Source organism: Octopus bimaculoides, chromosome 14 (assembly GCF_046866305.1).
Source record: "Octopus bimaculoides isolate indiv1 chromosome 14, ASM4686630v1, whole genome shotgun sequence".
Taxonomy (NCBI): domain Eukaryota; kingdom Metazoa; phylum Mollusca; class Cephalopoda; order Octopoda; family Octopodidae; genus Octopus; species Octopus bimaculoides.
In genome coordinates this window covers 626,530-698,618 of record NC_142941.1, presented here as the reverse complement: position 1 = coordinate 698,618, position 72,089 = coordinate 626,530, and the positions used below count along the sequence as shown (strand labels likewise).

The 72,089-nt window shown below is 40.1% G+C and overlaps 2 protein-coding genes and 1 long non-coding RNA gene across 34 annotated transcripts in view; 1 reads left to right on the top strand and 2 right to left on the bottom strand.

Moving 5' to 3' along the window:
• The window catches only part of LOC106870471 (uncharacterized), a 71,443-nt gene extending 42,011 nt beyond the window's left edge, over positions 1-29,432 (top strand). For 18 of the 31 annotated variants that reach the window (XR_016244162.1, XR_016244161.1, XR_016244155.1 and 15 more), the window contains one exon: positions 5,436-14,820. This is a non-coding gene — a long non-coding RNA (uncharacterized LOC106870471). Of the gene's footprint in view, positions 1-5,418; positions 14,821-14,979 lie in introns of those variants that run through there. The other 13 variants (XR_016244163.1, XR_016244159.1, XR_016244156.1 and 10 more) reach the window with 6 other exon arrangements.
• Positions 29,433-33,453: 4,021 nt separating this feature from the next.
• On the bottom strand, positions 33,454-45,993 carry LOC106870472 (uncharacterized). Its single transcript, XM_014916575.3, has 7 exons — positions 45,139-45,993; positions 43,796-43,968; positions 42,403-42,582; positions 40,617-40,680; positions 37,398-37,501; positions 35,602-35,696; positions 33,454-34,880 (listed from the first exon to the last, which is right to left on the bottom strand). Exons 1-7 carry the CDS (start codon positions 45,190-45,192, stop codon positions 34,804-34,806), a joined length of 747 nt encoding a protein of 248 aa, XP_014772061.1. The 5' UTR covers positions 45,193-45,993; the 3' UTR covers positions 33,454-34,803.
• Positions 45,994-50,199: 4,206 nt separating this feature from the next.
• LOC106870473 (ras-related protein Rab-24) lies at positions 50,200-67,757 on the bottom strand. Of its 2 annotated transcripts, XM_014916576.3 has the most exons (9): positions 66,619-67,739; positions 61,878-62,346; positions 61,611-61,679; positions 61,246-61,392; positions 58,443-58,542; positions 57,586-57,636; positions 55,884-55,958; positions 54,842-54,877; positions 50,200-51,583 (listed from the first exon to the last, which is right to left on the bottom strand). In XM_014916576.3, exons 2-9 carry the CDS (start codon positions 61,998-62,000, stop codon positions 51,507-51,509), a joined length of 678 nt encoding a protein of 225 aa, XP_014772062.1. In that variant the 5' UTR covers positions 62,001-62,346; positions 66,619-67,739; the 3' UTR covers positions 50,200-51,506. The 2 variants fall into 2 exon arrangements, with proteins under 2 accessions (XP_014772062.1, XP_014772063.1); XM_014916577.3 differs by lacking the exon at positions 54,842-54,877 and having other exon boundaries at positions 66,619-67,757.
• Between the last annotated feature and the right edge of the window lie 4,332 nt (positions 67,758-72,089).

Sequence of the window (72,089 nt, the reverse complement as noted above, 5' to 3'; positions counted from 1 at the left end):
CAGAACACTGCTCCTCTAAACGGAAACCTTACCTGTTGTTGTGGCTTTGTGGCATGAAGCAAAGCAGTCCTTGCTGTCCACCCAAGAAAACACAGTAAATCATCCATAAGCACTTGAGCAAGCTGAGTCCTCAACTTGTTCCATTTGCCAAAAGGTTTGCAAAGAAACAGCAGACCTCAAGAGACACATTCTGGTCCACAGAACAGGATTACACTTTATTTTACTGTTGTTCACAACGAAAGAATCCATCATATATATATATATATATATATATATATATATATAATGTATATATAATGTATATATACTTTATCATTAAAGCTGCAAAAACATCACAAAAAATTGCTCCTCGAAGCTTCACGTTTGTGTTCATCAGACAGCTGTGATCTATTTTTCCCCACCTTGTTTCACCTTTATGTGCTGACTCAGGTGTGTGTGTGTGTGTATTTATAATTATGTTTATGATTATAATGAAGGGTACAAAGAAAGTACCAGCATTGCTAGAAATAGGAGTTGAAATTACTCAAAACCACCTTTATCACTTATATATACTGGTGAATGTGAGGAAAACAAGTAGAGAGAGAGAGAGAGAGAGATGTAAGCATATCCTTATGACAGCTTCCATTGAAGATCATTATGAGTGACTGTTGAAACCAATGGTGACTACCATTTTCAAAAAGCTTTATGATGACTCTAGTGACAGAGTGAGAACAAATATGAGCCATACTGGAAACTGAAGCATCCTTATTGCCATCCTTCAAGGCTGCAACGTCTTTTGTCTTCTCTTCCTGCTGTCAGTAGTGTTTGTAATGAAGAAAATAACCAGTGGAAACCCTACCGGGGTGGAGCAGAGGGAAATGGAAAGGCTTTGTGAAAATGACACAAACAACAAACTTGGCAAGAGCGATATTGTGACATATTGTATCTGGAAAAGTAACAAGCATCAAAGGTTTGGTTTTACATTGCTATAATCATGTCTGGCAGTAACCTGGAAAATAACATTAAAAGTGGCCAACAGGCTGGACACATTCCATCAACAATGCTTACAGAAGATTTTCAAAGTCACTTGGCAAGAGAGAAATCATAAATGAAAACATTTTTCTTCAAAGGAAGTTGCAGTCACTGCGAACTAATGGGTTGCTGCATCAGTAGAAGCTGTCATCCATTTGGGATACAAAGACTGTAATAATGTGAAAAGTAGGAGAAGAAGAAAAATGAAGAATGGTCTGGATCCAGAACAACTTGTTCCAAATATTCCAGGAAGATCACCAAACGGGCAAGAGAAGGAGAAAACTACAGCAGATTGACAACTGTAGAAAAAAACTTGCTACCTTGTGCACCTTGCAATGTAGGAAGATCTCAGACCTTAGTCTGAATAAGATGAGATGGTCACAGCTGGAATACTTTTGAACAAGGATCTGCTCAATAGGGCTGACCTGAGGCTAAATGAGAAAGCACACTTTTCTCAAGCACAACAAACTGCCAAGAGCGTCAGTCCCCTCTGTGAGTCCCAACATCTGTTGATCCTTTCTCACCGTCTCGTCCCATGTCTTCCTGGGCCTACCCCTTCCACATGTTCCCTCCACAATTACAGATTGGCATCACTTGATGCAAATACATAAATAGGATGAGATGTCCACTGCTGGAATGTCATCAATAATTAATTGGTCGTTAATTAATGACATTGCTCCAAGGACTTAATTTTAACTTTTCAGAGTAGCAATGGAATCTCTGAAGCCCTGAGATTTCTAATTCATGCATCTAGACCCTTTATCTAGATCCTTCATTCCGACTCTTTTTCACCCTTAACATTGATCATCATGCCAGATGGGTCCTTCCAATAGCTTAACCTTCATTGGATAAGGAGCAGGACAAATTTTTTTATAAGACTTACAGGAGGAAGTATAATGTTTTGGAGACCTTTTCTGAGTTTTGAAGACTTATGGGAGGAAAGGACAAAATTACGCTCAGATCTGGCCTGAAAACAAATGACAGGGTAGACACGACAAAAGGTACCCGAAGCCCAGCTGATATGTTGAATTGAGTAAGAGATGAAGTTCACCACTCAATCACACATTCAGTCACCTTGACAAGCTTCCACACAGTTTCCATCTACTAAATTCCATTCCACAAGGTTTGATCAACTCAAGATGGAAAACAATTGGCCTGAACCAGAAAAGTTCGTGGTTGCCAAAGGAAATGCTTAACCCCACATGACTGCAATCGGTACTTGGGGCCCTTATCCCCGTCAGCAGCCTCAAAACCAGCTTCACCAAGAATTGCGACAGGAAAAGGGGCTAAGTCATATATTGCCATACATATTTTGAAACAATTTTCTGCCCAAATTCCATCTACACACTCACACACACACACACACACACACACACACACACACGCACGCACGCACACGAATATATGTATTCATGTGTGCGTGCGCGCGCGCGTCCGTGTGTGTGTGTGTGTGATATTCGTAGGTGCGTGTGTGCGTGCCTGCGTGCGTGTGTGTGTGCGTGTGTGTGCAAATGTTTGTATGTGTGTGTGTCTGTACCGGTGGTTATCTGTGTATAAACTTATAACAATTTCTCAATAACTTAATATATAAAATTAAGAATGATTGATTGCATAAAAGCAAATTTAATCATCAATACTTATATTTTAATTATCATTATAGAAAGTGTGTTAATTGTGAAGAATGTGCGGCTGGCAGCAGTCTTTAAAATGCTAGTATTGACACGGAATATTAGGTCAGCTCTCGTTGGTAAATAGTGAGAGAGAAACAAGTTGTGCAAAGTAAAAACGAGGAGACTCCAGTCAGTGCTTATCTGTGTCACGTTGTTCTGGGTTATTACGTAAGCCCTGGCAGACAGCTTGGATTACATAACAGTTAAGGGGAGATAACTAAAGCACAAGGGTCAAGCTTCAAATTGCAGGCGCCGATGTGCTTTAAGCATTAAAGCTTTCTTGTAGGCTGGGGTTTTCGCTTTTCAGGAACAGAGAAATTGCTAGTGAAACTGTCGAATCTTTGCTACTCTAAACTTGTTGTTGATGTTCCAGACTGGACCGTCTGCGCCTACAAGCACGCATACGCGCGCGCGCGCACATACACATCATACACATGTATGTGTATGTGTGTGTGTGTGTATATATATATAGATATATATATATATATATATATATATATATGTACATATATATATATATACTCGCATACATATATGTATTATGTATGTGTGTGTGCACCTGTGTTCTGACACAAAGAATTGCATAAAGAAGAAGGAAAAGAAAGAGCATTGCATATTTATTCTGAAGAGTTATCCTACTGTCTTATAAGTTGTAAATTCTGATGACGACTCTGAACTTCCCGTTTCTGATCGGTGAATGGTGACAAGTGGAGACGTTGTCAACTGGTGTCGTTCCAGGTTCGGCCAGTGCGTGTCCAACTGCATTCAGTGGTCTACTCTTGAAAAACGGAAGGACATATATATATATCATAATCATCATCATCATCATCAACATTCAACGTCCCTTTTCCATTCTGGCAAGGGTTTCCATGTGTGACAAGGCCAGGGGCTGCACCAGGTTCCATAGTCTGTTTTGGCTTGGTTTCTATAACTGGATACCCTTTCTAATGTCAGTACTCGTAGGGGTGTTGCAAGGCCCCGTGGTTTCAGTGTTGTACTCATGATTACAAGATGCTGGTTTTTGTTTCCAGACACCAGAGGTACATTGTTTTCTTGAGTAAAACAATTCCTTTCGTGTTGCCCAGTTCACTCAACTGTAAATGGGGAACCATGCTACCAACTGCCATCGTTTTCTTTAGGGGGACTGTTGGCTTGCTCACCCAGCCAGTGGAGTGACATCATTTGAAAGCTATAATATGAGGAAGTGCATTGGGATCAGTGGTGTATAACAACATCCAATAGTTAGCTCAATACAGTCATATATATATATATATATATGTACAGTTGAAATTTATAGAAAAACAAAAGCCAAAGACAGGTGAACAACAAGCAGGTGTATAAGTTTGATGCTTGGGAAAATGAAAAAGTCTCATACGTTTTGAGCCTACGCTCTTCAACAGAAAAGAATAAGAGAAAATAAACAGAGAGACAATGAAAAAAACTTGAAGATTTCAGCGGTCAAACATTAAAGTTTCAATCAATTTTTACTGGAATCTATGAAAATTATAATTTTTTTCTCAGTTTTATATTTAAAGAATATTTTAAAATTTAATCAGAGAAACAAGGGCATAGCCCGTAACTTCTTGCACCAGATTTCTGTGACTTGTGAGAGAAGTATTCTGTTTCACACTGCTTTCACTTGGTTTGTTATGATGTTCATCAAGTGTGACATCAGTGATGCCTGACTGACTACACAATAAATATTTCCACACTGAGTTATTTCCACAGTATATCTGAAACAGTTTCCATTTTTTAAATAATCTTTCTTTCTGTCTGTTTGAATCTTAATGAATTTCCATTGTCAAGATTAATATTTCAATTGTATAGTAGAGAAAAGGTGAGCTTTGAATGTAGAAGATGAGTAATAGATAAACTGAAGTGAGGCCAGCATGCATCACTGCATATGGAATGGCAATGTGGGTAAATGAGGAATCACAAATGAGTTGAGAGACAAAGCAGGTATCAGAGAGATGAGATGTAGTGCAGAAGAGAGAAGGCAGTTGGTACAGATATAATGTGTACAGAGGATGTCAGTTGGAGAAAGAAATAACAGGCAATCCAAGTGGAAGGAAGCTGCAGAAGAGGAAGTTTGGGAAGAAGTAAGAAAAAAACCTCTAGAATATAGAATCTCAAGTAGGCCATCACCAAAGGATGCTGTGTGGGAGAAGACCCATCCAACTATCATGGTGATGTTAATGATAATAATTCTGTGAAACTTTATAAATCTTTCTCTGATCAACATCTATTTAGACATTGCTTTTGTCAGACTTCACTCATCTCTGTCTGTCAGATCTGAGAGACTTTCAATCCAATTAAACATTTATTTAGTGTCTTCCATTAAAGTTAGAGATGAACTACATCACTTCCTCCTCTCCAACAACCCTCAATCACAAAAACAGCATATTGTTTTTACAATATACATAGCATTAATAATTTTATATTCCAAGTAAAATTTTGACAGAAACTATATCTAAAAGCTACAAACATCCTAAAACCTTGCCAGTATATTCCATTTTTTTCATTTCAATTTGACATCTTATATTTATGGCTGCAAGAATTTCTCACAATTACTCCAATGTTTACCATCTTAAGCAGTTTTCTATTCCTCTTGGAAACTTTCCTCAATTGGTTTTTATTGTCACATATATACAACTACATTAATTGAATTTACAGAATATTTTCTCAGTGGGAAATAATGGGAGAAGAAAATGAAGAAGTGATATTTATACTGAAGTAGTTTGCATATTTTTTTAGGTTCTAGCAATATTGTGATGATGAAGAGAAACTTGAAAACAAATGGAATGAGGAGAATGGGAGAAAGACAGCAACGAAAATGGAAGTAAATTGTATTTGTTGTAAATAATTGAATTTTTAAATAAGGAAACATAATCTATAATTTACACACATATATGCATACATAAGTACATACATTACATAGAAAGAGACATACACATATATATGCATATATACATTATATACATACATTACATACATATATACATTCATTACATATATACATTACATACATACCCTTTAAAATTCTATTTAAAACAAAATATTTCATTGTTTCTGTGCAGTGTTTGTCCAAACCATGTTTAATTTTAACTGGAAGTTTATTTCTTGTTTCAGGTGAAAGTTAAGTGTTAATGTCTGACAAGAAGAAACACATTGCCGATAACAGTGCTGGTTTTTATACTTCCAATGGAAAGGGTAGTGGGTAGGTGTATGAATTCCCCACTTATTCCTGGGGACCATCCTTCTATGAACATCCTATGTATACTCAAGCCCATAAGCATCACGCATTTACACTTCCATACAAAAGTATTATGTTGTTGCTAGAACAAAACAGTGGCTGGCAGAAATGGCAGAGCACCAGACACATGTCTTTTTAAATGTTTTAGGGAGAAAACAAAGGGGAGCCCCTTTGACCATCTTCAGAGAGACTGAGGGAGAAGAAAGGTTAAAGACCTGACCTAAATGCTTGCAAAAGAGCAGAATCTGCAAAAGGTACCTGATGACCAGTTAGGGTTGTTAAAAGAGACAGGTTAAGCTGACCATCAAGAATAAAAATAGCACCTTCATTCAAGTTCCACAGTTTCTCTCAATCAAATTCCACTCACAAACACTTTGGTCAACCCAACTCTGTGGTAGGCAACAACACTTGCCCAGGGTATCTCTCACAGTGCAATCAAGCCTAAAACCATGAAGGAATTAGCAGCAGGGTCTTTAATCCTACAGCCCTTAATGTTTTGTAATGTATACACATTCTGGGGGTCAACAAACTAAAGATAAGTCCTAGGGTTAATTTGAATAAAAAGGGAGGGAGTTCAGTGTAAGCAGATCCTACAGAGTAAAAAAATCTTCATCATCATAAAACTAAATCTTGTGTCCTTTTTTTATAATACCATTCCCATCAAGAACACTGAACCAACCCCAATACATGGCTGGTACTTTATTTTATTGACCTTAGAAGGGGAAATGGCAAATTAGTCCTTGGATAGATTTCAGCTGAAAACATAAAGAAATGTAAATAATGCAGCAGGAATTTTGTCTTCAGAATAATTCAGTCTCAATCATTGCTCCCCCCCTCCACCCATTTTCTACAAATCACCTCACTAAACAATAATACACTGATACTCTCTCTCTTTCCCTCTCTTCCCCCCCTCTCTCTCTCTATATATATATATATACACACACACACATATATAAGAAATAATTGAGATTCAGTTGAATTAGGTACTTAAGTTGAACCAGCAAATCAGTCCGGTTTTATCTGCACAGCTTAAAGATGAATAGAATAAAACTAAGCAATGGCGTATCAAGAAGTACGATTGTTTCAAGCAACTCCATTTAATTGAATTGAATTCAATTAATTGGAGCCGCTTGAAACAGTCGTACTGCATTACTACTTGATACCCTGTTGCTTAGTTTGATTATATACATCATCATCATCATTTAACGTCTGTTTTCCATGCTGGCATGGGTTTGAACAGTTTGACTGAGTGGCTGCACCAGGCTCCAATCTGATCTGGCAATGTTTCTACATCTGGATGCCCTTCCTAACACTCCGAGAGTGTGGTGGGTGCTTTTTACATGCCACAGGTATACTGTAGCCATTCAAGCAGGCCTGGCATCGACCATGTTCAGTTGGTGCTTTTTATGTGCCACTGGCATGGGAGCCAGTCGGGTGGACCTGGCATTGCCCACATTCAGATGATGCATTTTATGTGCTACTGGAACGGGAACCAGCCAGGGGTCAGTGGCTACAGCTACGATTTCAGTTCTACTTGACTTAACAGGTCTTCTCAAACATATATCGCCCGACGCATCAGGGGTACTTTTAAATGGGCTGGACATCTAACACTGGCATTGGCCATGGCTGCAATGTCACTTTAGTTGCTGGGTCTTCTCAATCACAGCATATATCCAAAGGTCTCGGTCTCCTGTCATTGCCTATGTGAGGCCCAGTGTTCGAAGGTCATTCTTCACCATCTCGTCTCATGTATTCTTGGGTCTACTTCTTCCACAGTTAGGGTGTGGCACTTCCTCACACAACTTTCCTCATCCATACATAACACGTGACTGTACCAGTGATCTGTCCAAGTTCCGCATATAATCCCTTGCCAGTCCTAACATCTTCAATACATCCAACCAATGGTTGGGTTCCCTATAATCAAAGCTAATTTATAACGAACTATTCACGGAGGAGGAGGGAGGAAGTTAAATAAAGGATTGAGTTAGTTCTAAGACCAGAGACTGAATATCAAAGGTTGGGAACTTCCAAAGTTAATTAGGGTGTCTTAAGGGAGCTGAGAAGGGTTCAAGATTTATTTATTAAAGCTCAACAGTAAACTAGAGAAATTAGGGTTGTTATAGGGGTACAGTATTCTTTTTTTCTTTAGGTATCTGAAGGTGAAATAGCTTAATAGTAACTACTTTGGTGTGTTGTACTTTCGCGTTCAACAGTCGATGGGGCCACTCTGGGACCAACAAAATAAGTACCAGTCATACTGGAATAAAGTATATTATTTTTTTTCTCTTTCATTCAGAATTTTGGAAAAGTGTTCCCTCGAGAGAAATCAATATTTGGGGGAAGATCTTTAGGGACCTTGTTGCACAGTGTGAGAGAAGTTACAGGGCCTACCTGAGAACCCTTTAAAACTACCTCTGGTCCAAGTCTTAGAGTGGTGCTGCAAGATTTTTAACAAAGCTAGAAATCTGTGAAGAACTGCTGTGTTTGTAGCAATGGTAGAGGAGAGAGAGAGGGGGGGAGAAGAAAGTAAGAGTGGCTGTGGGGAGGTGATGGGAGGGGAGTGGAAGAGCAAGAGGGAGAAGTGATGCATGGGAGAGACAAAGTCAGAGAGGAGGAGGAGGAGGAGGAGAAGGAGGAAGAGGAGGAAGCAAGTTTTTTTTGTAAATCAATATCTGTGCATACGCTCCAGTGGATTAGTCAGGAATAAGATGTATGAGGATGTGCAGGGGATCAATAACTTGTGAGCAGATTAGTAATAGGATAGTTTTCGTATGGCAGCTGTGAGGAGGTGAGAAGCCACCAGCATCGTCACTGGCTGTGATTGTCTCTTCTCACTTTAGACATAACCTGTTCAGTGACCAGCATCAATGAGAGGCTCTTGATGTGGTCACCAGACCAGGTAGAAATAACAGCCATGTTCTCTATAAATAATACTCTATTCTCTTATCAAAAAAAAAAAGGACAGACATTGTAAAATGTAATCCTAGATATGCAAATAGATGGGAGGGTCACATTTAGAGTGCCTTTGCTGATAGGCCTGCTCAGTGAAGCTCAACCTTTGGCTAAAAAAAATATATTTTTGGCTAAAAAATAAAAACAAAAAAATATATATATATTTTTATTACTGACAGCTAAATACAACCCCCCTCCCCCCCCCATCTGTGTCTCTTCACTTGCAAAATTCTACAGCAAACTCACTGGTTTCCAGTTTCTACCAGTCACATGGTGTTTTGGTGAAGTGATGATGACAGAAGGCTGTGTGGAGGGGTGGGGTGGGTCACCTCTCTCCATATTTCTGATTTCAAGTTTGCAGGAGACACACACACTCACACACTTAAATTTACACTTCCATGTAATTTATCTGTATAAATATGATTATACATACATATATATATATTATACACTATTATGTATATATGGTTCTGACTATAATGAAATCTGTACATTTAACTGCTTTCCAAAACAGACATACACTTAATTTTAATAGCTCCAAGGAAATTATAAGCTGTTGCACAAGCACTCAGCTCTCAGTGCAATACGTCTTATAGCAGAAACAATTGTAAGCTAATGAAGTTAACTTCAAATTCCTACTCCATCGTCATTCAATTTCTATGTATGTATGTATGTATGTATGTATGTATGTATGTATGTATGTGTGTGTGTATCTATCTATCTATCTATACATACATATATATATATATATATATATATATATATATATATATATATATATATATATGTGTGTGTGTGTTTGTGTGTGTGTGTGTGTGTGTATATATATATATATATATATATATATCAAAGGTAAATTTCCAAAAATGGTTAAGGGAGATATATAATCCAAGCGGGTAGCATGCTTGCTCTTATCCCTTAACGATGCTGGCTAACCTCAGTGAATGTAGATGAACCCCAGTTAGTTAACTTTAATATACTCGGTAAATCCTCACTTTGGTAAATCCAAATATCTTTATAGAGATGCATAGTGATGGTAGAGAAGAAACAATAAATGAATAAATATCAGAGCAGAGATTTAACTCATCCAACTTTTATTTTACAGTTAATCCCATCTTTCTTTATAAATCTCTGTTCTGATATTTATTCATTTATATGTATACAGTCATCTGTATTGTAAACCAGGTAGTTCATGATGGAGTCATACCCTATCACTGGCGTAGCAGCACCATAGCCAACTGCTACAAGGGTAAAGGTGATGCTATAGATAGAAATAACTACTATATAAAACCAAATGAGTGGCCAGAGTATTGGATGCTGTTGCACATCACTGATCACAATGTGCTTTGCATTGTTTTAGCTTTCAAATGATGCCACCCTGCTGGCTAGGTGAGCAGGCCAACATTCATCCTGATTGGAAGGTTATTCCATTGCAAGGGTAGACCTATTTAAAGCTGAGTGGACTGGAGCAACACGAAACAAAGTGTTTTGCTCAAGAACACAACACGCTGCTTGGCTCTGGAATGAAACCCATAATTTAGTGATTATGAGTGCAACTCCTGAATCCCTAGGCCACATGCCTTCAAGATATATATATATATATATATATATATATATATATATATATATATATATCATCATCATCATCATCATCGTTTAACGTCCGCTTTCCATGCTAGCATGGGTTGGACGATTTGACTGAGGACTGGTGAAACCGGATGGCAACACCAGGCTCCAGTCTGATTTGGCAGAGTTTCTACAGCTGGATGCCCTTCCTAACGCCAACCACTCAGAGAGTGTAGTGGGTGCTTTTACGTGTCACCCGCACGAAAACGGCCACGCTCGAAATGGTGTCTTTTATGTGCCACCCGCACAAGCCAGTCCAGGGGCACTGGCAACGATCTCGCTCGAAAATCCTACAGGAGCCAGTCAGGCGGTACTGGCAACGGCCACGCTCAAAATGGTGCATCTCATGTGCCACCCGCACAAGAACCAGTCCAGGGGCACTGGCAACGATCTTACTTGGCTTGCCGGGTCTTCTCACGCACAGCCCATTTCCAAAGGTCTCGGTCCGTAGTCATCGCCTCGGTGAGGCCCAATGTACGAAGGTCTTGCCTCACCACCTCAGCCCAGGTCTTCCTGGGCCTACCTCTTCCACGGGTTCCCTCAACTGTTAGGGTGTGATATATATACATATACACACACACAAAAATAATCATATATATTATATAGCGAGAGAAAGAGAGAGACACACACATGGTGAACTTACATACAATTTCTGTCAACCAAATTCCTCTCACAAGTCATTGTTCAATGTGGGGTTACAGTAACGGACCCTTGTTTAAGGTACTTCACAGAGCAATTGAACCCAGAACTGTATGGCTGTGAAACAGGCTTCCTAACCATACACTCATGTCTGCTTGAAAAAAACTGGACCAAGAAGTCACACCAAGTGAATGGAAGGCAATTTCTATAGACACTCTGTAGTTGTTCTTCCTGCTGGCAAAGAGACAATTCCACAGACTTCAATAATGTTATTTCTTTGTCATACAACCATTGTTTACTTTATATTCACTAGAATTGGTCAAACTAACCTGGAATCTGCTCAGGTGATAGAAGACTCACCAAATTTCATTCTAATTACCTAAAAATTAATTTCATTTTCAAGCCAACCAATTAAGTGAGCAAATTTAAGAAAGGCCATTAACGAAGTACAGCATTTACTATTTCCGACTGATTGGTACCAAGTCACTCACCCCCCCCCCCCACCCCCCACCTCACTTACGCATGATGTGATGTTTCCTTTCTCTCTACTTTTTCTGGCATTCTCTCACCCCCACTTGTCTCTTCCTCCCATATTGTGTTCACTTCTTCCACCCCAGAATGTCCTCCTTCTGGAAGTCTCTCGCTGCAGCAATTCAAGACAATCATTAATCACCTTGATTTAACCAGAAACTGTATTCATGATCATCTCTGATCCTTTACATGAAGGGGTTTGTAAATGAACACAAGCTTTACCCCCAGAACAGACAACTAACATCCCCCACAAACCAACCAATCATTTTTCCTTTGCAGTTATTTGCCTCAGACAGCCCCTATGGCCTACAATAAGTTAGGATTTAGGGCTCAGCTTGAAAATTCTCCAATTCATATAAAATTAAATCACAGATTTCAGCTCCTTTAAGTTTTATTGGAGAAACTAAGCCCCTTACGAAACTGACCAGAAGACGTCATTTCTTAAAATATCCTTAGAATTACTTAATACAGGAGTAGAAAAAACCCAGTCAAAGACTTGTTGGTAATAGGGGAAGATAATGTCTCTCATCAGAACTGTTGGCTGTGGGTAGATAATACCTAAATTTATTGGTTCTATGGGTAGATGAAATCATATGAACATTTGGTTGCTAAGAAACCATCCTCTTCATATCACACTGCATTCACTTCTCTTCCAAATTAACTTTATGATCTTACATGATAACCATATCTAGAAATATTGATTTTTCCTCTGCTTTGGATTGCAGGTAGATTCTCTGGTCTTTTCTCGATTAGAAAGATTGTGCTACACAACACACAAGACTACCAACGGAATTACTATTATTATACATTTTATTACACTCTGGCAGCAGAAATGGTTCTCACCTCAAGAAATTCACTTTCAAAGTATATTTTTTCAGGCTTAATCTCACTATGTGATCCCTAGGACAAATGTCTTTGAGCATAGCCCCAGGTCAACCAAAGCCCTTGTGAGTGAAGTTTTGTTGACAGAAATTATATGAAAGCTCCTCACATACATATATACATACATACATACATACATACATACAATTAATCAATCATCTACATTATTTACATTTGACGGATATTTGTCCTCATTTTGTTTGTTGTTAACATGTTTCAGCTGATATACCCTCCAGCCTTCATCAGGTGTCTTGGGAAAATTTTGAAACTGGGTTCTCATTTCTCAGGTATTTTTCGATGTGATTATTATATTATTATTATTATTATTATTATTATTATTCGCAAGCAGAGTTAACTTTCCTTGCGAAGACCTGTTGGGGCAAGTGAAATCGAAATCGAACCATACTCGATGACTGGCACCTGTGCCAGTGGAGCACTAACAGCACTGTCCAAGCGTGTGCATTGCCAGAGCAAGACTAGGCTTTTGTACCAAAAGCATTATGAGAATGAAAGCAACCCAGAGATCAATCACAAAAAAATAAGTAAATAAATGGCTTGACTATTGGGATTGCCCCAAAAAGCTCAAACTTTATTCATGCCAATGCTGCCATGAGTGCTATATTATTTATGTAAGGTAGAAAATGGTCCAAACGAAGCCAATATCAAGTTTACAAGTCATTCAAGGAGGCCTGCACCCCCCCCCCCCCCAATGCCATACATTTTCCACCAAAACTGAACTCACATCACATAACAGCATTGCAATACAAATCTTTCATCTTCTAAACTGGCTCTGCCTTATTGAACAAAATTCTGAAAGAAATTAAACAAAGGAAAGACGCCAAAACATTGAAGCAGTACCGGGAAGAATTCAGCCAAGAACTACCAGACAAATCCCTGCCACCAAGATGCATCTCAGTAAACAACAACCTCTTGCTTGAGTTGGCAATGATGTCCAAAAATATGACTTCAAAAACTATGCCAGGTGGTGTTATTAAGTTAGACATGACCAGGGCCAATAATAGTCAAAAACCTTTCTCAGCATTTAAGACGTGTGTGTGTGTGTGTGTGTGTGTGTGTGTGTGTGTGTGTGTGTGTGTGTGTGTGTGTGTGTGTGTGTCACCCCCCACCCCCACACACAATTTCTCCAGGATGAGTGACAGAGAGAGAGAGAGAGAGGGAGACAGAGACAAGGATACCACCACCCCGGCTCCCCCCTCCCTCTGGACCAATTTCTGATGCTGTCTGCTGCTTTAAGTCATCTTCCCACATCCTTGAAAAGTCTCTAGTAGGCTGACTGTATGTCTGACAGTAATAATTCCCCCACTTCTCTCTCTCTCTCTCTCACCCCATTCCCCCACCTAGCTCCACCCCAGGGTTTGACATACTTAAACTTCACTATTTTATACACACCCAGCTTTATTTTTCCAGCATAACTCAGCAATTCTCTCTCATATGAATTAAATTCACATTCAGTGGCTTCACACACACACACACACACACTATCATCATCACATTCAGCAGGTGGTGGTGGTGGTGGTGGTGTACTTGTGCCACTTAAATACATTTTATATAACATTTTGTCACCCAATTTGGTCATTGGTGACCAATGGCCAATCACTGCTTTTATTGATGGCTGGAGTAGCAAGCAATGGGCATCATTCAAAGGGGACCAATTTCTTGGCTATGTTGAAAGTTTTTGTTGAGATATCAACAACTATAAACACGCACACATACATTTAACATATATACACACATATACGTATGTCTGTATATGTGTGTATATAATCTTTTGTTGTGTCTGGGGAGAGTCATACTGCCTTCGTATCCAACACACTCACTGGTTCCATTTCTTCTCACTTATTATTTTGTTTTTCTTTTCCAAAATTTTCATTGCTTTTGCAACCTTTTTCAATGGATGATGACTCTGTCCATAAATGGAACACAGCTCCTATTATGGACACATATTATGGACACATAAATGGAACCCAGCTCCTATTATGGACAGAGTAAACATCCATTGACAAGGTTGCAAAAGCAATGAAAATTTTAAGGATCCATTACACCCAAGTTTTTGATGTTATTTGACTTTATGACAAGTTCCCCAAATGAAGGCCAATATGTCTATTTAAGTCTATTCTCTTTTCCAAATTGGATGAACTGAAATTTTTCCTCCTTTAACAGCATATTCTCACTGCCTCAGTCTACTAAACATTTCAAAATCTTCAGTCCTTCAAAATAAAGTGATGGCAAAAACGACATGTTGTTCACAAAATTTGCGTATAATTTTGCAACTGATAAAACCATCAAATTTAAAATTGCCCAACAAGTCCAGGTCATATTTTCTGCCCGTAGCTAAGTTGTATTTTGTTGAGCTGCCATAGTTATTCTCTTCTCATTTTCTTTGTGTAATTCCAGTTAAAGCAGAGAGACAGGTTTGGAAGTATAATGGTAGCAGAAAGTTGTATCAAGTAACTACAAGAGAAGCTCCTGCACCACACATCAGCCCCCTATTTTTGGATCCACAGCAGGTCTATTATATTGCTGCTCTCCATCCTATGTGTCCTGCCACTTAACACCTCCTCTTTCCCAAGCCACTCTTTCACCTTCCCATACTCTTAGTTACCTAATCACCTGTCACTCTCCTCCCATGCTCTGATCAACTTACCCACCCACCCTTCTCGATTCTGTACTCACCTTTTTGCATCATCACTAGCATCATTATCTTCTTTCCATTCCAGGAACTTTCACCCTTACGTAATGCAAGGTAACCATGTATCTTCTCCTAAGACAACTTTGCCTCTCCCTTTATCATACTTTAGCCTCTCACCACCTGGCATAAGGCCAACTCCTACTTTTCTATAACCCCTTTCAGTTGAAAGGTATTTTTCTTTGTTTCACAAGTTACTTGGAAACCCCATTCATGCTGGTGCCACAAAAAAGCAACCACTACGTGCTGTAAAGTGACTGGTGTTAGGAAGGGCGTACAGCCATAGAAACCATGCAAAAACAAACATGGGAGCATGTATGACAGTCCTCTGTTGGATCTTGTTAAACCTCCTAACCCATGCCAGTTTGGAAGGCGCACGTTAAATAAGGATATATACATACATACACACCTATCTATCTTATATATATATATATATATATATATATATATATATATATATATATATATATATATATATATATATATATAACTAGATAGATGAGTTCGTGTGTGAGTGTGTGGTGTGCATGTGTGCAGAGACAGACAGACAGACAGACAGACAGATAGATAGATAGATAGATAGATAGATAGATAGATAGATAGATAATACATATACAGATAAATGGGTAGAGCGCGGGAAGGAGAGAGATTATTGAAGTATATTAATTGCCAGCGATCAGTGTATTAAGTGCAGAGAGTGATGGGTTGGGGGAAGAGTGTTGTGGAACACTGAAGGGTGAATGACCTGAAAAGAGGCCATCAATGGCTGGTTGTTGATGTTCAACTCAAGCTTGATTACAACTGAGTGAGGGGGACGGGGGAGAAGCGGTACAGAATAACGTTGGCTTATAGTCGAATCTATACACGCAAACCTATTATATACACTCACTCCATCTCTCTCTCTCTCTCTCTCTCTCTCTCTCTCTCTCTCTCTCTCTCTCTCTATCACAGATACATACATACAAATATATTTGTTGACTGCACAACAAGCAGAGATAAACAACCTGTCGTACAACAATTCCTGTTATTGACTTTTCCCCATCGAGGTTAAACTGTTTACTAAAACACTTCACCTTAACATTTCCAATTAGCTTCACAGAAATTCCATTTTCGTTCTCTGTCCTACTTTATATCGGCTAAAAATAGATCACAGTTTACTAGTGTCTCAGTGGACAGATAATGGGGGATCATTTACTGATGCAACGCTTAGCAATTAGCCATACACCATCAATATCATCCACGTCGTTATCGTCCACATTGCCGTAGTTACCATCTTCATCCTCGTGTTTTCATCATAATCGTCGCCACCAGCATCACTGTCACAACCAGTCATCGGTTAAGACACATCGACTCCAGCACCCTCCCCATGTTACGGTTCCATAGGAAATTCGACTTCTTGAGATTAACTTTCACCATTCTTTCCTAAGTCATCCTCTTGCACAAATTCCTTCCACTTTGTTTACCATTTCCTTACCCCCATCCATCCTCCATTCACTTTTCTCCTCCAGACTGCCCACCCACCCATCACACATGTCCACCGTACCAGTAATCTCCTGACATACGTGCTACCTCTTATATCCAACCTCTACATCTAATACCCATGCTTATTGTACAATTATTATTTACTCAGAGAAGGAAAGCCCTCGTTGTCAGCAGATGTGAAATAGGGGCTCCTTCAACATCTGTCAACCCCTTCTAACTCTGGTTACTGTTGTATTTCCCTCGGAAGACTCGCAGAGTTGTACAATTTAATTATTACATTTATTATTCAATTACATACAAAGAACGCACTCACCCAATGTTCTTTATGAATATACAAGAATCATGTCCGCCATATATATCAATGACATTTTACTACCCCAGTCCTTCAGAACAACAACAATGAAACAATGAACTCAGACGAACCACAGTGACACATGGAACGTCAGACGAATTACATATCTAACAGTCCATATAACACCTCCCCACTGAAATTGATGCTACACAAGAAGTATCAACAGCAAAGTCTCTCTTGGGTTTTACGGGTTCTCTTGGACCGTATTGGGTTGTCTGGTTCATACTCTGGAACGGGTAACATGGTCTTGGGTCTGGTTTGTCTTTGAGTTAGTGGCACAGTTTCCGAGATCTCCATTGGGTGATCTGTTGCAAATTGAAATACAGTGTTTTCTGCATCACCAGGTTCATTGTCTTCCTCAGTTGTGTACCGCGGTCGCAGCTGTTCCCAGTGTTGTCTCCACATCGGGCCATGAGGTATGACCTTCACGTTAAAGCAGCGAGTACCCAATGACTTCTTAATGATTGCTGGTACCCATCGGGGATCTTTGTCTCGGCGAGGTCCATAGTATAGTGCATACACAGGATCTCCGGCCTTGTACTGCCTGATAACTTTAGCGACATCAGCTGAGCTTGGAGTCACCTGAGACTTATCTGCTTCCTTAGACTGTTTGCCTTGAGCAATGTGTGCTGGCGATGGCAGCAGAGAATCAATCCTTGTTCGTATCTGCCAGTGATTCAAAAGTTCACTTGGAGAGTATCCACAGGATGTCGGTGTTCTCCGGTACTGCATCAAGAATTCTTGAAGTGCTCGTGTCGGCGGAAGAGAAGACTTCCTCTCCACTGTGAGCACTTGTTGAATGTTGGAAATAAACTACAAGAATCTCAAAGTAACTGCTGGAACTGACCTGACAAGTCACTTTTATGTGGTCATTGAACCTGCTAGAAAGAGCAGTTAATGTTCCATGAATCTCCACTCAATAAGTGATAGTATAAGCTGGAACCATACAGGGTGGCCACTTTATAAACATGTGTCTGTTGCAGTCAAAGGTATGTTTCAGGAAGAGGGCAGTAATTTTAAGAACAACACAGGGCACCCAAGACCCATGCCACATCACTGTTTTACATTGAACAAACCTCACTCTTTAATTTAAGTCTTCTGTTGATATACACTGTCAGACACACACACACACATGTGGCATATGTCGAGGAACAATTAGCAGCAGACAAAGTAAGCATTAAAATAAAATGCTGCAAATACAACCAAAAGTTCTGTAGAAGACGATGATGACATTGATTACCAAAGTGACTGAATTAACAGCAGAGGTGGTTGTTCTGAAAGGATAGTCACCAGAGTAAGAAAAGATGAGGAAATACTGAGACAGTTATTACGTCTATTGATACCAAAGGATTCCTCTTCAGAAAAAAGAAAGATAGATTGTATGATGCTTATGTAGAAAGTGCAATGCTGCATGGTAGTGAGATGTGAGTATTAAACGGGAGTGATAGGTAGAGGGGTGAAAAAGATATTGAGGTGAGCATGCTACAATAGGTGTATGATGTTAGTTCATATGAGGTGACAGGAAAAGTGGAGAGATGAAGAGTCAGACGTAGTGTGCTAAAGTGATGGGAAGAGCATGTGATGAGTGTGGTGGACATCAGTGACATAAAGAAGTAGCATTGTAAGGGGATGGAACATGTGTAAGAGGGAGACGGGAAGAGGGAGATGGGAAGAGGGAGACGGTGAAAGCTGATCTCAAGATGCTAAACCTTATAAAGTAGAGGATCACAAGTGGCAAAACAGGGCAGTGGAGAAGACTAGTGTAACTCAAGTAAGCAGGAGTGAAATGGTTGTAAAAATGATGATGATGATGATGAAAATGAGAATTTTAATGTCTACATCATCATAATATCAGTGTTACATTCTTAAAATAATATTTTCAATGGCCTTCGTGCAGGTGGCACGTAAAAACACCCACTACACTCTCAGAGTGGTTGGCATTAGGAAGGGCATCCAGCTGTAGAAACTCTGCCAGATCAGATTGGAGCCTGGTGTTGCCATTCGGTTTCACCAGTCCTCAGTCAAATCATCCAACCCATACTAGCATGGAAAGCGGACGTTAAACGATGATGATGATAACCAGTGAATAGTGGCAACCATTGTTGGTAAGGAGGGGGGGTGATGTGTTAAGGATGACAGCCCTAATATCTATGCAGAGGTGTTAACTTCCAACTCCGCTGCCCTAAATATCCCCACCACTAAATAATACTGTGCTTTCTTAGACGATTGGGAAATATTTGAGGAATATTTGGCTGGTATTTCTTGTGTGGTGTTCTGTGCTCGTGCTATGCAGCCACAATGTTGCCACCATGATGATCATCATCATTTAACATCCGCTTTCTGTGCTGGTATGCCTCTATTGTCTTCTGTAGTCCTTTAGAATCATTTTAAGACAGGATGGTCATAGTTGGAATGCCTGAGACTCTGTGACTATAGCAGTACTTTGTCACAAGCAAACAAGAGAAGCCCCTACATGGTCTCTTGACATGTTAAAAATAGCAACCAAATGGTTCTTCAATTACACTTTACCTTTTAAAAAATAGCAGGATACTTTGAATGACAGTGTGGTCACGGCCAGATTGTTTTTCTGCTTCGCTTAAATTGTCAATTGATTAATAATTTCAAACACTGTTTTAATTATTTTATCCATGATTTATAATAGTTACTGAATATGTGACATTGTTTCTCTCCCTATATGACATCTGTGAGCAGTCAGTTGTTCTGGGAGGAGAGAGACAAGGATACGTCCTAATTCTATTCTTATTTCAGTGATTAAGCAATACTTTTAATATTTAGCAGAAGGAATACTGTGTTATCTGTCTCTAGATTTGGATTGCTTGTCCACCATAACACACCTCTTAACCTACTTCCCTACTTCACTGCCTCCTCCTCCTCTCTCCCTTCATGTGTCAGTCTATAGAAAGATTATCATAAACAAATTCAATTCTATACACACATCAACTCATATGCACACACACACACACAAATACCAATTTATCTTTGAACTGTATGCTGAGATATCTAAAATGAACTAAAAAATGTAAACACCACTTGAATAATCTGTTGTATATACATATGATATATATAGACCAGTGTATATATTCAGTGACTTAAATAAACCAATGTCTATATTCATTAACATATATAGCTTACATGCACCAGTATGTGTGTGAGTGTGTAGGCCCACAATTTTCATCTCACCCACACATACATTCACACATACTTGCCCCCATTCCCACATGTGCTTGAGCACCTGAGTTCGGTTGGGTCACCATTATCATCTCCCTTCCACTCAGCCTCTCTTCCAGTCATTTCATCATGTTGAACCATTAATCCCTCTGCATTTTTTTCTCCACAACACAACTGAACCTACGCCACCTGGAGTCCATTTGGCCTTAGCCCTGTGAACATCCACCCTTCTCTCCTCTTTATGGATGTCCAGTCCCCACTAAACAAACAGGACACCATCTAGTGTAGCATGATCTCAGACAGATTGGTACACCATCATGACTAGCGCTGTCTGGCATGTTTCCGCTCAGCCCCACATCAATGCCTGGTTCACTGCAGGGCCATCACTCAGCTGGATAGCAACTGTTTGCACATCGGTCTTTTCCCTCAGGCTTCGCCTCTGCATCTCTAAGCCTCACAAATATTGTTGTGGATTCTTTTGGTCTCCATCCATTGTCATACCATTCTGGTGCTGGCTGCCTTCCATACCATGCCGCTCTCAGTGAGACCATAAGGAATGCCCTGGATGCCACAAGCTGTCAAAGTATTGGCCACTCTCAGACAGATTTGTTGTCAAGCCTGGAGCTGTGGAGACTTCCAATGTTCTTGGCCCCAGGGCAGAGATGGTGATCTGCAAGTGCAAGCCCCATGAGATGCAGTGGTTGTTCTAGTGTGTCTACCTTACCATCCTCTGGGGAAATACCTTTTCCATTTTGTCCACTGGGACCATGAGGCACACTGGTAAGGCTTTTTAGTTATAGCTTTTGTAACTCTTCGCACCACACATATCCCCCTTAAATGTTTAATTCAGTTCAACTGTATTATTTGGTTGTCAAAATTTAAATATTGTCAAATAAAAATCCACAAAGTTGACACTCGTTCTTTCCCACATTCACCCCACCAACCATCCTCCACACCTCATTCCTCCATCACTCCTTTATCTATGGCACTTCTTAAAGACTGTAATCTCTTGAGAGCAAGTACATATCTTCCCCACTACCTTTTCTTTCCCCTACGAGTTACCCAGACTCCTGGAACCACTTCCAGCCCTCATTCTCCTTTTCTTCCCACCCTATTTCAACCAATCATCTTTCTAGGCCTTCACTTACATCTCCTCTGCCATACTTCAGCTTCATACCCCTCTCATACCTGAGATCATTCTCATTGTCCTCTCATATCCGTCATCAAATCCTAGTTTAGCCACCCTTATGTACCTCTCTCTTCCCCTCCCCTCCCACTCCTTGCAAATCACCCACCACCCCCACTCTGTTTTTCAGTTTATTTTTCTTCTTGAGCCACTTCTCTCTCTCACCTTACCTTCTTTCCATCCTGATCTTCCCCCATCAACCACACCTCCACCCTTCACCTCTCCCCTTATTTCTCCCTAAAACTACCCCCTCTCCATATCCTTGCTTATGCACATCTTCTTGACCATTTGGTCTGGCACCCCAACTCTACCGTCCTTTAACTCCTTCCCCATTACTCCCACCCACCCATATATAACGTGGGGTAGCCATGTATATCTCCTTTGTTCTTCTTTAACCTTACCACACCCAGCACAAAGACATCTTCCTCTCTCAAAAACTAACCCCTTCCAATCAGTAGCGTGAGTTTTTTTTTCTTTTCCCTTCTCCCCTGGTCTCTCTTTCTGTCTTGCAAGCTACACGGCAACAACCCCCACTGGTGCCGGCAGGACATATAAAAGCACCCGGCACCCATGTAAAGTGGTTGGCCTTAGGAAGGTCATCCAGCCACAGAAACCATCTGAGCACGAGAAATGGGTGTGAAATGATGATGATGATGATGATGATGATGATGATGATCTCACACACAGAAAGAGGTGCTGGAAAGTTCCTGGCTTTGAGTAAAAGAAAATAAAGCTGGATCAGTTAATTCAACATATTCCCTTTTTGAATTCACACACATGGCAACAGTCCTTCAGTTTTTCTAAGGTCTGTAAAAGAACTCAGAAGGTTGGATCAACAACAAGGCCTTTCAGAGTAGCCTTAAAGTCGGGATCTTCTCATCACCCCCTCGTGTGTGTGTGTGTGTATAGAGAGAGAGAAGGAGAGAGAGAAAGAAGAGAGAGAGAGAGAGAGAGGGAGAGAGAGAGAGAGAGAGAGAGAGAGAGAGAGGGAGAGAGAGAGAGAGAGAGGGAGAGAGAGAGAGTGTGCGTTTCTGTTTCCTTGTCTTGTGATTATGAAGCAGTTGTAAATGAATGCCACCGTCATAACGTGATGTCATTTATTTGCAATCTTCCATGAAATCCTATCCAGCAATTGTGCTGCTTCTGTTTGATGACTTCAGGAATTATTATTTAACATGGGAACAAGGTAAGGGCTCAACACACAAAACTCTCCGACCTTGAGTCACTCTGTTGCTTCTGCTAAAAAGTAATAAAAATATACATACACTCAGTTTGAGTTCTATTTTTCCGGTTTGCACCAACATACCTATGTGTGTGTGCGTGTGCGTGCGCGCATGCAACGTATGTAGTTATATAGTAAGAACACACTTATGTCCACAGTAATACCAGTAGGATTATTATGTTAAAGACTGAGGTGAGAAGGTATCACAGGGTAAAATGTGTGTGCTGAGATAATGCCTAAGAGCTTAATGGATTAAATTTGAAGGGAGGAGCAGTGAGCAGTGGCTGATGAGATGAATGTTGTTGATGCATTGCATTTGGACTGCTAATAACGAACAAGAAGAATAAGTAGAGGGAGGAAATTTCAGTGGGAGGCAAAGTGTGGAAGAAGGACCTGCTGTGAAAATTACAATATGGATGATGAGGGCTGAGTGAGGGGGAGGGTGGCCGTGAGGTCATTGTAGTAGCGGTAGAAAAGGCGAAGTGGACATAACATACATGTGTGTGTGTGTGTGCGTGTGATAATATCAATTATTTTGCTGCAGATCTCAATATCCCAGCTGACTAATATCAACCAATACCCCACTCCCTGTACAGTGATATCAATATTGTGTGTCATGTGATAAAGTGTCAGATGATAATATTGAAGGACATGTTTATGCGATAACAATAGCAATGATTGGTAGGTGTGGGGGTAGGATATGGGCAGCTGTTGGGACGGAGTGGTGAGTTAAGGAAAGGTGTGACCACTGCCACCACCGTCACCATCACGACATCGACCACCACCAGTCACAGCCATTAAAAACATCAAACAATTTGACTTCACTCCCACTCAAACACCATCTTCACCGCCATTGCCATCATCAGAGGGGGAGAAGAAATAGGTTGTGTGTGTGTGTGTGTATCCGCGCACGCGCGCATGTGTGGATGTGTGTGTATGATGGAAGTTGGTTGTTAAAGGGAGGGGGATATTTGAATGAAATATTGCTGGGTCATGTGATAGCTGTTATAATGGGGGAGGACACTATTAGTAATAGTAGCAGTGGTAGGTGGTTGTACGATGGTGTTGGTGGTGGTGTCGGCCATTGTTCGGCAAAGGCAGAGAGGTTGGAGGGAAGTTTCGATAACTTTGATTGAAGCAGACGACAGTAGAGGGAGGAACAAGGGGAGAGGAGAAAGAGAGAGAAGATTAAAAGTCGGTGAAAGAATGAGAGGAAAAAGAACGTGTGCAAGTAGGAGGAGGAGGAGATGATGTATTGAGGCGGTTTCCATGGGAACAGTGAGAGAGAGAAAGAGAGAAGAGAGAGAAACATTGAGAACAGCAGAAACAGAAAGGGAGGACAGTGAGAAGGAAAGAGAGAAACGAAGAGAAGTGATGGGGAGGGAATGTAACAATAAAGCAAAGATAGGAGAGGGGGGATGTGAATGTAATATGGAGCAGTAGGGAGAGGTGGGATGGATTGAAAGAAAAGACAGAGAGGGAGTGTTAGAGAAAGATAGATACATAAGGAGCAGTGAGAGAGGGAGGGGTTGGTATGTAAGGCAGTCGGTGGAGCACCGAGTTGACCGCGACCCTAAATCTGTCAGATTAGGTCGTTCTGTCAGTGAGAGAGAAAGGGGGAGGGGGAAGTTAACATTATGCCTCCTCCCTCTACTCCTCTTATTGATCAATGCGAGTGAAGGAGAGGGTGGTGGTGCGAATTGATGTAATTGTCTGTGTGGGGGGGGGGAGAGAAGGTACAGTTTGTGTGTGACTGTGAATGTATTGCATGTGTTAATGTATGTCTATTGCAATGTACAGATTATGTATGAGTAACAGAAGGAGAAAGTAGAGGTAGTAAAAGAGTGTGAGGGGAAACTAGTAGGATAGGCAAGGGAGAGGTAGCGAGAGAGAGGGATATATAATGAGAGCGCGAGAGGAAGAGAGTAAAAAGAAAGCGAGAAAGAATAAGATTGATATAGAGGGAGTAAAAGAGATAATAGAATAGAGACGGAGTGAGAGAGTAAGCAGGAAAGGAGAGATACTGATGAGTGGTATGAGGAAGAGGAGGAGAGTAAATTTTGACCGCGTTTCACGGACGTCTAGGTCATTTAGACTCACTACTGTGGTCATAGTGTGGGGGGAGGAGTAACATGTAGTGAGGGGGGTAAATAGGTACACATGTACCGGAGGTAGGCTGCCGTCGTCGTAGAAGTCAACGCGCGCGCGCGAGCATGTCTATATAGTTGTGTGTAAGTATGTTAATGTGTGTCGATGTGTCTGTGTGTGTCGATGCATGTGTACGTATCAGTCCGTGTGTGTGTGTGTGCAGTGCCGCTTTATTCAAATAATCACAGCTCCAGTTTTCACGTCACCACTACCACTACCATCACTACTACTACGACCACCGCCATTATTACAACTACCAAATACGCATAATTATTATTCCTCTACTGCTATGACCGCCAATCCTACCACGACCACCACTCTATTTCCCAACTCCTCCCTCTACTATATTTGTCCGTCACAACCTCATTCTTTCTTTCTATCTGACATAACTAGGTGAAGAGCGACTGAGCACTGCAACGGAAGACAATAAACACACTGCTGTCTTCAGTGAGATTCGAACTCCTATACACATAGTTGATGAACAATGAGGAGGGAACAAACACAGTTGTCTCTGTTTCATAAACCAACAAGGCACAGTGGATCAACGGTCCTGATTTTCCTATCAGTACAGATATGCCACTGAAAGTGCCTTGTCATGAACCTTTAGGCTTGTGTCACAGTAGCTTCTTGAGCAGACTACAATAAGCTCATTACCACGCACGCACGCTGATTCGGTGGAATGGTAGGACAAACGAGAAACAGGGCTGGACACAAGAGTATACGTCTTTTTAATGTTTGATAAATACCGAGCACATGAGTTTAGTCTCTGAGTCATTTGTGTGTGTACAAAAAATGATAGAAACTAGAGAATGCAACGAACAGGCTTTAATCACAACACAACAATTGTTTCTGTGCGATGGTAAGAGTTGTTAGTTGCCGAGATTTCCATCTCATACTCTTACATAAAATATATAATTATGACTGAGCATCAGGTGTATACCACCACATCATCAGGTGAATGGCTTCGATAGCCTATGTGTGTGTGTAAAATAATTTCATTTGGGTAAGAGTGCGGGCTACTAACCCCAAGATTCCGAGTTCAATTCCAGGCAGTGACCTGGAATAATAATAATAATAATAATAACATCGAAAAATACCTTAGGAACGAGAACCCAGGCTTGAAATTTCCCCAAGGCACCTGATGAAGGCTGGAGGGTATATCAGCCGAAACGTTGTTAACAACAAACAAGACAAGGTGTTGGCTATAGTTCAAACATTCATTTTCCTGAGTTGTCTGTTTTTTAAAAATTACATTTATATTCACTTCTGTGTAACTATTTTATAAATGCTTTAACAGAGAAAGAGTTAAAGATGGCTGCAAGGAAGTCACCAGAAAGCGTTTTAACTATCTGGGAAATGGAGAGCAGTAACTTACACATGAAAGTTCAACTTATGACAGTATGGAGATACAGATCTAAAATGAGCCAATGATAGACATGTGTAAGGTGACCCCTGCTAATTAAGCAACATACCCGGTAGGTAAGGTCTTCTCAACTGTTCTATCATTAAAATATAATAAATATTTAAATCTCACTTACTATTTGATTCATTTATATAGCTTAGGCATGTCTGGCATTTTGTGCAGGCAATGTCAGTGTGTGTGTGTGTGTATATATAAGACTATCAGGTAAAAGGCTCTGCTCAATTTGTAGGAGAGGTGTTGGAAGGAATTCCATTCCTTGCACCCAGTGCAAGCTATGGACACATAGAGATGCAGTGGAATCACAGGAAAGTTAAAAGAGAAAGTAGTTTTTATATGTGGCAGATGCACAGGAATAATAAACACAAAGGATACATGGGAATTAGATTTTCTCAAATGCCCAGGAGGCTCCCTAGAGATTGCAGAGAGTGTTTGTTATCTGGGTGACCTAATTAGCATTTGGAAGAGGATGTTCTGAAACTAAAGTTGCTAGAATAAGAACAGGTTGGAGAAAGTTCAGAGTGAAAAGCAGAATGTATGATGTTTTGTGTAGAAACAGCAATGCTCCGCAGTAGTGAGATGTGGGTCCTGAATACAAGGAACCCGTGATGTCTGGAGATGAATGAAGCTTGTATGCTCTGCTGTATGTGCAATATTAATGTGCATGTACCACAAAGTGCAAATGTATTCAGAGAAGAGTAATTATCAGATGTAGCATACAAGAGAGAAACCTGTTTGGTCATGTGATGTGTATGGATAGGGGACAGTCATGAAGAAGTGCCAATCATGTAAAGTGGATGGAACCTGTGAGAGAGAGACCCAGGAAGACATGGAATGAAGCAGTGAGGGCTGATCTGAAGATGTTGAGCTTCACTTAATTAGCAGGGGTCACCTTATACATGTCTATCACCTTATACGTGTCTATGTGGCACCAGTGAGGTCCTCCGTTTCTGTTAGAAACGGGGGACTGTGCATCTTCTGCCAGGTATTGAGTGCTTTCTTCAGTTAGTGTGCATTCAATACCATAATGACAGTCTCTCTCACACACACTCACATATATAGATGTTGGCACTCAGTTATGATGACAAGGGTTTCAGTTGATCTGATCAATGGAACAGCCTGTTCATTAAATTAATGTGCAAGTGGCTGAGCACTCCTCAGACACATGTGCTCTTAAAATGTAGTTCTCAGGAAGAACTACATGTAGTTCTTTGCGTAACACAGACAAGGCTGCCCCCTTTGAATTACAGGTACTACTCGTTTTTGCCAGCTGAGTGAACTGGAGCAACATGAAATAAAGTGTCTTGCTCAAGGACACAATGCACTGCCAGGAATTGAACTCATGACCTAATGACTGTGAGCCAAACATCTTAACCACTAAGCCATGTGCCTACATACACACACACACTCACATGCGCATGCACATTTATATATGTCATCATTATCGTTTAACGTCCGCTTTCCATGCTAGCATGGGTTGGACGATTTGACTGAGGACTGGTGAAACCGGATGGCAACACCAGGCTCCAATCTAATTTGGCAGAGTTTCTACAGCTGGATGCCCTTCCTAACGCCAACCACTCAGAGAGTGTAGTGGGTGCTTTTACGTGTCACCCGCACGAGTATAATATATATATATATATATATATATATATATATATATACATACATACATACACACACACACACAGAAGAGGGAACCCAGGAAGACATGAGACAAGGTATTGAAGGACAACCTCAGGATGCTGAACCTTTCAGACGAAATGACAAAGGACAAAAATAGCTGGCCCCTTGCTGTCCACAAGGAGACCCATCCTCCACAGCAGAAGTGTTAAGGCCACTTCTTTCCCTGGTGAAGAATCCTGTGTCAGTGCCATGTTAAAAGCACCCAACTCACACTGTAAAGTGGTTGGTGTTAGGAAGGGCAACCAGCTGTAGAAGCCAAGCGAAACCAGACTGGAACTTGGTGCAGATCTCCAGTTTGCCAGCACTGGTCAAACCATCCAACCCATGCCAACATGGAAAATGGCCGTTAAAGAATGATAATGATGACATATATACACACAAGCACACAAACAAACACACACACATATATATTTAGTGAACTTATTGTATACAGTGCTCAGGTGCACTGCAATCCATCAGAAAAAGAAGTCAAAAGTGCATGTACAGTGCATGGAATAATGCGCAAAAAAATGAACAAGGAATGAGTTGTTTAAAACATATGTACACTTAAATACACACACACACACCCATTCCTGTATATAGTGTATTAGTGTGTGTGTCTTAGAATCAACATCCATGAACAAGCAACAAACAGAAGCTGAAATACTACAACACAACACTAGAGACCACACCACTCAACCACCTTACCATCACCATTACTACTGTAGTACCACCACCACTACTACTATTATACTATCTCACCACTGCAGTGGAGGTGAAATTCCAAAGTTAAACCTCAGTTTATGACACAAAGAAAGGCATGCTTGCCACAACAGCAAGCTAGTTGGTATGTCACTGTTATCACTAGCTGTAGATACCAGTGATATACTAGGGAAGGGATGATGGAGCACAAGACGTGGGTGGGTGGGGTAAAAAAAAAACCATTCCTTAATCCTAAATTCCCTCCCACTCTCACCTAATTCCTTCCTTTTACCACAACCTCACTTTTGCCACTTTCTAAAGGTCACTCCTCCTCCTAGCACCACTGGCCAATCTCTCTCTCTCCCCCACTTGCCTCCCCATCCCACAAATGACACCTCTTTCTTTTCACCTGCTCTCACTACCACTCTCTTTGGTTTCATTCCTCCTTCTTTAACCTTCTTCCTTCTCACTTTCTCAAAATCACCCCCACCCCCACAACTTTCTGCAATTCTCACCATTGCCTCCAACATGCTTCAACATCACCACCACTGCATCCGTAACCTTTCCTCACCACCACCACCACCACTACTACAGTCCATACTATAATCATCACTACTACCACCAGCACCATTGCAGCTTCCACAATCAACACCACCGCAACAACTGCTAATACTATAATAACCACAGCCACCAACACTACAACCTCTACAAGTTATACTATTAACACAACTTCTACTACAACCAATACTGCAGCTATCACCATTATTACCAATATCTATTGTAACCCCCCCCCCCCAACAATAGTAGTAACAGTAGCAATAGTAAGGCAGTGGTGGTGGTGGTGGTAGTAGGAGTAAACTATCAACTACTAAAATATACATCAGTATCTGTAGTACCACTGCCACCCATGTTAGTAGTTCCATGACCACCACTAGTAGTATTAGTATAATAAACTATCAATATATGTGTGTGTGATGCTATTACACCAACAGTTGTAGAATCTACCAATACACACCAGTAGCTGTAGCAGCACCACTAGTAGTAGTAGTAGTAGTAGTAGTAGTATCTAACAATTCTATGAATAACTTTCTACACACATTTCATGTTTTATTCTCATACTTCACATCCAATTTCATAACCTGCACAAATAACTATGTGCACACACACATATATAGGTGTGTGTTTGTACGTGTATATGTGTGTGCATGGCGCAGTGGTTAGGGTGTTGGACTCTCATGATTGTAAGATTGAAGTTTCAATTCCTGGACCGGGCAACACATTGTGTTCTTGAGCAAAACCCTTCATTTCCCGTTGCTCCAGTCCACTCGGCTGGCAAAAGGGAGTAGCCCTGCACCAGATCAGCATCCTATCATCCAGGTGGGAACATAGATGTCATGGAAACCAGTCCTAAGAGTGTGTATATGACTTGGAAAGGAGCTTGACTACTTAGTGCCAATGCACAAAACTCTTGGACCTTGGGTCACTCTTGCTTTTGCTAAATATTAATAAAAAAATGTGTATGTCCTAATATAGCCCTCATCCGATGCTCTTCTTGCAAATAAAACATATCATTTATTATTAGTATACACATCTCACTATGAGTGTGTGTGTATACACACACACACACATATATATATTGATGCAGTCTCTCTGACACAAGGTTCCAACTAGGACCAGTTAAAGAAGTTCACAGGCCAAGGGTCTCACTGACCCTTAAGGCAGGGCACAAACCATATCCCAACTGTTGTTTTCCAATCTAGAGACACATACTTAGAATAATTCCATTCATCTCGGCCATTTTTGATAGTCACTCATTTTTTGACATTGAAAAACATATGGGATGACCTGGTGCATCAACTCCCTACACTTGACTGATACTTATTTTAGCGACCCTTGAAGGGAGGAATGGCGAAGTCGATCTCAACAGAAATGCCACTAAGCATTTTGCTTGTGTGCTAACAGTTCTGCCAGCTTGTCTTAATAATAATAATAATAATAATAATAATAATAATAATAATAAATAATAATAATAAATAATGTATATGACAATTTGCAATAAAAACTCAGTGAATTTCATGCAATGAGTTGTCTTCTTTTGTGGCATTGATCTTCTGGTTAAGAGCAGAAATGAAGTCAGTCTGTGAACACATGATGAAAAGACATCCAGAAGTCTAGACAGAAACTAAATTCTTTTAATTATTTAGTAATGTGCATGATTTTTTAGCCCTAGGTAGGTCCTGATCAAACTAATTTATCAAAAACATTTCAGATGTGACCATCGTATCTTTTACTTAAGTGAAAGGGAGCCCATGAGGCATGAATTGAGGGAGATTTGACTATTTCCAGCAAGTTGAGAAAGTATGTAGGGATTCCTCTTTGTATGTTATACACGTCTTAGATTTACACATGCACATGTGTTTATTAAAAACACATGTATTACCTATAAATACATGCTTATATATATATATATATATATATATACACACATGTATTGTGTGTATGAGTATTATGTATATATGTATAATACATACATTTATGTGAGAGGATCATAGATATATATGCACTCACCTAGATTTTCTTATAATTGAGGTCTTATCATCATCATCATTTAACACCTGCCTTTCATGCTGGCATGGGTTGGAGAAATCATAGATGCTGTGACAATCATACCTTCCCTAAAATTATTAGCCCTCAATCATAAGAAACAGTTATAAATAAGAACTGAGAGAGGTTGTTTGCTATACTACACCTAAGGAATGCATATATATATATATATATAGAGAGAGAGAGAGAGAGACACACACATATTTAACGTGTTTATATATACCTATACACACACAAATTCTTCAGATTATTTGACAAATAAATGGACAGTAGACACCCTCCAAAAGCATCAATGATTTTACTAATTCCTCATCCCCCACTTCTTTTGGTCAGTTTTAAACTATTTCTAATGAGAGAGAGAGAGAGAGAAGCTATTTTCTGCTGGCAGATGTGTCTATTGTCTCGTCAACCAGCCAACTAATGAGCTGTGGCTTTTAACCTCTCCTTAGATCATCCCCAACACTAAAATCCATTAATGGCCACTGGAATTATTGATCTGATATTAACAAATTCCTGCAGCCATTAGCCATAAAAGATGGTGTCACCAATGGTGAGAATTTGGACGAATGATGGAATAACATTTAAAATATTACATTTCATGATTGGAAACAGTTTTTGGACAATGAACACACACACACAGTGTATAAGTGTAAACAAACATATGGCGTGTGTGTGTGTACAAGTGGGACATCAGGGAAAACTAGGACATCACTACTGCCCATTCAATGCAGTTCTCTCTCCCTCACCTTCATATTGTATTTTTTTGTTTTGTTTGTTCTTTTATTCAATGGATAAAGTGAGAGGGGGAAGGGCTGAGCCCATAACTTTCATAAGGACCCCATGAAGACAAGAGGAGGAAATTATCCTGAAACCTGGTTTCTTTGAAACAATGGATGATTCTGTTAAAGATATTAAGTGACCAGAACACCACCAGGAACAGTCCCTCTGCCAGGCAGCCACATGCTTCCTGTTTACTGACAAAGGGTTTGGTTGACCAGAGGCACCATGAAGTAGGATTGAACCTACAACAAGAAATGTGACTTACCCCATCAGCTGCCCTTCAAATTGTTTTACAGTCAAGAATCCATAGATTTACTTGGCCCGAGAGAAATAGCAGCTAAATTATTTCAAAGTGCATAACTAAACCTGAAAAGAAAGAAGACCATCATCACACTGCTCAAAGTAGTTGTAGAGGTACAACTGGATGGAATGGTCAGAGCTGGGATGTCTTTAATCACAGATGAACTCAATCAGGGTTGACTTGGGGGTCAAACTACAAGAGAGTCTGGTCGACTGATTGACTCACTTCAATCTCTTCCTCACAGATGGCTGCTCGTGCCACCACTCATCCATGCAGTCTGACTCTCCTCTTGCTAACCTCCAAAACCTGCACTAATCACTACAGCCATTCCTGCCACCTCAGGTAGGGCCTCCCTCTGAAATCCCCATCCATAGCAGGCTTTTCATGTTGAAGAACCTTTAAGGGGTTACAGACAGCCCATTCCTCAACACCAAATCAATAAATCCACAAAACTGTAAAAATGACTCTAATTTACCCTTTACATTTCATGATTGTGTTCCCTGTTGAGGTGGAATGGCTAAGTCTACCAACACAGTATTTCAGTCCTGTACTTTCACCTGTAACACCAAATGTCTTCATACCTCACCTCAATTCTTCCTTATAGACCCCTAGATGGCCAATCAACATGCTAGAAGTAACATCAAAGTCCTAAAACCAGTTTCTTGCTTGACTTGTATCTGACTCCCATTGTTCACTTTTCATAAAATTCCAAAATGTTCCATCTTCACTCCACTAGGGCCATTCTCCTCTCCACATAAAATGTGCAAAAACCCACAGGGCCACTGGTACTAACAGTGCCCCTTTTGTTACCCTTCAGCATTGCACCCCAGAGTTAGCTTCTGTCTTTGCAAAACCCTTCAATCTTTCTGACGATATACCCTAATCTTTGGAAGCATTTTCTAGTGACTTCCACCACTCCTCCAAAGAACAAGAATCACAGAACAGAATCTAGTTTCTGACTCACTTCTATCATCTCTAAAATAGCAGAAAGAATTATCACCAATCCCCTCCTTCCACCACTCTGAATTACATGATGGAATCCTCTGTCAAAGACAATGTATGAGTGTCCTGCTATTCTTTGTCTCACCAAACAAGTACAAAAAAAAATAAAGAAGAAAAAAACAAACAACATAAAAAATAAAGAAGTTTATTAGAGTGGTGATTCAATGTCATTTATGAACATGACCTTTGACCTGACAGGGTCAAAAGGTGTCAACCTTGTTAACCCTCACCATCCATTTTCATCACAAGTTGGAGGGTGGAGTGGTACTGACATAAAGAGAGAAAGGAAGGGGGATATTGTGGAGGTGGAGGAACCCCCCCCCCCGCGCCCTGAGATGACCAAGGCCATGCTGGTGCAATACCTGTTCATAGATCTGTCTCCTGATAACTTTCAAATTGCCACTGGTAAAGAACAGCATTATTGCTTATAAGGTCCCAGCATGCTGACCATTGATTCACAGCATTTCTAGTGGCAAAAGTGGACAAGGAGTATCTGTAGCTTGAGACAAAACAAACATCACAAAGGATTTGGTTTGAAAAACAAACTTTTCAGTTTTTCTTTTCCCCCACTGTTGCTAACACATATAGATATGCTCACACGTATACATGTGTGTGCATATATATATATATATATATATATATATATATATATATGCTCAAACACATACAAACATTCATATCAGTAATTAAAGCAGATTTTATGCCATCATTAATTTGAATCTTGCGTTGCTAGTTTTAATTGATGTTATTATCCAGTCTGTATAGCGAGTATTTCTTCCTTATGCTTGTGTGTGTCTATATATACATATACATATATATATTTATATATACACACACACACACAACATGGCTTCTGCACAGTTTCTGTTGACCATCTCAGACCCCTGGCCAGGGGCAGGGGTATAGAACCATCAAACACAGATGCCCCCCTCCCACCTCCAGAGGTGGCAGAATAAATTACTGAAAGGACAGTGAAAGGTAAAGGGTCAGTAGCATGCTGGTGTCTGGAGGAAAAATATTTCACAAAAAAATGGATGAGGGTCTCTGGAAAGGAGAGAAGTGGACAAATTGTTGGAATCTATTGAAGAACTGGTGTTGAGTGGATACTGGGTAGCTTGGTGACTGGTGTCAGGTGGAATAGAGGAGACACCTAAGTTGTGATCAATATTGGGCACCTGGTTAGGTTGGAGCTTGGTCACTTCCCTCTCGACATCAGTCACATTTTCATGGTTTTAATTCTGCAGAACTTGAGGGTTCCATTCTTGGCAGACAACAAACTCTCTTCCAATGTCTTTATTCTTCTAACTTTGGAAAAGATGGATTATGAAACTTGTCTGACACAACACCAAGATTCTATGTTCAATGTTCACCAAAGATTGGTCTTCTACAAGATTATGGTGTGGTGTTTGGCGTGTTCCTTCCGTGTTGCTGTCTGTGCCAGATATTTGAATATTGAACAGGGATAAAGGTGACTGGCATTCACTGCTTCTTGAAACCCTTCAATATTGGATAGATATTTTCAAAGGCATCGTAAATTTCTTGTCGGACTTTGGCCCCTACACATGGATATAACAAACAGGAACAATATGTTAGAAATAGAAGACAACAGTAACAGGTTTGTATTTTGCTTTAAACACTTAAGAAAATGAAATCTCTTCAATGGGTCCACATCAAAATTTGGTCTGAAGTCTTGTGTGTGTGTGCGCGCTGGATTTACAGAAAGAAGGGGGTGGGGGAGTAAACTGCCTTAGAACAGAGTCAAAGAGAGTTGATAGCAGGAGTACACATAAAGGAGCGAGTTCAAACCTCACAACATGCCACCACACAAAGGGTCACTTTAACTATTAAAATGGTGGAGTATAGAATTACTACATTGCTGTTGTACAGATTAACAGGAGCTGCCCGGGCTTCATGTTCATTTTGGCATGATTTCTACAGCTGGACACCCTTCCCAACATCAACTGTATTTGTATGAAATCAAAGGGATGAGATTGGTGGTAATGATGTGGATTGTATCAGTGTGGAAAGGGACTCCAGAAAGCTGTCTTTCTGTTTGTCCAACAATTGGGTGGGACATGTCAAGTTTAAGAATCAACAACAACTGACTTTTGAAATATGGGTTAGGGTTAATGGTTAAAGATTAAAGTTAATGGTTGATGAATAAAATGATTGAAAAATAATGTTAGGGATTAAAGAATAAACTTGATTGAAAAATAAAGTTAATAACTGAAGATTAATAAAGTGAGATTGCAGATTAATTGAAAGATTTTGTCCTACCTGTTAAGACAACTTTCCCAGACACAAATATTAACAACACAATCCTAGGTTTGACCATTCGGTAAATTAATCCAGGGAATAATTCTGGTTCATAACTGAAAATACAAAACAGATAAAATTCTATCACAAAGTCATCAAAAAAGTGACAACACCCATGCCCCTTTAGGAGTGTTTGAGATGGGTGGGGAAGAGGACACTCCCCTAAAAGTATCCAAGGACCAGGTGATGAATCAAATCTATTCTCCAACACCAAGAATACACCGTTTGGCAAACTTACACACAATTTCAAGTTTCCAAATTTCACTGACTTTGGGAAAAGATATTGATTCAAAGTGTTTTGTTGTGGGATCAAATCTGAGGCCAAGACTTCTTTTACACTCCCAGTCATGGCTGATACCCTCAAAAAGAGTTTAAACAACTGAAGGGTTAAGCAGTTCTACAGATACTGACTCTTTTTCCCTTGTTCTTTATCATTTTATGTCTGCTTTCCTTGCTGGCATGGGTTGGATGGATCCTTGTTGGAGGACACTGTTCCCATAGACAGGTGCTCATAAGGGTCATTTGGCTTGGTTTCTACAACTGGATGCTCTTCTTATCACCAACCACTTTACAGTGTGTACTGAGTGACACCAGCATTAAGGAGCTGTTGAGACAGGAGCAAAAGACAACTCCACCCCACTTTACTCTGATTCTGTCACCAATTCTTCTCTAAACGATTAGGTAGTATTAAAGAATTGGACCAAAAGACTCTGAGCAGGGTTCAATACTATACATTGGTTACTGGAGAAATTAAAATTATCCTCAGATGCCATCTGCACCAGTAAACAATAGCTAAGTTAGTGCTGACAGATTTAACACAAGAATAAACATTAAAATGTTCAAAAGGAAACAATTATGTGCTGAGGAAGCTGTTGAGGTTCACCCTGGCCAAAACTGGTCAAGTTTCCACCTCTCTTCCTCTCTTGTCCATCAGTGCCTGGTGCTCTTCTCTCTCCAAGGTGAAACCTTGAAGACATTGAAAGCCAAACTGTGTTGTTTAGCCCCTGCTCAACTTCAAAGGAGGTAAACTAGGATCAACAGTATTCCAGCCATGACCATCCTGTCTTATAGGAGCCAAGGGAGGGGCTAAATTAGCTAATGTCCCTGTCCTTATTAAAACAGCAGGCTATGATGTGAGGAAGATTTGCATATTTGTAGCAGGATGAGTGACCACTGCATTGTTGGCCAGCAAACAGTGCAGCAGTGTGTAAAGGAGTTATATTAGGGCCCAGGGGGGTGGTGTAGAGGATAGAGGAGTGTCGGATGACGGTAGTGTTAGGAAGGGCAGACAACTATGTGTATAAGTACTACCAACTTTAGTTATGTAACCATGGTAACAGAATATTGCTGGAGATGACAGCAACTTTGCAACATTAATTAGGTCCTCTGCATTAGGGAAGGAGAAGGACCACAAGCTGCTGTCATCACCAGTACCATCAAGGGCTACGAGCTGCAGCAACGTGGGTAGTTAGGGGTCACTGTTAAGTGGACTGAGCAGATATTTGTATATCAGTGTCAGAGATATATAACCACCACCACCACCACCACCACCACCACCGCCATCAGCCTCCACGTCGTTTAACCTGCTAGGAACAGCAGTCAAACTCCCTCAAATCACACCATACAATATTAAGGAAAGGATATATTAAATAATCGAGTGCTACATATATCTATAAGGATGGTCTAGAGTGTGTTTAGCCATGGATGGGCTGGATCTTAGGGTTAGACTTAGGGTTAAGCAAGCTAAAAAATCTCACCTTGAAAATTGTTGATGTGTTAAAACTAAACCTTCAAGACGAATGGGGAACTTGACATCACAACTACCAACCATATTCTGGATCTTAAAGTCAAGGAATTTGGCCTGAGAATAGAAAGAGAATTGGTTAGCACCAGCAATGATTTGATTAAAATGGGTTGAACAGAGTAACAGACACACATGGAATTTTCTAGATATCAACATAAAGGTTTTCTCATTTCAGAATCTGTTAAAGATTTCTGGGAAAAGTAGTTACAAAATTAGAAGTGAAATAGTTTTGAAGATGATTAAAGCCCACATTAATGTACAACAGAAGACATTGAGGAAAGTGGCTAAGTCAATCTTGTCTGTCAACACCCACCATATTTGCCGGATATTGCCCCATCTGATTATCATTTATTCTGCAGTCTTCAAAATCATTTGGACAGAAAAAATATGAATTCTGTAGATGAGGTCAGAATAGTACTGGAGGAGTATTTTTCATCATGGGCAAGTGAATTTTGGAAGAATGGCCTTACAAGTCTACCAGAGAGATGAAAGAGCATTGTAGAAAATAAAGGAGAGAATATTTTACATTAAAAAAGAACTTTGTTTATCATAACTTTGAAAAATAAAAGTATAAAAAAAAACAGCATTATTTATGGATATCATCATGGTGACATTTTGGTTCATGTGTGTGTGTGTGTGTGTGTGTGTGTGTGTGTGAGAGCATCATTTAATGTCCACTTTTCCATACATGCATGGTCAAACGGAGTTTATTTGAAGTAGATTTTCTATAGCCAGCTGCCCCTTCTTGTTGCCAACCCTCACCTGTTTCCAAGCAAGCTAATATTTCTCCATGGTCAGACATGTTCTCACAGCATATTGGAAATGAATGACACTACAGGGACACTCGTTTTACAACTATCATGTCATATTAAGACGAGGAGACACAAACAATTTCTGTCTGCCAAATCCACTCAGAAGGAGCATTGGTCTGCCTGAGACTATTGTAAAAGACACTTGCCCAAAGTACCGTACAGTGGGACTGAATCCAGAACCATGTGGTTAAGAAGCACTTATACACACACACATGGGTGTATATGAGAGCTATGTAAGGCATGAGAGACATCTGAAGAGACATAAAACAATGAGGAATAATACAAGGTTGAACATGTTGATACCATATCTCAATTACCTCCCCTTGATCTGTATCCCTCTCCAGTTTTGATAAAGCCTGGAACTGAAGCAAGGTGCTAAAATGTTCAGAGTCAACATTAATCCTTCAAGGATCAGAGCCAGGCTTACAGCACCGCCACCCCCGTCTCCCAGTTTAAAGGAAGAGGAAAATCTGAAACTTTAAACTTACTCCACATCAATCAAAGAATTTATTATAGTAATAAACTATAGGGTGCAGCACTGTTTCAAACTAGTGGCGTTTTTCTTTCGCTTCTGATATTCAATTGTGGTGCAACGACACTTTTTTAGCTGCAGCTATGATTGTAGAGTTAACAATTTTACTTCACAACTATGAGGTTGTGAGTTCAATGCCACAGCATGGTATCTTGGCAGAATATCTCCTACAGGGGCTTCATGTTGATGATTGTATAGACGGAAACTTGTAACCTACTGTGAAATATATACATCTTCTTTGGCTGTCCATCATCAGTTGATGTTGGTTGTTCTTGTTCAGAAATCATCTTTAGTAGTCTCCTTGAATCTAAGCAACAAGGTCTGCTCATGATTTGCAGCAGCAATGACATCTGCTGCTGCTGGTGAAGGTACTTGATTCAATGGAGAAGTGATGCCTCTCGTGTATTCATTTGTATTCTCTCCAATGTATCTCAAATGGCTGGAATTACACGAGCTTCAGTGACTGATACCATTTATCGCACTGCAAGGCCTTCTCCTCTGTTCCTAATCTTGAGGCTGGTGGATGATGGTGACATAAGAAGCAGCCGTACCAGTGCACTCTATAAAGTGGTTGGCATTAGGAAGGGCTGCCAGCCGTAGAAACCCTGCCAAGACAGAGATGGGGCCCGACAGGCCTTCAGCTGGCCAGCATGGGAAGCGGACGCTAAATGACGATGATGTTCCTATGCACCTGACACATTATACATTAATACTTAATGTGTGTACCTTTAATTTTGGATAGACACCAGGTGTGACAAAGTCACTGCCTGTTACAGATGTAACACAACCACTTGCTGGCCAACCTCGCTGGTTTATAAACTGTTGCAGTCACACCAGATCTCAGTTCTCTCCCATAAATGGTAAACTTGATCTGGCCTTCATAGACATGTAACACCATCATCTGGAGACCTTTAGCATAGTCCATTCTATTGTATAGGGGTGTTCTGCTAACTGAGGATAACAGTTACCTAACCATCAATATAACCTGCCTTTAGCATAGTCCACTTTGTTGTACAGGGGTGTTAGACTTGAGGGTAAGAGCATCATCCAGCCAACCTTGGCCTCCTTCAGCAGAGTCTATACTGTTGTAATCTTTTCTAGGCCAGATCTCCATGGGGAGATATCCCATCAGTTGTTTAGTCTTCAGCCCCCACCATGTATGGAAATCCTCTAAAAAATCTGAAAATAATTATTACCCACAATTCACTGAACAATTAAACATCATCTCAGTAAATTAATTAACTACCTGTATTTCTACTTCTGTGTTCTACTAGAGTGGCATGGTCTCCCTTGTCATTGTGCCAACATATCAAACTTGTTATTTAACAAACAAACCTCCACTGCAATGGCCTCGACTTCCTTCAACTCACCCTCATCGCCCCCACCCCCGTTCTTTCTGCATTACCACTCAAATTAGATTCATCTTCTCCACATTACTCGCACAACACTTTGGGCATTATTCCCTGTTTCAGGTTTAGTAAATTAGAAATTCATCAATAAATCATTCAAAATTCCTTTCTCACCTCCTACACAAAGGAAACAACAATCTCTTCGACAAATCACACCCTGACAAAATGCAGTTAATTACCTTAGACTGTAGTTCTGTTCAATAATAGCTCTGAATACAAGAAATGTTAAGAATAAATACAAGCCAGCATTTTGTCTGCTGCACTAATAATTCTTCCCATTCCCTACACTAATTATAAATATAATGATGATGATGATGATGAAAGCAACATGAAGCTTAAACCAATTGATTTCTAGTTTTGTCATAAAGAATAAAACTGTGAAACTAATCCGAGACTAATTTTTTTGAAAAAATACTCACAGGAAATCCAAGTTTCTGGACAATTCTTGCATATTTTCGTGCTGCTAATTTAGCCATATCTTCACTGAAACAAAAAAATAAATACATAAATGCAATTCTTGGAAATAGTAAAAAAGAGTTAAGATATTTACAAGTTCGGAAAATTAAAATATTTCAACATTTTTGTAATTCTCCATTCTTACCTGAATTAAAGTTTTAAAAGTGTAGAATTAACTTTAGTGCCAGGAATGGCTGTATGGTTAAGAAATTTGCCTTCCAACCACATGGTTTCAGGCACTTTGAGCAAGTATCTTCTAATGTAAAACTGAGCTACCCCTTGGCCAATCAATGGAATTTCGTAAACTTGAACTGGCTGTATATATCTATGGCATTCAATTTCTACAGAAACGGATTAAATTGCAGAAACATGTCTGGAGAAAGAAAAAGGTCTTACAAATGCACAATCATTTTATCTTTAAACAGCTGCAGACATGGCTGTTGTAGTTCACAAGGTTTAGGGTTCATTTCATCAGCCTCTAACATCCATTGTCCATGCTGGCATGGGTTGGACGGTTTGACCAGGGTTGGCAAGCTGCACTGAGCTCCAGTCTGATTTGGCATGGTTTCTACAAATGGATACCCTTCCTAACACCAACCACTCTGAGAGCGTAATGGGTGCTTTTATGTGCCACCGGGAGTAAAATGTAAGAAGTGAAAACTGAAGAACCACATTGTGTGTGATCATCAATTAACGTCCATTTTGCAGGCTGACATGGGTTGGGAAGCCTGAGGATTGCACCAAGCTCCACTGTCTTCTTTGGCATGGTTTCTATGGAAGGTTGCCCTTCCTAATGCAAGCCACCTTACAGAGTTCTGTGTGCTTTTTACATGGCACCAACACCAGAGGTCACTAAGTAAATTGCAAACCAACACAATTGAGAGGAAGTAGTATTGAAGGAGGTGGCTTTATGCCAGGTGATTAGAAGTTAAAATATGATAGGACAGAAATAAGGCCTCACCGAGGCAATGACTAGTGACTGAGACCTTTGGAAATATGCTGTGCTTGAGAAGACCCGGCAAGACAAGTGAGACCATAACCCGTGGCCTTTACCAGAGGTGTAGCCAGCCCACTTATGCATACCTCTCCTTCATTGGACACTAAACTCTGCTTGCAAAGACCTGTTGGGGCAAGTGAAATCGAAACTGAACCAAATTCAATGACTGGCACCCGTGCCAGTGGAGTGCTAACAGCACCTCCGGGCGGGATCACTGCTAGAGCATCAGTCTGGCTTCTGTGCCAGTGGCACGTAAAAAGCATCATTTGAGTATGATCGTTACCAGTGTTGCCTTACTGGCACTCGTGCCGGTGGCATGTGAACAAAACATTCGAGCGAGGTCGTTGCCAGTATCGCTGGACTGACTCCTGTGCAGGTGGTACGTAAAAAACACCATTGGAGCGTGGCCGTTGCCAGTACTGCAATGCGAAATTAATCAGAACTACCATTCATAACAATTAAGTTGTGACAAGAGAAAAACAGTTTGGAAACCAATATTTTAATTAGTTTGGACTGCAAGGGAGACAACTATGGACATATTTCAGTCTTATTAGACCATCTTAGTAAGAAAGCAACTTTCTATATTTGAAATATTGATGAGAGAACTACTGATTAGAAATAATTAAGAAGTTACATAGCATAAATTGTACACAAGTATTGAGTAAATTTAACATATTTTCTAAAATATGCTCATTTTTTATATTTATTGCTAAATAAGATAAGCAAAACACAGCAATTATTGTTATTACTACCTTTTAGCACCGGTGCAGACCATTTTGCCTGAACTAAAGATAAGAGCTGTTGTTCTTGGATCTCGTATTCGCATAATCACAGCAGCAAACCGTTTTGGGTTATACTCAGCATTCCTGGCATGTAATGCTATCTTTTTCAGGTCCAACTTACAACTGAGGTTCACTGTACATACAATATTTCTGAAAATATACATAAACACCCATATAAACAGTATACATACATATATAGGTACACATACAAACCAATAAGAAATCAATGAAATAGAAAAGGACAATTCAATAACATCATGAGCAAAACTGAAATTTGTTAATAATAATAATAATAATAATAATAATGGTATCTAATTTTGGCACAATTTCAGTGAGGGGATAATTCGATTACATTGACCCCAGTGTTGCATGGGTACGTATCAACCCTGAAAGAACGAAAGACAAAAATCGACCCTGGTAGCATTTGAACTCAGAATGTTAAGTTGGAAGAAATGCCCAGTACAGTAACAATTCTGCCAGCTCTTCGTCTTTCGAATAATAATGCAGAAATGTCAATGACAATTAATGATGCTATAGAAAATCAGAGAAAAAGTATTGTCTGTAGGAAATAATTTAAGAGGGTGGATGTGTGGTGGTCAAAATAAACCAAGTTTATCATAAGCAGATGTACTAATTACTGGGGCCTGCATTAGTGTCACTACATCCCCCACAAGAAAATCTTTTTCTTAATCAACAACCAGAAAAACCAAAACATTCAATCACATTTGGTTTTTTTAAAATCACATTTATCGAAGCCATTAGACATCAGACCAGCTTCCATATCTGATTCCATTGTGTGGAACCAGATCTTTTACATTAGCCTTGATTCAACTGGTTTTAAGAAAGTTTGCTGTAAGAAAAAATAAAGAAAAAAAAAAGCTGTTTTCTTAAAATGGTAACTTCATCAACTAACTTAGCAATTAAAGAAAGGTAATTTCTTTAAAATGAGTTATCTAGTTTACAGTTTGCTTGTGTACCTCCTTTGATAAATGTTTCCATGCAAGCAACCCATTACAATGGTTTATACAGTAGAAACTAGCAGAGGAAATGAGAAATTAGTGGATGATTTGAGCTATGTTTACCAAATATTAAAAAAAAAAAAAAAATTTTCCTAATGCTAGCCACTTGTGACCGAGAGTACAATATCCCACTCCACCCTGGAACACAAGCTGAGCATGCCCACCTGTTGCTGCCTCAGACTTCACCCCTTCTAAGTGGACTGGGGTAATGATGAAATGAAGTATTCTACTCAAGAACCCTAATGTGCCATCTGGTCTGGGAATGGATGCCTGTCGAATCAGTAGAGCAGGTGTGGTGAGAATGTGAGAGAGTGAAGATTATGACATTGAAGACAAGAACTCACTGTAATTGAGGTGTTATGCCTGATCCTTCTGATGTTGGTGTAGCAGGAGTCATTGGTGTCATAGGGGCCCCAGTGGCTGATGTTGGCTGTGGGTAAACACTGGAATTAGATCCTGGCATCACTGGTGATGACCCAATCGAAGATAAATTAAAAGCAGGGGACACCATCGGACTCTGGAAAAGAAACTTCACTTTTATTTGAGGATAGAAACAAATAACATGACTGACTGTAGGAGAGAGAGAGAGAGAGATTTCAAGTGTATTTTATGGGTGTGAATTGACAATGTTGGATGGTGGGAGTGAGAAACACAAAGGCCATTTCTGAACCGGAAGCGAAGAACTGTCTCCTTTGACACTCTTGTCTGTCTGCTTGTGCCCTCATCTTTTGTCTCCATGTAGTGCTGCAGCGTGCTACACGTTCCATGTATGACACACCCCACTCACTAGAAATAACAGTCAAATATATCTCTTTCGAATTCCACCCTCCTGTGTTTTATCAAACACGGAAGGACACAACAGATATTGTAATGTGATATGAAATGTGTGATAAGACAGGATGGTCACATCTGGAACGCATTGGCTATGATTCTGTTTAATTAACAAGCACACCACCAGCAACAGCTAAGAGGAAGTTTCTAACTGGTCGCGTGATCTACCAGAAATAGTAGCTAAATCTCAACTTACATGACGCCATCTTACAAATTGGAAGGTCACGTTGGATAATGTTGCCACAGATGGTATGGTCACGGAGGGAACGCCTTTGACCACAGGTCAACTGACCATCGTCGTTAATACATGTATACACACACACACATACATAGATTTATATATACATACATGTGTGTATATATCGATAACATTGAATCAGTGTCAATGAGGCTGCTGTGACCGATGCTGGTAGAGGGGTCCCAGGACAATAAGAGTCCGATATCAGCGACCAATGCTTGCTATAACAAATGCTGAGGGCTACGCAATTATTTTATATGAAGACATACTCAATGATTCTTTAGATTCTGGGTCCATGGACGATAATTATTAACACTCCAAACTGGCAACATTTACGGAGAATTTTTCACCATGAAGCATTGAAGGCAGCGTGTTAACTAAAACCTGCATTTCCTTATAAACTGGACCCCTCTCACAAAAGTGTCGAGGATAAATGATACAGTTAAAAGACTCTTATATTAAAATAAATTTAATAACAATATGAGGCTATGTAGAATTGTATAGGCAACAGAAGGGTATAGAATGAGGTAGTAAAAACAAAACGGAATTTTAAACCCGGGTTTAAAATATTGAAGTAAATAAATAGAACAGCTGAGAGAGAAATGCAAAGGAGTTTACCTGTAACTGAGGTGTGAGTCCCGTAGTAAAGTAGTGAGTATTTAATGGATCCATTATTGGTGATGGTCACGGCTGGATTTATAATAATTCAGAAAGAGTAGAAGTCGGTTAGGGGAGGAAGGGTTGTTAGGGTTTCAAGAAATTGGAAAGAGGAATTATTTGGAGGGAGAAATTGAAATTTCGGCGGTAAATTAGATTATAATGGAAGGAGGGTGAAGTGTGAGGTTCTCGAAGGGTTATGTACAGTGCCCCATGGTGGGATCACAGTGTCAGTAGGGAAGGTCTCTAATGGAAGGTCGCTGGAAATAAAAAAGAATCGAAGAAAAACGACAGGAAGGACTTCATTGTTTGAGGGTCACACGTGCTGCATGCTGGGTAATAGCGATATAACTGTTCTCTTTTCACTGGAGAGTTCCAATAAATGTTACTCTTCTGTCGAGTTGATGGTGGTGGGGTTGTAACATCCTGTTCTGTGCTTACCTGCTAGAAATAACAGTAAAATCTCCTTCAAATTACAGCCCAATCGTCGTCTTAGGCGAAGAAGAATTCAGACAACGTTGTTTCTCATATACAAACGGTCATGATTGGAACGTCTCAATTATAGAACCGTGCTAACACAGGAGAAACTGAAACAAGTCGGTCGTGTGTGCGCGTGTTTATGTGTACGCTTGTATATGAGCATCTCCGTCAGACAAGTGAAGTTGTTTGTTTCCAACCTTCCGTGAAAAGCATGTCTAGCCATGGGAAATAGGTGAGAATTGGAAACAGGAGCGGGTATCCAAACAGGAGATAATCTGCCTCAACTGATTCCGTCTGACCCATGCAAAAGTGGACATTGACGATCATCTCATTAGAGTTATCTCCCTTGTTTTTTAGATTTTAAACATCTCTTGTGGGAGTTTGTGCGTACCTATTGCAACGATAATCTCAGTAAATGGAAGTTTTTCATGTCATATTACATATATAAGAGTTTTACCATATTTGCATTTGTTTCTTCATTTTTTGGAAGTAGGAATGTAACACTATTAAGTAGCCAAGAGAGAAGCATACTAAGTTGTTGCAAAAACATTGTTGTAAAGTTTTGTTATCAGATCATGGCTCTCTGGGAAGGCATTCAACCAGAAGTTAGGAATTTTATCCTTGCCTGGAGACTTCCATTTGCTTGACTTCCTGAGAGCAGATCTTACATACTCTGCCTTGATACCCTCCCACTTTTGCTCTTCAAAGGAGTCTAAGTGTGTAGATATTCCATCAATCCAAGGGGCCTTTTCGTTGTGCCTTTTTTTCTTCTGCCCAAATTTTATTCCAAAATTCCTGCACTTCTTCTTTTGATGGGACAGACTTTACTGTAACTCGTATTTTCCTTATCTTCCTGTAAAAAGTTTTTGAGCTACTTTTGAACATGTTGTTGTCCTTGAAGAATCTAACGCACTTTTCATACCTTGCTATGCAGCCAGCTTTAGCACATAACTTTTTGCTTGATAGTTTCTATGATGGTATCAAATTTTCGGACTTTTGTTGGTTTGATAGTCTTGTCAAACTTAAGGTTTCTTAAACATTCTATGTCAGACCTAAGTGGCTGAATTTGGTGCTGAATACGCTCTTGCCAAGTAGGCTTTTTTGGGGGAATGTTGTCATTTTCTAATCTTCTCACCACATAGAATCATTGAGATTTTCATGGATACATATTATTATTATTATTATTATTAAGGTGGCGAGCTAGCAGAATCATTATCACCCTGGGCCAAATGTTTAGCAGCATTTCATCTGTCCTTATGTTCTGAGTTCAAATTCTGCCATGGCCAACTTTGCTTTTCATCCTTTTGGGATCGATAAAATATGTACCAGTGAAACACCAGGGTTGATGTAATCTACTTAACCCCTGCTTTATGCCTATTGTAGAAAGGATTATTATTATTATTACTTTTGCTATTTTAGACTAATACTACTTCTTTCACTAATAACAAAGTTTTATTCAGCTTCTTGGCTAATTGCAACACCAGTGACTTTTCAATCACTGTTTTTCTATATTAATAGCAGATGATTTTCGTTTTAGTGTGCAATACCTGTGGACACTTGTTACTGATGAAGCCCAAAGAGGCAGACATATGTATTTAGCAATGCTCCCATCACTGCTGAACACTTTTTGTTTGATACTCATAAATTTCTGTGGGTTTTTTTTTTTTTAACACTATAACTCTATTGGAGTTGCTTTCTTGAGACATCACAGTTTAGAATACTTTCAATGAGGTAGTTGTTTCAAGTATCACACACAGACTACTTCTATACACACACACACACACAATACTTCCCTTAATAGGTAAATCCTGAGTTTTACTCATGCGGGTGGATGAAGCAAAGTTCACCCCTGCTGCATGGGTAAAACCTTGAACAAAGCTGTGTAGGAATGTCTGTCCTGGAAGAATATGGACTGCAACTGAACCAACTAAATGCACTTAAATGCTACATCAAAGGACATCAGGGCAATTATGCAACAGAAACGTGTGTCAGATTGGAATCTAATGGGAATATCATCATCATTTAAGGTCTGCTGTCCATGCTGGCATAAGTTGGATGATGTGACCAAGGCTGGTAAGCTGAGGGGATACACCAGACTCCAGTCTGATTTGGCATGGTTTCCTTAGCTGGATGCCCTTCCCAACATCAACCACTCTGAGTGTGTAATGGGTGCTTTTACATGCCAGTTGCATGACACCAGTATCTGCTATGACTACGATTTCACTTGGCTTGATGGGCCTTCTTCTCAAGCACAGCATATTGCCAGAGGTCTTGGTCATCTGACATTACCTTGAAGATGTCTAATTTTCCATTCTTCTTGATTTTATTGCTCTGTCTGCTGTATGAAATCCAATGAAGAGAACAAACGATTTACCTATCGAGTGAAATACACTTCAATTCTTTATCCTAAACAATTCTGAATGTTCCTTGTCTTTCAATGTGGTTAGCCAGAACTGGATTGTATCATAGCACTAATAAGGTATCTGTCTGAATTCCAAATCTCTATTCATTTGTTATACACAAGAGGGTGCTGAAAAGTTCCTGGTTTGTCCCCCACAACATCGCTTGGCAACCAATGCTGGTGTGTTTACGTCCCCATAACTTAGTGGTTCGGCAAAAGAGACAAATAACATAAGTACTAGGTTTACAAAGAATAAGTCCTGGGGTTGATTTGCTTGACTAAAGTTGGTGCTCCAGCCTGATCGCAGTCAAATGACTGAGACAAATAACATTGCACTCGGCAATATTGCCAACCCTTCAGACCTGCTGGCTGCAAGCGCAAAGCCTCTTTAATGCTGGTTTACTTGGTGATGATAATGAAACAAAAGGAGTTAATATAACATTTCTGGGAAGGAAGAGTTACCTCCCTTGGTACACTGTAGGTTGTACCTGCAGATGGGTCTGCCATTTTCTTGTCTGAAAATGGAGAAGACCTCGTTGCCAAGATGTATTTTCTGTCACGAGGATTTTGACTAATAGTTTCAGCTTTTTTCTTCAGGAAGGCATCTTGATCAAGCAAATTTTTTAGAATTATTCTCCTTTCAGCCAAAGAAATTTTGCACCACCAACTTCTGTTCAGATGCGTCCCAGGTTGTTCCAGCAGTTTCCAATTAATTTTGTACAGAAACCATTCCACTTTTAATTGTCATATACAGCTGGTTAATGTTGTAATGCGGTGCCTTACTTGGATTCTCTAAGTTGTTAGATTTAAGGGGAAATACAGCACATAGTGGTAGTTGTTGGGTTTAGTAGGGAGATCATCATCATCATCATCATCATCGTTTAACGTCCGCTTTCCATGCTAGCATGGGTTGGACGATTTGACTGAGGACTGGTGAAACCGGATGGCAACACCAGGCTCCAGTCTGATTTGGCAGAGTTTCTACAGCTGGATGCCCTTCCTAACGCCAACCACTCAGAGAGTGTAGTGGGTGCTTTTACGTGTCACCCGCACGAAAACGGCCACGCTCGAAATGGTGTCTTTTATGTGCCACCCGCACAAGCCAGTCCAGGGGCACTGGCAACGATCTCGCTCGAAAATCCTACAGGAGCCAGTCAGGCGGTACTGGCAACGGCCACGCTCAAAATGGTGCATCTCATGTGCCACCCGCACAAGAACCAGTCCAGGGGCACTGGCAACGATCTTACTTGGCTTGCCGGGTCTTCTCACGCACAGCCCATTTCCAAAGGTCTCGGTCCGTAGTCATCGCCTCGGTGAGGCCCAATGTACGAAGGTCTTGCCTCACCACCTCAGCCCAGGTCTTCCTGGGCCTACCTCTTCCACGGGTTCCCTCAACTGTTAGGGTGTGGCACTTTTTCACGCAGCTATCCTCCTCCATTCTCACCACATGTCCATACCAGCGCAATCGTCTCTCTTGCACGCCACAACTGATGCTTCTAATGTTCAGCTTTTCTCTCAAGATACTTACACTCTGACGGGTATTCACATTGACATTACACATCCAACGGAGCATACTGGCTTCATTCCTTGCGAGCTTACGTATGTCCTCAGCAGTTACAGCCCATGTTTCACTGCCATGTAGCATGGTTGTTCGTACGCATGCGTCATACAGTCTGCCTTTTACTCTGAGTGAGAGTCCCTTTGTCGCCAGCAGGGGTAAGAGCTCTCTAAACTTTGCCCAGGCTATTCTTATTCTAGCAGCTACACTTTCAGCGCACCCACCCCCACTACTAACTTGGTCGCCCAGATAGCGGAAGCTATCGACTACCTCTAGTTTTTCACCCTGGAATGAGATAGAAGTTGTTTCCTGTTTGTTTGCAGTCTTTATTGCACCTGAACATCTGCCACAAACAAAAACTAACTTGCTAGTTAACCTGCCTTTGATGTTGCTGCACCTCTTATGTGTCCATAGCTTGCACCGGGTACATCTTATAGAGTTACTACCTACTCCTTTTCTACATACTGAGCAGGGCCATCTACCTGAAGGGGTTTGTGTTTTATCTACCTTCCTACTTATTAGGATTTTGGTTTTAGCTAGGTTGTGAGATGAAAAAAGAAGAAGAGACTCTGACATCATCAGATTTCAAGTATTCAAAGTTTTTATTAATCAGAAATTATAGAGATTTATATTTTTACTGGTTTCAATCAATGGACTGTGGCTACACTGGGGCAATGCCTTTAAGGGTTTTTTATTAGTCAATGATATTCACTCCACGACATTATTTCAGTCAAATCCATATTTTATTAATCTTTAATGAATTTGATTTAGCATTTGAAATGAAGGAAAATAACTTCAGACATCACCTCAATACCACCATACTGTCACACACACCTTTTCTTCCATCAAATTCCATCCACAAAATATTAATTTAAACATTTCAGATTACATGTGTCTTTAAAGAAGTTACTCAGATTGTAATTAGTCTATTTAGTAATAAACTTAATTATGATCAGTTTGTGAGTTAATTAAAGTTTTGTCAATTATTGCTTAATTGATATTTGAGTGGATCTGTTTGCAATTGTTTCATAAAATGTTTATCAAACAACACTTGGACAAATTTTTATAGTCACACATACATACACATAAATATACACACAGATATACATATCTAAATGTGTATATGCACATACATCATAATTTATCAGTAACCTGCAAGTCATTAGCCTCTTCCACAGACACACACGATAATTTATCATATGTGCTGCAGTCATTAGTGACTCTGGTGTTGCCCATTGTATCACAAAAACGATCAATTCACCTTCCCACAATGCATTAAACCCCAGACCAAACTGATAGTGACCACTGGTCAAATACCTGACCAACGTCCTTGGTTCAACTGACAGGATGATGTAAATTATTAGCTCAATGTTTTGGGTATATCAGTGCCCTAGTATGGCCACAACTGGATGACTGAAACCAATAAGAGAATTATTTCAACAGTTGTCTTACAATCACAACTGTTACATCTTGTAACCAACCCCTCCCCTGCCCTGTTTGACCAAAGTTAATCAATATATCACGTAATCACAGTCAAAATATTGATTGGTAAAATTCTCTTTACAAAATGTCAGAAAGAAATAAAGGAGTTGTATTTTTTTTGTTTTTTTTTTTGCTTGAACGTGAGAAGAGAAAGAAGTGTAGGGGCCACGACTGTTTTGATGGTCCCAGAGACTGGGGCAAGGAGTTATTGGCAACTGGCCCGAATATTTACGACAGAGTGGACTCTGTCCAAGGCACCCAACGGCCTGGAGGTGGTGTTACTGTGGGTGAGTCTACCCCTCAAAGTATAGGAACGGTTAACAGAAAAATGCAAGACGGTTGGTTGTCCAAGGTAATAGCCATTGTTCAGCTGGAATAGCCAGTGGTCAGGTGGTGAATATTGTGAGGTCAAGAGGTCAAGCAACACTTGTATTTTTCTTTATCCTGCAAATGGTAGTTGTTTAATCTGATAGAGTGGGTAGAATCTGGCAGGAAGAGAGAAATTTAGAGTTAGTGATGAGAACATAGCAATATGGAAAGACAGACAGACAGAAAAACTGTGGATGTAATTACTTACACCTGTGTTCAAATCTCACCAAGGTTGACTTAGCATTCCGTCCATACAGCATCACTAAAATACCAGACATATACTGAGGTCACTCCAACTGACTTTACTCCCCCCTGCCCCCCCCCCCACACTTCATTTCAAAGTCAAAAGCCATTAACCCTGGATTGTTTTATTAACTTAGATCAAATCCTGCCACAGCTGATGTTTATTCTTTCCCCACTCGGGGTTCAATGTAGAAGTAAATAGCAGTAATATAATGTGGCACAATTCTACAACCTCCACCTACAAACGTGGCACAGTGCCAGTGGTGGACTCTTTTGTCTTCAACAGAATTATCACCTCACTCAATTAACAGGCAAGTGGCTGAGTACTCCACAGATGTATACTCCAGTAGAATCAATATGACATAATTTTCTATATTGTTTATTAAGGGTGGTTGGGTAGCACAGAGAGTAGATCTGTGTTGACAATCATCCTTTTACATTCTAACTGTCATTCCTCTGGGTTTGATGAAGTAAGGACCAACCTAGTAATGCCAATGTCAATTTGTGCTAGGCCTCACTACAGACACTCCATTAATTATAGAATTTCTCTGGCATTGTTCTAACAATTAAGTTTTCCAAAGTTATTAATACCTGAGGTCCTTGTTGTACCCCACAGGGATTCTATGACTGCTGGCTTTAGCACCCCCACCCACCCACCCACCCAAAGTCCACCCCTAAAAACACAGTAGTTTGAGACACCCAGCCAAACTTATCATTTCAAGAAACCAGAAACACCCCTATCAGTTGGTAATAATCTCCTCAGTACTTAACAGGGGTCCATAAAAACACTGGTTCTCCCTCAAAATGGTGGACTAACAGAATTGGTAGAGCACTGAATAAAATATCTGGTGGTATTTTATTCTGGCTTTTTATGTTCAGAGTTCAAATCTTGCTGAGGTCAACTTTGCCTTTCATAAGTTCAGCACTGGGGGGGGGGGGGGGGTCAATGTAATCGATTTATCCCCACTTCTAAAACTGCTGGCCTTGTGCTAAAATTTGAAACCATTAAAGGCAGCAAAATTGGCAGAATTGTTATCATGTCGGACTAACTGCTTAGTGGCATTTTATCAATATTTACATTCTGAATTCAAATTCTACTGAGGTCAACTTTGGCCTTTGAGGTTGATGAAATAAGTACCAACTGCATATTGGGGATCAATGTAATCAACTAGAACACCTCCCCCCCACCCAAATTTCAGGCCTACTGCCTTTAGTAGAAAGAATTATCATTATTATTAATTGAGAGCAGCACACGCCGTCAAAGTTTAATTTTGTATTCTTTATATACATTTGTTTTTCACACATGTATTGTGTGATATTCTAACATCTTCGCACTGTGTGTGTGTGTGTGTGGTTTTATGTATATATATGTAATATATATGATGTACAATCACTTGAAGTAAACAATTCATTACTGTAACACCAACAACAACAACAATAGAGATGTGATAACATTAAATCAGAAACACAGACAGATCAATAACACCAATCAATAACACCATTTAGAAGTGCACAATGACAGGCTAAACCAAGTGATGTTAACACCATGCATGACAGACTAAACTAACCAATCAATATATAACCATTGCTTGATGTGTAATGTCTGTTGAATGTATACAACTATTTATACACATACATACATGTGTGTGTGTGTTTGCATGTATGTTATTATTATTATTATTATTATTATTATTAAAGTGGCAAATTGGCAGAATTGTAACTGTGCCAGACAAAATGCTTCATAGTATTTCTTACAATTCTATGTTCTAACTTCAAATGCCACCAACACTGATTTTGCCTTTCATTCGTTTGGGGTCCAAAGTACCAGTTGCACACTGGGGTCAATGTAATTGACTAGCCACCCCCAAGAATTTCGGTCCATGTGCCTATAATAACAAAACAACTCCAGAAACAAAGAAAAACATTTTCATCATAACATTAATGTTATCAATAAGAATAATCCCTCTCATATTAGTAGAAAGGATTATTATTATTATTATTATTATTATTATTAATTTCAACAACACGATATGAAATTCATCTACCCAGGGTTTCCTGGCTGAAATATTAAATTTATTTCACCATTTCTCAAACGGGTAATGTGAACATGGTGGTTTAGCAATTCTGTGTATACATAGTTGTATATGAGCTGAGAGTGATATGCAACTATATACACTCACTTAACTAATGTGGCATGCTCAAACAATTGTGAAGATCTCTTTATATGAAACCATTGGTAGACTTGTTTGCCCACAAATGAAGTAAATACACACAACTATATATATATATATATATAGAGAGAGAGAGAGATAAAACTTATTTGGAAGAGGGTGCATGATGTTCAATCATATAATAATATAAATAATATATATATATATATATATATATATAAATTTAGTAAATGGAGTAAAACGCATATGTTAACTGCATACTTGGAAATAAAAGTATGCAGTTAACATATACGTTTTACTCCATTCACTAAATTTGTATATTTACTCAAGTACCCAAAATAACAAGGAGTTTCTACCTCATAAACAGGAGTTACACCACAGTCATTTTGTGATCTTTGCTACCCTGGTATCTATTAACCAATTTATTTTGTCTGAGTTATTTATTAACTAGGAGAAAATAAATACATATAATAATATGTATATATATATATATATATATATGTGCATATATACATACATATATGTACATATAATGTTAACAAGTGGTTATTACTATCAAAAAGTTCAGTTACAAAAGTGAATACAATAAGTGGTGCCCACTTTATACATGTACACATACAATACATGTATAAACTTATACAGTTGCATTATATATATACATACATACAAACATATACATATATATATATATATATATACAAAGCATATCACACAATTTTGTAGTAAGCACATAGTGTTGAGAGAGTTTAAAGCTACAGGTTTGTCTATTCTGTTGCCATTCCAAATGAAAAAGACATACTCGTGCCTCACATGACCAACATAACATGCAATGATACTGCAAAGCTGTTACCACTAAGGTGCAGTGTAGCCAGGAGAGGGACAAGGCCGTAGCCAGAAAGCAATGTTAACAATAAGAAGCAGTTGTGACACACAGAAAGACATCATTACAGTTGAGCTCACCACTTGAGTCATCATCACTGTTACCGTATTCAGCTCCTGAGAAGTAGCGGGAGACAATAGTAAAATATTTAGAGTTAGACATTGGACATTGGGGAAATTCGACTTCACAACATTTATTTACAATTTTTCAAGGGTCTTTGAGAAGAAAAGGAAAAAAGAAAAAAATTCAAAATCAGATCTTTTGTCAATTTTGACAGTGAGTGTTCCAGCTGTTTAACAAGTCACTAAGTTAGGAATGGCATCCAGCCATAGAAACCAGACAACTGGAGTTTGGACAACTCTCAACTGGCCAGTTCCATATCAAACCATCCAACCCATACCAGCATGGAAAGTGGATGTTAAACAATGATGAGATGCTTCATCCAAATGTGATTTTTGTATCAGAATTTTCCTGTTTGACAAATTTCTAACAGAAAATTCCTTACATGTTTATGTAACATGTAAATCTTTGTAATTCCAATTAGCAAATGAAACATGTGTAATGGAGAATAAATAATACCGAAAAATTTCCACTTTCCTGTTTTTGTTTTATACATAATGGACTTCTTTCAGTTTTTGTATATTAAATCCATTTGTGAGGCTTTGATTGGCCCAGGGCTATAGAAGAAGACACTTGTTCATAGGTGCAATACGGTGGGACTGAACTCAAGATCACATGGTTGGGAAACAAGCTTCTTAACCACACAATCGTGTGTGTGTGTGTACGTGCATTATAGTTGCCTTCTTAAGACATACTCTGCTCCACATCTGTAGTGTATACTTAGGAGAGGGAATGCAGCAGCAGCAAGAGTATCAGTGAGGTGAGGGTTTCAAATAACGCTTTGGTACATTTAGAATCTCTCTGCGATGCTTCTATTTATCCATCTCAACGAAAGTGGAAGACATCAAGTCTCTAACTCTGTGAATTGTAGATTGCCAAATGTCACTGCTAGACAGGTGGACACACAAACATATTCTATATAGGGTAAAGGTCTCAGGTGTCCCAAATAGACAAGTAGACACATTCACCCACACATACCCCGTCCCCCCCACAGTAACTCACCTCGTGACAAAGCTATTGTTTTATTCTTCTTCCACAATTGGATGTAATCTTCAGCGATTCTCAGAAATAATTCCTCTGAAGCAAAACAAAAGAAACAGCTTTGAGGTTTACACAACATTGGGGGATACTCATCATCATCATCCTTTAACATCTGCTTTCCATGCTGGCATGGGTCGGACAGTTTGACCGGGGCTGGCAAGGCTGGAGGGCTGCCTGGGCTCTGCGTCTGTTTTGACTTGGTTTCCCTGGCTGGATACCATTCCTAATGCCAAGACCACTCTGTTGAGTGGTGGGTGATAGGAAGGGCATCCAGCCAGGGAAACCATACCAAGACAGACAAAAGATCCTGACCTTGCCAGTTCCACTCAAACTGTCCAACCCATGCCAGCATGGAAAGTGAACATTAAATGATGATGATGATGATATATGTCATGTGATGATGTGATGCAGTGTGGTGGCATGTGATGATGATGATGATGATGATGTGATGTAATGATTTAATGTGGTGACAATGTGGTATGAAAGAGAGAGAGAGAGAGAGAGGTGATATCACTCCCTTGGCCATAACTACTATCACCCACCATATACATACATACATATATATATATATCTAAGATAAAATATATGCGTGTGTGAAGGCTTGTAGCCAGTGGTTGGGGTATTGCACTTGTGATTGCTAGGTCATGGGCTTGATTTCTGGACTGGACAACGTCTTGAGCAAAACACTCCATTTCATGTTGCTCCAGTCTGCTCAGCTGTAAATGGGTCACCCTGTGACAGGCCAGCCTTCCAATCAGGGGGTATGTTGGCCTGCCCACCGAACCAGTGGGGTGGCATTGTTGAAAGCTAAAATGATGCAAAGCACATTGTGACGAGTGATGTATAACAACAGCTGATAGTCTGGTCGATACCATGATACAGTATATATATATATATATAGCCCTCCCTACTGAAAAAGAGACAATCTCAACGGATGTTATTTACAACCACTCTACTAACGTCAGTTACTCTAAAATAAACCTTCAAAACCCTTGTCTTATTGGTTGATGTAAGGACCTAGTTTTGGTCAGTCTCAGACCCCTTTAGTTGAGAGTGTCACCAAAGCATACCCAACCAATACAGAAGGAGCTGAAACACTTGTTTGTTATAGAGTGCTACCACTACTTACCCTGGTAGGGGTATGTGTCTTTATATGTTTGTTCAACATGCTACAAATAACCGCCAAAGCTGCCTAAAATCGACCTCTAGCATCATCTCAGAAGTGGAAGGGAACATTGGATAATGTAGTCCAAGACAGACTGTCACAAAATACGATGGCATGGTCATGGATGGAATTATTTTAGGCCTAATCTGTAGCTAAATAACAAGCGTCTGAAAATAAACCAATGATGAAGTCTCTATGCAGTCACCTTAGATGCTAGAAACAGCAGCCAAATTTCCTTCAAATGACACTCTACAATTTTAAAAACAAGGAGGACACATTGGATAATGTAGTCCAAGATACATTACACTAAGAAGTAAACAAAACGTGATAGGCATGGTGAGAGTGTCCTTGATCAACCAGGACTGACCTGGGGCTAAACAACAACAGTCAAGTAGCCTACCCACAGTGCTTTATTTTGTAACTATAGCAACAATAGAAATATGCCTGGTAACCATAGCAACAACAGTTCTATCTAGTAACCATAACAACAATACTTACTAATATTTTCTCCGGTTTTACTTGATGTTTCAAACACTTCAGCAGAGAAATCTGGTTGGAGAGAGAAATAGAGAATTCTGGGTAATATACATCCACCTGAGATTGGGGTGGGGGTTTGGGGTTGGGGTTGGGGGGGGGGGGGGTGCTGATTGTTGAAGGAGATTGTTTTGCAATACTGCAATCCTGAGTTCAATTCCACAGCATTGCCTCAGGTTGACCAAAGGTTTGAGGCTAAAGGTTTGGCAGGCAGAAACTGTGTGCAAAGCCAGACGCACGGAGTATAGTCGGCGGGAGGGAGTCACCTTGCCACACAGTGTTACCCTTATTCTGCCAAAGGATTGTATAAAGGAGACATGTGACTGTGGAATACTCAACCACAAGATGCACTGCAGTTAATAATGATAATAACAATGGCTTCAAATTTTAGCACAAAGCCAGCAAGTTCAGGGGAGAGTGCCAGTCAATTAAATCGAACCCAGTGTGCAACTGGTACTTATTTTATTGACCCAGAAAGAATGAAAGGCAAAGCTGACCTCAGCAGAATTTGAACTCAGAGCGTAAAGGTATATGAAATGTCGCTATGCATTTTGCCCAGCGTGCAAATGATTCTCAATAAAAAGGGTTTCACATATGGGCACGAGGTTAGTAATTTTGCGGGAAGGGGTAAATCAATTACATTGACCCCAGTGTGCAACTGGTACTTATTTTATTGACCCCGAAAGGATGAAAGGCAAATTTGAACTCAGAATGTAAAGGCAGACAAAATGTCGCATTTGGTTTGGTGGGGTCGGGGTAGGGCTCCTGCCAACCCACTGCCTTAAACAACATCAACAACAATTCAAATAGAAGAAACTTACTGTCCCCTAGAGCTTCTGCATCTCCTCGCTGGACCTTTTGGGGACAAGGTTGTGTTTGAAGAAGGTCCTTTTTGGTACCACACAAATACAGCCTGCAGTCCTGCAAATAAGTGACACATGTTGAAACAAGGGACAAAGACTGACTGCAACTAAGGAGTCTGTTAAGTGGAAGGACTTGCTCAAGAACTTATTAAAATGTGTGTTGTCACTTTTCTGGTGTGTGTATGAGTAGACAAACAGACAGACAAACTTATAGGCTACAATTACAGAAGAAATTTGAAAGACATAAACACTGAAATACAATATAGAATCATCATCATCATCAAATGTTTTAAATCTGGGTTTTGTCCCGATTAACAGGAGTGGTCGGATCCACCTCAATGCCATAGCAACCACCTTCACACCTTCTTGCCCAGTTTTGGTGTCCTCCTTTTACAAACCAACCCTCCCAATCTCCTCCTCCTTCCCACCTTTACATAATATGATACGACTTCTCGTCGTCACTGTTATCTCTGAACTATTACAATATCAAATGTTCCTGATCTTCTCTGATTACTCTCCAACTGTGTATCTTCAACAAACACTCCACAATATCTCGATTCAATAATTCCTACGACCTCTACACTACATGACACTCTTCTCAGACTGTTCTGTGCCTGCTCATTTATACTAACTAGTATAGTTCACTCAGCCAATGACGGGGGTGTACAGACTCCCCATACAACATAGCATAACATGTAAAGGCAGTGATCCCTGTGGTAATACCTCCCCCACCCTCAACATATGCCAGTAGAGAGAGCAGGTGTAAAATAATGGCACACACACACACATCAACATCATTGTTTAACGCCTGTTTTGCATGCTGGCATGAGTAGGACAGTCTGACAGGAGCTGGCCAGTCAGGGAGCTGACCAGACCCTGGTTGTCTGTTTTGGCAGGGTTTCTGCAGCTGGATGCCTTTCCTTATGCCAACCACTGAACAGAGTGTGCTGGGTGCTTTTAATGTGCCACTAGCATGGATGCATTTATACAGCATCAGCAGCAGGAGTACATTTTATGTGGCACTGATACCTGTAAAGGACATGCCTGTATGTAGGGATGGCCACGATTTTCCTTAGCTTGACATGCCTTCTCAAGAGCAGCAAATCGCCACAACTCCCAGTCCCCAACAAGTGAAAATAAGCTAAAAGAAACAAATGGCGTGTATTTGAACCATAAAGATGAATAATGGTATATTAAATAAGCTATAATGGGCAAACCTGATGAAGGCTATACAAAGAGACAGAAATTAAACACAGCATATACATCATCATCATCATCATCATCGTTTAACGTCCGCTTTCCATGCTAGCATGGGTTGGACGATTTAACTGAGGACTGGTGCAACCGGATGGCTACACCAGGCTCCAATCTAATTTGGCAGAGTTTCTACAGCTGGATGCCCTTCCTAACGCCAACCACTCATAGAGTGTAGTGGGTGCTTTTACGCGTCACCCGCACGAAAACGGCCATGCTCGAAATGGTGTCTTTTATGTGCCACCCGCACAAGAGCCAGTCCAGGGGCACTGGCAACGATCTCGCTCGAAAACCCTACAAGGCCAGTCAGGCGGTACTGGCAACGGTCACGCTCAGGATGGTACATCTTATGTGCCACCCGCACAAGAGCCAGTCCAGGGGCACTGGCAACGATCTCACTTGGCTTGCCGGGTCTTCTCATGCACAGCACATTTCCAAAGGTCTCAGTCAGTAGTCATCGCCTCGGTGAGGCCCAATGTTCGAAGGTCTTGCCTCACCACCTCAGCCCAGGTCTTCCTGGGCCTACCTCTTCCACGGGTTCCCTCAACTGTTAGGGAGTGGCACTTTTTCACGCAGCTATCCTCATTCATTCTCACCACATGTCCAAACCAGCGCAATCGTCTCTCTTGCACACCACTACTGACACTTCTTATGTTCAGCTTTTCTCTCAAGATACTTACACTCTGACGGGTATGCACATTTACATTACACATCCAGCGGAGCATACTGGCTTCATTCCTTGCGAGCTTATGCATGTCCTCAGCAGTCACAGCCCATGTTTCACTGCCATGTAGCATGGCTGTTCGTACACATGCATCATACAGTCTGCCTTTTACCCTGAGTGAGAGTCCCTTTGTCGCCAGCAGAGGTAAGAGCTCTCTAAACTTGGCCCAGGCTATTCTTATTCTCGCAGCTACACTTTCAGCGCACCCACCCCCACTACTAACTTGGTCACCCAGATAGCGGAAGCTATCGACTACCTCTAGTTTTTCTCCCTGGAATGAGATAGAAGTTGTTTCCTGTTTGTTTACAGTGTTTATTGCACCTGAACATCTGCCACATACAAAAACTAACTTTGTAGTTAATCTGCCTTTGATGTTGCTGCACCTCTTATGTGTCCATAGCTTGCACCGGGTACATCTTATAGAGTTACTACCTACTCCTTTACTGCATACTGAGCAGGGCCATCTACCTGAAGGGGTTTGTGTTTTATCTACCTTCCTACTTATTAGGATTTTGGTTTTTGCTAGGTTGACTCTAAGGCCCTTCGATCCTAGTCCTTGCTTCCACACCTTATATATATATATATATATATATATATATAAGAGAGAGAGAGAGAGAGAGAGAGAGAGAGAGAGAGAGAGAGAGAGAGAGAGAGAGAGAGATAGAGAGAGAGAGAGAGAGAGGGAGAGAGAGAGAGAGAGAGAGAGAGAGAGAGAGCCATACACCATACAGAAAATGCAAGACACACAGACAGAAAGAATCAATACCAAAATTTCTGACAAACCGATTCATTATTCTTCAGTTCCTCAATCCAAAACTTGGCTCGTTCCAATGTATTTTTATCTGACAAATCATAACACACAATCGCTGCTCCAGCATCTCGGTAGTAGATGCGACTTAGTGATGCATATCTTTCACTACCAGCTGTGTCCTGGGGGAGAGAGAGAGAGATGATAATCAATGAGGTAAAGTGACACAGTGTGAGTATACAATCAGGTGTAAGGGTGTAGGGTATACAGTGAGGTAACTGTGTGGGTGGGTGGGTAGGAAGCCAATGCATTTATGTGGAACCTTCAACTGTGAGTTCCACCCCCACACCTCTACAGGAGCCCTTATATTGCCATGGTAATGTAAGATTAGTTCACTTACCCAGATCCCTAAACGAATGAGTTTCCCACAGACTTCTAGTGTCTTCTGGCCAAAAGCACCACCAATTGTCTGAGGATGAAGAAAATATCAAGAATGTAAAGAAATATGGAAGGGAAAAATGACGGGGGGGGGGGGTTGCTTAGAATATCTTCTGATGACATGAATTAGGGATGATATGGGTGGGTAATCTGTCTAAAAACTTTGATGATGGAGAAGAGGATGATGATGGTGGCAAGCACCTTATACAGTCACTAGAATTATACTTACATTTTGGTAAGGAACTGTGTCTCCAAGATATCTCTCATGTAGATATCTGTCTACTAAACTGGTCTTTCCAACCATGGCTGTCCCTAACAGCACCACTTTGATATCAATTTCTTTACTAGACATCCTTCATATCATCAGTTGATCCTTTTTAATGCAGTGTGACCCTTGGTGGGAGGTGGTGGGGATGGGGGGTTGATAACGTTATGTTTGTGTGTGAGCTGTTGGCTGGGGTTGTGATTGATGCTATAATTTCAATTGTTGTTGTTGTTGTTGCCAATAATAAGAATCCAAGAGAGAGGTGGAATATTGGTTGAGGAGGGGGGGGGATCGTGTGTGAGAGAGAGAGAGAAGCGAATCAGTAGAGCAGCAGTTCAATCTCAGAAGTGGCTGGACTAAAAACCTGGAAGCTTTGATGATATTTGATCCGAGTTAGACATAGCAGGTCACATGTAGTTGCTGGAATATGAGTCTGTAAAGTGAAGCAGAGATGTTACTTATACAGACCCACAGGAAAAGATTATATAAATATTACAACAAAATAACATTGAAGAATGTGTACAATGATTAACAGCCAACATTTTGATGCATGAATACAGACAGCAATTCTACAGAGTAGTGAGACGTGGGCCCCGAATGCACATCTAATGTAAACATCATTTTTCCCTGATGAAGAAGACATTCTCTGAAAATGAATCTTCATTTGTTACTTCAATGAATGAACCCCAGAAATGATCATTGGAATACTTTATTTTCTTCTAACACGTAACCCAAAACTCTTTTTAAGGCCTATTATTTTCTCTATACCATATTTTAATTTAAAAAAAAAAACGTTTTTTTTAATCTATATTCCATTATTATTATGTTTATATATTCATACATCTATATGTCCATGTATATTTTTAGTATTCATATATTTTTATATCTCTAATATATCAATACATGTTTCAGCTTGGATAATTCTTATATTTATCTTAATTAACCCCCCCCCCCACACACACACACACATATAAACATACATAGAGAGGTACTATATCTAAGTCACCAACATAACACAAAGGTACTCTACCTATTCCTCGGCAAAAGAAGCCAGAAGTAACTTTCTCCCCAAACTCTTTACAAAGTTCAGACCAGTTATATGCTGTGTATAAAGCAGAATTCCTCCAATTGTTTTATGTTTGAAGTACAGTCGCTAAAATCATGTTGGCATTCCCATACCAAAGTACAACCAGCTCTGGCAAGTATAATTCTGTATGGAAGGCAAAGATCACAAAAATGGACTGAAGAATAATGAAGAATGTATATTGTGTCTAGAAACCATGGGAACTATGGCAGCAAAAATGAGAGAGGAGCTAGAACACCACCTTTGCCAACCCTGTGTCAACAAAAACCATTTGTTATGAGCTCCATACAACTAAATAGCATGGGACGGCTGCAAGTGCTAAATGTCTTCTGCTCCCCATCAACATTGATAAGCAGCAAAGTGGTGTCCAGAAGTGGTCAATGGAACAATGTTATTTTCTTTGATGAATCATCATTGACTCCGTTTTCCCCACTTTGGAGACAGTCCAAAGAAGGCTTCAGCCCTGACTCTTTGGTCCCTTCCATGAATCATGGAGCTGACTCTGTGATGATTTGGGCAGACGTATCATGGAATTCTCTTGGCTGTTTTGTTATTCTACATGGCAGAGTCAATGCCAAGGATTATCTGAGTATTTTGGCTGACCATGTCCATCCTATGGTACCAAACATTATTCCCTGATGGTAGAACAAGCTTCCAAGATTGACAATGCACTGATTCCCATGGCTAATGTTATTCGGAATTGGTGTGAAGAGCACAAAGATGGAGTAGATCACTTGGATTGGGATTGGCCACCAACAATCTCTGGATCTCAATATAATCAAACATTTAGGATACAATAAGGAGCAGCAAATGAAGAGATGTTTCCCTCCCCTATTATTGCAGAAAGAACTAAAGCAGGCTTTTCGAAAAGAATGGCTGGAAATTTCCCTAACAACCGTCCAGAACTTGAATGAGTGAATTCTTTGATGCCAAAGTTGGACCAACTCCATGTTACTGAATAAAACTTCCATTCAACAAAGAGTTTCCATTATTTTGTCCAACCCTTGTACACACACAGAGTTATTTATCTATATCTAAATATACATTTTTCTATATCTATTTTAAAATACATTTATCTTTATCTCTGTGTGTGTGTATGTGTGTGCGTGCGTGTGTGTGTGTGCGTGTGTGTGCGTGTTGTATTGGAATCATGACTGTACTCTTCTCTTTTCTTTTCAAGGTTTTTTTAAGATCCTATTTTCAAATGAGTCCTTTGTAGTTTATTTGAACAGAGAAATCCCTAAACCCATAACTAACATTTCTAGACATTTATAGTTTCGTCTTCAGGATGAAGTGATGTTGATGTGTTGTTGCCTGTTTATATTAAACAGAATCAATGTAATTGGTGTCAATACTATTGTTACAATTTGAATGGAGTGAATTTGCACTTCATCATTTCCGCATTTATTTTAGTTTGTGATTAGGTATTATCTATAGGTTATTTTAGCATTGCTTCCATCATTAATCATCAATTTTCTGAGCAATATTGTACACCACGAGTTGTCTACAAATGTTTTCTTATCTGCTTTTGTTTTGTATGGCATACTGTAGTTATTGTTCCTTTTTGTAAGTGCATGGTGAGATAACAGGGATTGTTGTGATCAATATAACAGTTGCTTTTTTTTTAACTTCTAGCTAGGAAGGAAGTCAGTGCCCCTGTCCCTTTACAGGGTCTCTGAGATAGGGATGGGATGAGTGGATGCTATCCCTAACTCTGAGACATTAATTGGCATCCTGGCAAAAGTGGGGTCTGCTAAAGGTAGCAAAGGACTAGGTGGTGGTGTTACACCAAATGGCACATTCAATCTACCACCCAGGTAGGCCATGCTGTGATTTGAACTCAGAACACAAAGGGAGAGAATGAATACAAGGTATCACCTTGTTACAGTTCTGTTAAATGATGATGTATTTAGGTTTATTCCTGTGAGTTGTTGAGGAAGATAACATAAAGAGCATCTCACGATAAAGAGATGCTGGAGATATGGAATCAGAAAAACAGGGCCACACTAAATTGGGGTCAAAGAAGAATAAAAAAACAACAACGAAAAACAAAACAAAGACTCCAATGATTTATTGTGGTATACTGAAATTCACCTTGAATTGGGGTCCCCTATAACAGGGGATACAGTGTGTGTGTGTGTGTGTGTGTGTTCACACAAACACATATATTTATATATACTCATGGTATATCTTGTGTGTACAGTTCGATGTTGACTGGTGAGCAAAGAGCTGCATATCGACTATTATTACCCAATCTGCTGCCAGTAAAGTGGTGTAGTTATTATAACTTTGTAGTTTTACTGGTTTATGATATACAGAGCCAATATCAGAGCAAAATGACGATAAACACAAGCATTATGATACACAGATCAAGCATTCGATTTGTGTCAATTGTAATGCAATGAAGTGTTTCCCTGGTGGACTGCTGTGGTTCTGCGTCCAATTGCCCTTGGAACATCCAAATCGAAAGCAAAGAAAATAATCAGAATGGTGAAACGCAAGTAAGGAACAAATGATAGAAATAAACTGTATCTTGTGTTTATCATATATCTCCAGACACACACACACACACATCGTGCTGACTGAAAAGAATGACAAGTCGGACTTTGCTATCGACACATTCGCTCACAAGCAAATGGCCTTTGTCAACCCAATGTCAGGGTAGATGACGACTGCCTGTGCTGTGGGTCCCTGGGTTTGTGGAATCAAGCTCCGGGGCCATGTGGCTGCAAAACAAACTTCCCCACATGGCTAGTCTTATACATAAACACACACACACATGAAGGAGTGTACGTATACAGACTATCGAACGTGGAAAGAAATAAACCCAGAATTTCTCTCTCTCTCTTACACACACACACACACGAAGCAGTCGTAATCTAAACACTCCCGACCTATTTTACCCCTCATACAACCTTTTCCCATCCTGTGACATTTACGAGGGAATCTGGTCGCTCGACATGCAAAACATAGCAACCAAATCTCTCCCAATTCAATTAATTTAAAACGAGGACACATGGCTCTCTTACGTCTGACAAAAATAAAGCTGAAACGGTCACGGTTGGAATAATAATAGGCGTGCCCAATCCTAGTAGACCTAAGGCTGCACACAAACAATAACAAATTATAAAATGTACAAAGTCAGAGATATGACAGAGTCCGAGGAAGTGACTTGAACACAGGTGTGTCTCACCCGTGGTCAATGGACATACAAGAAATAACAGTTCCACTGCAGTCACACCCCTTCGATGATGTAGTCATAGACATACATACGTCTGTATTGGTGTGTGTGTGTAATTAATGTGTGTGTGCGTGTGATGTGTTGTGTGTGTAACATGACGTTAACATACAAATATACAATTCCTCATTGAGTTAATTAAGAAAAATGTTAAACATTATCTAACAGACACATATATAGTAGTGTGTGTATATAAATGTATATATACATCGGTATAAATCGATGTAGACGAAGGGTGTGTATGTATGACCCCAGAAGATAGACAAAACCCTTTAAAGAAGAACCTTAACAATATAACATGATAATAGAGAGGGATTAATGTATGGACGGGACCGAGAGAAATGTTATCTGAGGTTTATAATGAAATATCAGCAGTTTCTCACCTCCAGTGTGGTTTTTCTCCCTGTTTCTTCCTAATCGTCAACGATCGGTTCAAATCAGTCCATGTTGACGACTAACTGTGAGGGTTGAACAGAATCTCACTCTGATAATACTTCGCTACAAACCACAACTGGTTCGTCTGACTGCTCCACTCCTCAGATGAACAGTCATTTTGGTATGAGTAACGTGAGAACAAATGAGTCACAGTACAGTTCCGCTCGCACAAACACAAACTCACGTGTGTGTGTGTGTGTGTGTGTGTGTTGGGTGGGGCGATCCTAGGCTAGAGTGAACGATTCTAAGCCCAACTTACACCGCACAGGCATCGAAACTCTGACCTCTGAATTGAGAAACAAAATCATGATTGCAAACTAAAACTCTTAATCTTTTCAGTCATGTTAAAATGTATACACACGCCCGTGTGTATGTGTATACGCACGCACACACACACACACACATAAAGTTTGTGCCAGAAAACAAAGAAAAACAAAGTCACAAACTAGAACAATAACAAAGTCTCAGACAAAACAACACAACACACATACGCAAACATACACACACAACACACATTTACACATGTATACATACACATTCACACACACATATATATACAAATACACACACATTCCAGTAGGGGTATCAAACCCAAAGACTCCCCTCAGTAGCCATGGAAACAACTGCAGGTTATGATCAGGTGGCACTGGCAAGGCAACCCCTGATGAGTTGGCATTTTGGGGTCACTGACCCCATCACTCATGGTTTGAATCAGGAGAGCTATGGGGTCACCATTCTCTCAGAGTCTGCCAGACATGTAATGCCCTTTCCTCATCTCATAGAAAATGTACCTGATGTCCTCATCTACACACATCTGGTTGTGGATCCTGTCACCTTTCATCTGCTTTATTGACCCACTAGCTTGCCATTAATGAATGTCCTGGTCCTTGTCGATAAACTTGGCCATCCTGCTGATATTATTATTTTTTTTTTTCCTGAGAATAGTCCAGAGATAGCATGACTCTCATCAGCAGAACACGGACTCCTTCCAAACTCTCAACACAAATCACCCAGCTCTGCTAAAGAAACTATATCACAAGTATGTTCACAGTTTGCTTGTTTAAGATTAAATAGGCGCATATTGACTTTTATGCCTGTTTCCTACAAGGAATCACATGACCTTGTTACACGTTGACCTAGTTGCAGGCTATCCATCCCATCATGTGACAGACTAGCTGAGTGAGGAAAAATTATACCTGTCTGTTGGGAGCCTACCATCAGCTATATGACAAAACGTTTCTTGCTATTTCCTTAGTGAGGTAGGTTTGCATGGTTGAGTTCGGACCTCAGCTAACCTTTGATGCATATGTCTGTTCCTGTCCTCTAGCAGAAGTTATGTCTCGTATTTGTTTTTCCTGTTCTATCAAGCATATACCATCACTATGTACCAACTTATCAACCTACAGGCTACAGTAGTTGGCAGCTAAATCTGCAAGAATGATGTTCCTTTCCATTGTTTGTACCTTGTTAGAATCTACCCTGTTGATGTTGAAAGATGAAAAGTTGATGCATTCCATACAGCATTGGACCATCTTCTATTTATGACCTGATAAGAAATCACATGGAACATGCATGCATGCACACATTGTTTTGTTTTGGCTTCTCAACCTCATGGTTCTGGGTTCAGTTCTACTACATGGTACTTTGGGCAAGTGTTTTCTATTATAAACCTGGGCTAATCAAAGCCATGTGAAAGAAGCCCATTGTATATATATATATATATATATATATATATATATATATATGTACTTACAGTTCAGCTTTCCGATTGAGTAGATGTTAGTCCATAAGTCCTTAGAGTTAATTTGTTTGACTAAAACTATTCAAAGCAGTGCTTCAGCATGGCCTCAGTCCAATGACTGAAACAAGTGACACATATAGATACATGACAAGCTCCTTTTTCCAATTTTCGTCAACCAAATCCACTCACAAGGCTTTGGTTGTTCCAGCATCAGAGCAAAAGACACCTGTGCAATGTCATGCAGTGGGGCTGAAACGGAAACTGTGTGACTGGCAAGATAACGTCTTAACCACACAACTACCACTGCACCTATCTTTATCTATCTATCCATCTGTCTGTGTATTTATCTACATTTACATAGACAGACAGTATGCATGTGTGTATGTATATTGGCCTTTAGATGCAGTTTGTTAGTATTGTAAGGCTGTTTTATGTAACCAACAAGTTAGGATAATAGAGATCCGTTATGGTTCTGGAATCTAAGAATCTCGAAAAGGATTCAACTTCTCAGACTTTACTGCCACTAAGGGATTAAGTGGATTATGGATTAAATGGTAAGTGGAGCACGAAGCAACTGTGTAAATCTGCAATTAGAAATCTACGAACTCTTATGATGTGTTCTAGGTGAAACAATGAAATCCACTTCATAAAATGGATGAGTTTGAAGTGGTCTGTACATGGACACCACTTCAAACTCTTCTACAAATAGTTGAAATACACACACACACGCACGTATATTTATACATATACACACACACACACACATATATGTGTATATATATATATATACGTGTGTGTGTATATTTATATATATATATATATGTATACAGATCGCTAGCCATTAAACCTTTTCTATTTTCTTTCCCTGTTTATTTCTGTTGAAGAGCGTAGGCTCAAAACGTAAAAGACTTTCTCACTTCCCAAGCATTAAGCTAATACAGCTGTTTATTGTTTACACACCCGTCTTCATCTTTTCTTTTTTTGTAAATTCTCACTATATATATATATATATATATATATATATATATATATATATATCTACAGGGATGCTGTCAGTAAGGTGAGGGTTGGCAACGAGTGAAGAATTCCGGGTAGGAGTAGCGATTCATCCATCATCAGCCCCCTCTTATTCTTTATGGTCCTCCAGGCAATAGCAGAGGAATTCAAGACAGGCTGCCCCTGGGAGCTCCTCTGTGCTGATGACCTTGCTCTAATAGCTGAGTCACTGCCAGAACTAGAGATGAAGTTTAGGGTGTGGAAGCAAGGTCTAGAATCGAAGGGCCTTAGGGTTAACCTAGCAAAAACCAAAGTCTTAGTAAGTAGGAAGGCTGACAAATCACAAACCCTTTCAGATAGATGGCCCTGCTCGATCTGTAGAAAAGGCGTGTGTAGAAACTCCATAAGATGTATCCAGTGTAAGCTATGGACTCATAAAAGGTGTTGCAATATCAAAGGAAGGTTAACCGGGAAGACAGTTTTTTTTGTGTGCGACAGATGCACAGGGGCAATAAACACTGAAGATGTACTGAAAACAGATTCCATCACCTGCCAGGGGGAAAAACTAGAAGTAGTTAATAGCTTCTGCTACCTAGGTGACCAAGTCTATAGTGGGGGTGTTGCTCTGGGAGTGTAGTGGCTAGAATAAGAATAACCTGAGCAAAGATTAGGGAGCTCCTACTTCTGCTGGCAACTAAGGGCCTCTCACTCAGGCTGAAAGGTAAACTATGATGCATGTGTGCAAACTGCCATGCTATACAGCACTGAAACATGGGTCATGGCTGCTGAGGACATGCATAGGAGGCTTGAAAGAAATGAAGCTAGTATGATCTGCTGGATGTGTAATGTCAGTGTGCATACAATGACAGAGTGTAAGCGCCCTGAGAGAAATGTTGGGCCATAAGAAGCATCAAAGGTGGTGTGCAGGAGAGATGACTGCACTAGTATGGTTGCTGCGTGAGGAAGTGCCACTCCCTAACTGTTGAAGGAACCTGTGGAAGAGGTAGACTCAGGAAGACCTGGGATGAGGTGGTGAAGCATGACCATCAAATGTTGGGCCTCGCGGAGGCAATGATAAGAGACCGAGACCTTTGGCAATATGCTGTGATTGAGAAGACCCAGAAACTAAAGTGAGATTGCAGCCATGGCTGGTGCCAATGTTGCATGTCCGGCCTAAATAAGAGTACTCCTGATGCGTTGGGTGATATGATATGCTTGAGAAGACCTTATTTACAATTGACGGATATTTGTCCTCATCTTGTTTGTTGTTAACACAATGTTACAAATGATATAGCCTCCAGCCTTCATCAGGGGTCTTGGGGAAATTTCGAACCTGTGTTCTCATTCCTAAGGTATTTTTCGATGTTATTACTATCATTATTATTATTATTATTATTATGCCTATGGGCATATGGTGTAGTGGTTAACAGCGTGGGTTACTAACCCCAAGATTCTGAGTTCGATTCCAGGCAGTGATCTGAATAATAATAATAACAACATTGAAAATTACCTTAGGAATGAGAACCCAGGTTCGAAATTTCCTCAAGACACCTGATGAAGGCTGGAGGGTATATCAGCTGAAACGTTGTGTTGACAACAAACAAGATGAGGACAAATATCCGTCAAATATAAATAATGTAAACTAGAAAAGCACTCGGAGAGTGCAGACCTCCGCCAAGCAGCTCATTTCCATCCATAGACACACAGGCTGGAAATTGTCCAGTTTCCCAAACCAACGCCGGCAAAAACATAACCTCCTTGAAAAAAAAAAACTCCATCCAGTAAGAGATAAATATCATTTAATAAACAGACATTTCAATCCTATGTGTATTAAATGATACACACACACACATACACAAAGTAACTCCCATTATGAAGTTTTGAGTTGGGAAACAATCCTTAAATTTGTAAAAATGTAGATTATTTTAAGTGGATTGACACAAATCTATTTGTGTTGTGTGTTAAGCTTTATGCCAATGATGGAGCATCAACAAAGCCACAAACCACACTTTAATCGAACCTATACTACAGACACTCTATATGTCCTTATACTATAGACGTACTATGTGTTACTATTGCACCGATAGAAAATTCCACAGGAAGCCTTTATCTGATTACTTGACTTACTAAAAGTAAGTCAAATTAGTTGGAACAAAGTTAGAAATGAAGGACACATTCGATAATATTGTTATAAAGTCAGGAAGGTCATAGCTGGAACCCCCTTGATGATAGGTCTGTAGGATCGTGTGAATTACATCAACCCCAGTGTGTAACTGGTACTTATTTTATCGACCCCCACCCCACCCCCAAAGGATGAAAGACCAAGTTGACCTAAGCAGAATTTGAACTCATGAAATGCCACTAAGCATTTTGCCCAGCAAGCTAACGGTCTGGCCAGTTTCACTGCCTTGAAGAACAGGAACAGAGTCCGTTTGGGGGAGATGGCCAGTCTACAAGCAGAGTTCAATTCCACTGTGTCAACACTGCTGAGTGTGTGTGTGTGTGTGTGTGTAATATTTATTTCTTTATTGCCCACGGGTGGGGGAGGCTGAACACAGAGGGGACAAACAAATAGTTTAAGTCAATTACACTGACCCCAGTGCGTAACTGGTACTTATTTCATTGACCCTAAAAGGATGAAAGGCAAAGTTGATCTCAGTGGGATTTGAACACAGAACATAA

Coding starts and splice junctions, on each gene's coding strand:
- LOC106870472 (XM_014916575.3), bottom strand. CDS start 45,192: ATGGATCCATTAAATACTCACTACTTTACTACGGGACTCACACCTCAG. Junction 37,502..40,616: donor TCCAGAAACTTGGATTTCCT/GTGAGTATTTTT, acceptor TTCTATTCTCAG/GCCAAATTCCTTGACTTTAA. Junction 35,697..37,397: donor ACACATCAACAATTTTCAAG/GTGAGATTTTTT, acceptor TTGTATTTTCAG/TTATGAACCAGAATTATTCC.
- LOC106870473 (XM_014916576.3), bottom strand. CDS start 62,000: ATGTCTAGTAAAGAAATTGATATCAAAGTGGTGCTGTTAGGGACAGCC. Junction 61,393..61,610: donor TCATTCGTTTAGGGATCTGG/GTAAGTGAACTA, acceptor TCTCTCCCCCAG/GACACAGCTGGTAGTGAAAG. Junction 57,637..58,442: donor TGCAGAAGCTCTAGGGGACA/GTAAGTTTCTTC, acceptor CTCTCCAACCAG/ATTTCTCTGCTGAAGTGTTT.